Source organism: Meles meles, chromosome 4 (assembly GCF_922984935.1).
Source record: "Meles meles chromosome 4, mMelMel3.1 paternal haplotype, whole genome shotgun sequence".
In the NCBI taxonomy this organism is placed as follows: domain Eukaryota; kingdom Metazoa; phylum Chordata; class Mammalia; order Carnivora; family Mustelidae; genus Meles; species Meles meles.
Window position 1 is genome coordinate 104,114,213 of NC_060069.1, and position 68,665 is coordinate 104,182,877.

Consider the following 68,665-nt stretch of genomic DNA (forward strand, 5'->3'; position numbering starts at 1 on the left):
TAGAATGACAATATGACAACCTTTCTGGAGGAGTCAGACTAAAGCAGATGGATCATGTTTATTAAAAAAGACATATTTCTGGAATGTGTAGACTTGAAGGGGAAAAATTCCATGTTTTTTTGGTAATTACTTAATAATCTTATTCCCCCCGGAGTATCACTTAATAACTTGTTCTCGAGTCTATTCTTCCCCTGTAGACCTCCGGAAGTAGGGGAAGCTTCTTCAAAGCCACAAGCTCTCCTGAGGGAGGAGACATCAAGTATTCAGTTTGCACAGGAGTCTTGCTCATGTTTATTTGCTGTTGAGCTAGGTGGGGCCCTGTGGCATTTACAACTCTGAGTAAGAGTAAAACGGCTCTGGGCAGAAGAGAATACGGGCTCTGGCGGCAGAGAGTGGTACCTGCTACAATGCCTTGTGTCTGTTCTGTGGAGATAGTTAGGCATAGGCTTTAGTGGTCTTCTGTCAGAGTTAGGAAACAGCCTTTCATCAGTAAATGATTGACCTGGCTGCCCTGGGTGATAAGCTTAGGTAAACAGGCTTGATTCTGCTCCAACAATTTCAAGACTTTTAACTCCTTAGGTTCCAGAGCAGAAAAAGGCACATGGCTTCCTGGGAGATCCTGTCCTTAGAGTTTGACAGCTTTCTGGACAGTGTGTGCCTCAGAATTATAATGCCAACTATTGTGCTAAATCTTGAAAGTGGAAAGAATTCATGCAAACAAAATTCTGGAACAAAGTCATGTTTGAAGAGCCATGACTAGTGAAAGAATTTCAAGAAACCACACATACGATTTTTTTAATGAAAGACAGAAAACCTTCTAAACCTTTGAAATATGTAGAGGAACAATGACGATTTTCAAAGGGGAGCGAGGATGGAAGAAATATACAGCCCACTTTGCAGAATATGTTGGTGGACAAATGATTGAATTCTCTTGATACGCACCCACAGCTAACATACATCTAGACCTTCCACAGACCATCATCAGAGACACCCTGGCTACAACACTAGGCAAAGTGCTTGTTTTATATTCTTGAGGGAAAGGCCCATGACCAGACAGGTCGCCTACCTTGACTGCTCCTTTAGAATCTGGATTCTCCTTTCAGATCCCGTCTTGACTCCGCAGTGGTGTCCCACGACTGTTCCAATCCTTGCTCAGGAGTTTGGGACGGTGGTAAGAAGCATCAACACAGCCTTTCACTTTTCCTCAAGCACCAAATCAAGGTGTTCCCCTCCATTTGCTTTCCTGCTTTCCCTGGCCCCTGCAGACAGCGGTCACCAGCTGGGACTTCCTCGCGGTCAGGTATGTTGACAGATGTGAAGGAGGGAGCCTGTGCTGGTCTCAGCTGCCTGGTCTGGCCAATCATTACAGACCAGACCAGGCTCTCAGTCCTGCTCAAGCCCGATAGCAGCAGGCGGAGGCAGAAACCAGATCTGTTAGCTATTGACTATCCAGAAAAGCAGTGACCTTGCAACTGGATCTATGAAGTAGACGAGGATATATGGGAGGAAAATCCTTTTAATTTCACTTCTTTTTCTTGTAGCAATCTCGGAAGAGAAATTGGAAGTCACCTTGGCCAATCTCTCATGTAATAGAGTTTCTTCTATTGAATTCTTGTCTGGTGAGAATCATCTGGAAATTCCTTGAACAAATCTGTCTGCCACTTACCGAACATGCATTATATATTAGGCATTATATACCTAAATAGCCTAAATAGCTTAAATCCTTATAGTAACCTTAAAATTTTATTCTTACTTTATAGACGAGGGAACAGATGCTCAAAGGATTAACTAGTCATGCAGTGAGTAGGTCCTTCAAACAGGATTTGAACTCACTGTTCTAAAACCGTACCAATGTCAATGCACTTTCCATAGTACCCTGTGAGAGGCTAAAGAGCACCCAAAGAGGTCCATGCCCAAGTCCTTAGAGTCTGTGGATATGTCACCTTACATGGTAAAAAGGCTTTTGTAGATGGGATCAAGTTATGAATTTTGAGATGGGACATTATCCTGGAATATCCAGGTGGACCCAGGAGTCCTTGTAAGATGCTAGAATCAAAGGAGACATGGAGACAAGCAGAGCCAGAGAGAGATTAAAGATGCTATGAGACTGACTTTGAAGAGACAGAGAGGGGCCACTGGTCAAGGATTGACTTCTAGAAGCTGAATAGGCAAGGAAGGGATGTTGCCCTGCTGGCCCATTTTAGACCTGGGACTCTAGACTTGAAAGATAGCAAATGTGTGCTGTTGTGAGCCACTAAGCTTGTGGAGACTTATAGCAGCAACAGAAAACTAATACACACTCTCTCAGAAATACTCCGCCTGATGGTGAGCTCATGATCTCAGCTAGGAATGCTTTTTATGGAGCCAAGCTCTGTCTTCTTGAAACGGCAACTCATGAGTCCTGGCTCTTCTCTGCATATTAGGTACTCAGGGAGGCAGTTGCAAATGTTGGAAAAGGACACTGGGCAGAAACTCAGAGACCAGGTTCTAGTCCCAACTCTGCCTTGGGCCAGTCTTTTCTCTCTGACTTTCAGTTTTCTCTCCTGTGTAACATAAGCCCTGGACAAAGTTCTTTGGTTCTTCCACATCTAAATTCATAAGATTCTAATATCTCGGTCATGTAACAGTTTAGAAATACTTGATGATATCCCCATCATTTCCTCAGTCTTTTCTAAACTCATTATCCCTAGTTTCTCATGTGTTATGACTTCTACTTCCCCGCCATCTTGACTCCTCTGTGTTATGACTTCTAGACCCTTCACGCTCCTAACTGTCTTTCTCTGGAAAGGCTCCAATTTGTGCACCTCCCTCTGAAATGTGGTGTTCACACTTGTGTAGGGCGTCTGGTTTCTCCCATCTCCCACCGCCCTCTCATGCCAGAGCCCACCTAACTAAACCTTAGGGTCTTTTGGACTTGCTTAGTCTGTTTCTTCTTATCTTATTGTATTCAACTTTACTTCTTGAAAGAGAGCATCCAGAATCAGCAAATTCATATGAGTCTTAGTTTACTTCATTCTCTTAAATAGGAAAGACCAAGGCCTATGTTGGCTGTCTCTGCTTGCTTAACAACCTTTAAATGGTAGTTCATTCTCACAGGTACTTGAAAGAAAGTGCTATGTACATTTCTTAGGATCATAGTTTCCTCTAAGAATCTGAGGAGAGCTACAGATGCTCTACTAGAAAGAAGTGCACATGCTTCCAAAATTTTGTGCGCGATGTCAGGGTATTCTGATCCCACTGAGGTAGCCCATCGACCCCTCTGACATGTGGCAAGTTAGTTCTAGACCCACAAGGTTGTTGGGGAGGGGGAAGCTTTTGCAAAAGGCAATCGAATGTCTTCTTCCAGATCTACTGACACTTCCTGGAAGCCTAGAAATGAGACTGCTAGGCCCAGGTTGAGCAAACACCCATTAAAGATCAAAGCAGGAAAGACTTTAGGCCACAAAGCGGAGACATTCTCAGGTTAAACAATGAATAGCTTTCAGTGGCCCCCTTTTGCAATGAGAGCTCTACTTCTTGGAGCCTTTCTCCAGAGGATAAATCCCATTCTTTAGACACCAGGCCCCTTAGATTGAAGCCATCTGCTTGCCTAAGGCTCCTCTCAGTTGCATGATGCTACTGGACGGAGGCTGACACTCCTTTGTCCCCCTTCCCCACCATGCTCTCCAAAAACACTGCCCAGCTGTGTAAACAGCCTGGCCTGACTAGCACTTTTGTTTAACTGGCACATGCCCAGGCCGTCCTGGGTGAGGTTTGAGGCACATGGGCTTTAGCCACAGTCCCTCCCTTGCAACTTTCTACCCTCTCTGAGAATGAAAGGTTTCAAGTCTTAAAAATAATAACACTCCTTCAGTCCCAGTTAGCAGATTTGCAGAGGGATAAACAAAGAAACATACTGCTGATCAAGACGAATCCCTTTGGGGGAAGAAAACAAACGCACATATACAACAAAAATTTGGGGCATCCAAGCATCCTACCCTCAGGGATTCATAGAAAAGGACTCACTTCCCGAGTCGAAGAAGCGGGGTTTGCGGTCTACACTGTGTGTAACCCCAGGGCATGGCTGTCAGCAGGACCAAGTGACTAGGACACCTCTATCCTGCCCTTTTACACTGCCGCACAGGATGGCTGGGAAAGAGGGTGGTCGGGGTATGGACTTCTACAGGAGACCTGTAGAGTGAAAAAAGAGAGGATGTTCTATCTCAAATAGTTTGTTTATATAGTTATTTCTTTAGTTAAGGATGTTCGGAAAGAGCACAGCCAGACCCAGCTCTTTACCAAAGTGTGCAGTAGAATCAACAGCAGTTTTTTCCAACCTGGAAAGGGTCATAAACAAAGGTCATTCCCATAGTTTCACAGTGGAATTTTTTTTTAAAATCTATTTTGAAAGGAAATTTTATATCACTGTTGAAAACCCAGTATCAATTGCCATAAAGAGAAGGTAACCATAGAATTAATACAATGCAAACAAAATGGTATTAAATGTTACCTGGAGGCTACTGCCTTCTTAAAAATTTTTGCTAGGTAAGACAAGGGGTATGGGGATTTCATCATTCAGCTGAGAATTTCCTCTCCACTAGCCAGAATGATTAAATGATTAATGACATGAATGCTATTCAGGGAGGGGGCCACTTTCCACCCCACATCATCTGGCATACCACCAGTGGAGTGAACCCCACTCACTCCCGGAGCCACACAGAACTGGTTCAGTGATCGTGCAACTTCCCTTTCACTGTCTGAATTTATCTGTGCCCCCTCGTATGAATTAGTTTCTGCTAAATCATTTACCAATCAACACAAGTATTAGAAGTTAGCCATGGTGAAGGGATCATGCCAGGGATTGGGAGGAAAGTCTCCACCCTCAGTCCTAAGACCAAGAACTACTCTTGAGAATTTACTGAGTGCCAGGCTCTGGGCTAAAATGCTCTCTGTATAGTTTCTTATGTGGACTTCTCGTTAACCCATCAGAGGAGGTGTGATTAGTCCTATATCCTATATATTTAGAGATGTTAGTTTGCCTAAAGTTACACAGCCAGAACGTGCTAGAGTTGGGATAGAAGAAACACAGGACTGGGCATCTCTGAAATGCCTGTTGCCATAGCTTCTGTGCTAAATAGAACGTTCAGAACCCAGTTACGATATGAAATATTCATTGGTACATAATACACTAGCTCCATTCTCATGAGTAATGTCTCAACCCGAGTGTATGTCCAGAACTTGACGCTGGCCAGTGAAGTCTTTGCAATTACCCCATGCAGGTTTTACCTGCTTTGTCTATGTTTAGACCCAGCCTTATCTTCATCATGTAATTTTTTATTAAAACCAAGTGGGAATGACTGAACGTGGTGCGTATGAAAGCCAACCAGAGGACAGTATGGTAGTTTATAGACACTAGAAATACAGGTGAAGAATCTGACCATGACATGTCCTTCAATTGCTACATTAACTTGAACGGAAATGTGATTATCCCTAATTAGCTGTTGTAACATTCAACTCGATGCAATGAATGATTAACATGGAATTAATTTCATCTCTACTAAATTCATACACAGGACTTTCACCTCAATGCATAGGGCACAAAGAGAAATTCATCAAAATTAATGGGTTCAGGTATTCTACTAAAAAGAATTAGGAACAAGGAAAATATTGGAATCTTCATTGTCAACAGGGCCCAGACACCCACTCTTACTGACTCTGTGTGCACAGACACACAGTCTGCTCTGCATTGTTCTGTCTCCAGGCATTTGGCAGTCACTGAGAGTAATGTGGGCTGGAGATGGTGGTTGGGTAAGAATATGGAGGTCAGCGGGACCTGGCCTAAGTCTACAAGAAACAGCTGAAGTGTTGGGGGTGAAGCTTGGAAAGGCACGGGTGACAAGGCTGCACGCACATGGCATGCTCATCTTGGGGACTGCGGGCATGGTCAGCTAATTCCCACAGGTCTTCATCCAATATCGTATGACAAGACAGCTTATTGACGCTGAACCTCTAGCCTTTAAAAAATACTAGAAGTGGGCCCATAATAAATGCACACAGAAACAAGGGAAATGCCTGCTGAAGTTTTATATTTATTATTAGGTTTAAGCCTATTTAGGTAGTTCAAATAAAATACAAGAAAAGACATTATGTCATCATATCTATTAATTTTTTTTCACAGTTAAAATGAGGTAATCCGGCTTTACAATGTTTTAGGTTGAATTAAGCAGTGCGATCCAGTTTATAAGAAAGAAGGAGAAATATATTTGAATAATGATTTCCTGGGGGGGGGGGGCGGGAAAGCCAAGTGAAATGTGTGTGAATAAGATAATTAAGCCACAAAATACATTTCAGAGTACCAAGCAGGATATATGTAAAATTTTCACTCTAACCTTTAATTGGTGTAATTTATTATTATTTTTTTTTTACTTAACTTAGCAAACAGCATGCACTGTAATATAAAACAAGCCTAGAGGACAAACATAATATCTAATAGAATATTTCTCAGATCCACATGTCATCTGAATTGACCAAGACGTATTTTCACTATGATAATCTCTGTATTTTCTAAGTGCCGATCAGTGAGGTTAAGTATTACAGCTGGCATATTATCCAGTATGAACAATGCATATACAATCTGTATGTGATACTTATTAATACTGGGGCATAAGCCAGAAAGTATAGTAGCAGCAAGGTAGCACTGTGTCTAGAATATGTTCTAAGATTTATCATATTGATACTACAGATTCGTGACCACAGTGTTATTACTGCTATAAACTAACAGCAAATGTAAAACTGTAGATATACAAAGTGACTGAGGGTCTATTTGACTTCAAAGTGCTATGCTTCTCATTGGGCTCCATGCTCCTACTATTTGAATGAAGCGGTGGCCCCCGGTTCTGGGTTCCAATCATATTCTCTGTGTGGCAGTGGAGGGGGGGCAGAATTATGCATTTAGGAACAGTACGGGGCAATTACCACCATGATAAGAATGCATTTGGACATCATTGAATGCATGTGCCTTTTTGTTTAAGTGTTGCCAGCATTCTGTTATTCATTGTAACCAGTAGATGCTAAAGGACGCCCAGGAGACAAGAAGGGAAAATGGTCTTCTGTGGAGATCAGAAGGAATGAGATAGGAAAATGCCTCTTGACTATGGATGAGGTTATCTCAGTGGACTGTGGGATTGAGTTCCCAGTGAAGAGAAGAAAAAAATATTGTATCCAAACTACATAGGCTTAGAAACGAGCCTGAAAATTCTTAAGAATAAGTTTTGTTGGAGAAAAGACTAGAACACTGTAACCACTGCAGGATCGAAAGAGTTCTCTTAGAATACTTTTATAGCATATTAAGATGCAATTTCAACAGTATCAATAGCATTTTGTACTGTATTCTTCTGGGTTAAGGGTCCATGAAGCAATATAGTAGCTTTAATGTCAATATTTCTAGTTGGAAGCCGGGAAGCCAGAAGATAAGGAGATAGTACATCTCCTGGGGTAGTAAGGAGCTGTTCATGATCACTGGGACTTAGAGTCAATTTCCAGCTAAATCACTTATCACCTAACCAATTCACTTCTGTGTATCCCAAGATGACATTTGTGAGTGACAAAGTTGTGATGGCAAATACTAGAAAGCCATCTGAGGCAGAAGGCCAAGGAAGACTGGAAAGGTAGGAGAATTTTGAGGGACAACCATGTTCTATGCCACAGAAAACAAAACTTCCCGTCAGGATATTTGATGTTATCAGTTTCTGTTCATTCCCTCGAGCATAATAAGACCGTTTAGTATGCACTTGGGAAAGCCCACCTCTCAGGAACTCGAGTGCTTGCTGGCTGATTTCACGCAGCTCCACTCATCTCATTCGATGGACGACTAAAGTCGCGACTGTCGCGCCAGTTCCATCATCCTATGATGAACCCAAATAGTATTTCTTCACACATGCAGCACAGGGACATACAATTTAACCATAAGGGGCCTGATATTTTGGGGAGCTAGTCCACCAAGTTTTGCAGAACAGCACTAATGTGGCAGACAGCATCTTTATTCCAGATTAAGGATCCAAGGCAGATGTAGCACAGGGTCACTGAACTAGAAAGCCAGAAAGAGAGAAGTCTCATGGCTGGGACCCACTTGTTAGCCTGTTCTGTTTCCCAGAACCTCCCAGTAAAAAACTGTAGTCAGGGGTGCCTGGGTGGCTCAGTGGGTTAAGCCGCTGCCTTCGGCTCAGGTCATGATCTCAGGGTCCTGGGATCGAGTCCCACATCGGGCTCTCTGCTCAGCAGCGAGCCTGCTTCCCCCCCCGCCTCTGCCTGCCTCTCTGTCTACTTGTGATCTCTCTCTGTCAAATAAATAAATAAAATCTTTAAAAAAAAACAAAACTGTGGTCAGCCAATAAAGAACATTACAAAAACTTCACCAGAGGCATGAACTCATTTGATGAGATGACCTGAAGTTGTAGCCCTAGTGCTTCAATGAAGAGAAACCATTTCATTTCAGTTGGAATTTCTTCTGTTTCTCCACCGTTAGCTTAGCACTAAAGCTTAGCACTAAACTTTCTTACCACTTTGTAATCATGTCTCTTTGGGGGACACTTTCTTATGGCAGGATTCAGAAAAACAGAAACAAAATCTTGACCCACCACAAAACTGCATTTCGTTCCAGAGTGTTCCACCACGTCACCTTCTTGAACAGAAACATCCACTTTGTGATGTGAATGTGAGGTCATGAAAGAAGAACTAGGATTCTTAAGATTAACTGTGACCTGGGCTCAGATCTTGTGCTTTTCCTTGAGTTTATATAAAAATCCTGGGTTTGGACTGTCGCCTAACTATTCTCAAGAATTCAAGGGTCTGGACTCAGTGCTGAGGAAATAACTAAATGTAATTATTAGAGGTCTTATACAGCATATATATAATAGTTCTTGGTATGACCCTCTCCAGTTTGCCATTAGTTTAAAATTTAAACCACAATCATTTATCATCCCTTCCATCAGTTCCATCTTGACTTCTCTCTCCAGCCCTAAGAATATGTTCTGTGCCCATAAAACCACTGTGGTACCTCTTATAGGCTCCAAGTTCAAGCCTTTAAACAGTGCTCTAATCTAACTGAAACCTGTGATTGTCCCCTTGGCCACAAAGCCATGGAAATGCGGCGAATGGTCCAGAGAGTTCATGAAAAATTCAGCCTACATTTCAGAAGAACTATGGTCCCAAATCCTGTGAAACGAAAGCCCTCTTTGGCTCAGTCAAGTAGCTCTTTAGTTGATCTTGGAAGTGAATTCTGAGTAAGCACGATAGCCTTGTTTGATCTTCTGAGAATAAATGATGTAGTTGGGTCAACCATTTTTATGTCATAGATCCAAAGTCTATTGTCCCTCTGATCACGGAGTCTCCTGCTTGGCGTTAGGTCCAAGAGCAGAATGCATACCTCCTTTGCGATATGTTGAACGACTTTTTCTTGGAGCAGAGATTCTGTCAGTTCAAGGGTGTTTATCAAGGGCGAACTGCAAATAATCTTGCTCCCATCTCCCAGAACTCCTGGGCAGAATTCGAGAATGCAAGCCAGGCTGGCGACCCAGAGCAGTAAGAAGGGGTGAGCACCTGCACTTGCCACATAGAGCAGGACTCTATGCCCATAACCTTGGGACCATTTCCTGTGCTTTTGTGTCATGCTTGATGACTTTTCTCTTACCAGGCAAATACTGAGATGCACTTAAATGTTACAACCCAAGTGAAGTGCAAATATATCTTTTAAAACGAAAGGAAAAAATCAAGTAAACATTTCACTGAACAGTCAGCAGCCCTTGGGTGTCACTTGCATCCTGTGTAGGTACCCGCCAACAGACCTGGCCTCATAGCACCGAGCACCTGGACAAAGCTGAGGCTCAAATAAAACAGAGCAGAGTAATTCTCCTCTTGCCTCCTGATCTCTTTGCCAAGTTACAAAGGATTAAAAGAGGGGAGACCATCTAGTCCCTAGAAATCAATCAAGAGTTAAAAATAAGACCAAAATGAAACAATAACAACACAAATGAAATCCTGAGGGTAGGCCAGGGATTTCCAAGCTTGTCACTGGGGTTCAACAGCAGAACTGAAGAACAATTGAAAAAGCGAGGGCACTTCTGTTCTTACTCCTTTCCACGGAAGGCCCTAAAAAATGGGACAGTACAATCCCAGAAGCCTTTCGGAGTGGGGGCTCGAATGCAAGAACAGGAAAAGTTACGCCAGATTTTCCCAGAGGCATTTGTGTGTGACCCCCGCTTTAGCCACGGGAGCTAAAGGTCAGGGATGATCCGACTTTATAGAGACGCTGGAAGAGCGCGAGCTCGCCCTGGGGCCTGCCGCCACACAGCGGTGAGCACCGGCAGAGGAGGAATGGCGAGCCCCTTGAGGGGGCGGGGTGGCCCAATGGCCCTTACACATACACACATCTGTCCAGGAGTACATGTTTATCTTTCTGCCTTAAGAATCCAGAGGTGACCTTTCCTTAGGGATCCTCAGACAGATCTGAGCAGCATTGGCATGTACACACACCCATGCCCAGTTTTCTTTCCAGATCCTTCCTTTCCAACCCTTTATAAGAAGTCTCCCTCAAGAACTGAGGGTTCTTCATGACCCACTCCAGTTCGGGGCCCGGGAGGGGCTTCTCTGCTCTGGGCCACACTCACACAATGCACACTGTCCCGACAGGTCTAGGGGAGCTGGGAACATCTGCAGGCGAGGCAGAGGTCACTCAGAGGTCACTCACAGTCCTGAAACGCACGGGCCTGTTGAAGAGCAGGGCAGCGTCGGCCTGGGTGAGAAAAGTTCAGGCAGCTCCTTTGTGAGTGCTCTTGAGGTAAGAAGCACTGAAGATAATTGTTCTATAAATAAATAAATGGATAAATAAATAAATAAATAAATAAATACAAACACACACAAGAGGGCTTGCTCTGGATAAGTACCTCTTATCCATTCAAAAAAACCCAAAATCCCCTCTTGAGTGTCACAGCCCTCGTGCAGTGGCGATTAGTAGGCTCAAGACAACCTGCAAGAAGTAGAGCTATCAAGACACAAACTGGAAATGTTCCAACACCGCGCATCTCTCACTTGATGACACACAAGTCATCCTGAATGTCCCCGAGGTAGTCTGGTTTTTCAAGGAGTTACAGAACAGCTCCAAACCCGCTCGGAGCTTCCTCCTCAAATCCACTGCACTTCCCCACGCATCCTGTGGCTGTCTCCGCCGGGCCACGCTCGAGATGCTTTCCGTTAGCATTAACGTTAGCGTTACGCCTCACAGCGCAAACCTGGGTCCTTGGCAGATGGCAACGAAATGCAATTCCAAGATCCGGCTTGAAGATGCCGTTCCAAAGAGGGCTTTGCCAAAAGGAGGCAGGAGTTTACCTGGCAGCCATTTGGGAAAAAGCTTGGAGGATTAAACCAAAGAAATGCGGCATGCAGCACACAGGCATGTCTGTCTCTTGTCGGGCGCCACACTGAAAGGACCTCCCACCATTGTTCCTTTCACTTTTGAGAAGGGGCCGAGAGAAGCTGAAAGGAATCAATGTTTTACAACTGGGAAACACATTTTGATACCAAAGGCAATATGCAGAGTTTATCTAAAGAACGAAGGTGCCCAGTTCCCAAGCAGAAGCTATGTAAGAACAGCTTGTGGCTGGAATGGCCTGGTGACAAAGAAGTCTTACTCTCCAGGGAAGAAGTGGTGACATTCAGCATGCCAGAGAGAACTGGTGCTGGCCCTTTTCTCCCTCAAAGCCCCAGGCTGATGTTAGAGCCACCCCACAGGGCCTTCCACACCTGCCATGAGCCATTCTTTTGCTAAGAATGCCTTTCTGGTTCAGTCTTCTCACAGGCTCACACATAACATCCTGGAAGACAGTAGGAAACCGGGCCAACTCGGAGACACTCAAAGGGAAGCCAGAGACCCCATTTCCACATTACATTCAGCATCATGAACCATTGGGGAGACCCTGACTTTGACCACACGAAACATGCTTCTTCCCTTGGACTTCAGTTTTTTAAAAAGTCTCATTTGGGAAAAATGCAACTCAAAGCTCTGTAATTTTATCCAAATGGCTCTAGGAAGAGGGGAAAACGCCCTCCCTCTCCTCCTTCCCCATCACTGCCAGGCGCTGTCCTAACAGGAAACCCTTCAGAACTCTGGCCTGGATCAACAAAGTCAGCACTAAAATAAAAATCGAATCAGCATTTAGCCAGAGCTCTGTCCTCCTGGAGGAGGTCATTCAATTCAATGACAGTCGTGGCGAAATCCACCAGGTCCACGAAGTCAGATGTGATGATGTTGACACCCGCGGCCCCGGGCTTCTGAGTTTTCACCCAGTCCAGGATGGCAGGAAGATTCCTACATGGAGACAGAACAAGAGAGTAGAGTTGAAAGGACTCTTCCAGAAATGGAAACAATGCATTTCCATTCATGTAACAAAAGTATGTCAATAAAAGCACGAGTCCCCGGCAGTTCGTCCACTGAAGCTTTAGATCTCGTTCAGGGATGAAGTAATGTCTATTCTAACAGAGAACTGTATTTACAGGGTTTCTGTGCTGGAAGAGGAGATTATCTGCCTCAAGCACCAAAGAGATAACAATGTCAGGAGGACCTTGAAAGACTAAGATCAAGATCCTAATTATTGGTTGGTTCTCTAATTTTTTTTTAAAGATTTTATTTATTTATTTGACAGACAGAGATCACAAGCAGGCAGAGAGGCAGGCAGAGAGACAGAGAGGAGGAAGTAGGCTCCCTGTCAAGCAGAGAGCCCTATGCGGGACTCGATCCCAAGACCCTGAGATCATGACCTGAGACGAAGGCAGAGGCTTAATCCACTGAGCCACCCAGGCGTCCCTCTAATTTTTTTTAATCATGAAAATTTTCAAACATATTGCAACACTGAAAGAAATTTATAGTAAGGGTGTGCACCACTTAGCTTCTACCACTAACATTTTATAGTACGTGCCTGCCACATAGCTTCCATCCACCCATCACTCTACCCTTCCATCAAGACATCTTAAATTTTTGACAAATTCCAACTGCAACAATCTATACACATGCCCCAAATACCCCAGTACACATATCATTAACAAGGACTCAATATTTAATTTTTCTTTTGACATAAACTTGCATCCAATAAAATGGGCAACTCTTCAGTGTGCACTAGTTGAGTTATGACAAATGTATACATGTAAAGCACACCCGTGTCGAGGTACAGAACATCACCAGCACACCAGAAGGTTACTGCATGTTCCTTATCAATCCTGGCCCGCATCCTCCCAGGGGCAACAATGATTCTAATTTATTTTTCTACCATTGATTAAATTTGCCTGTTCTAGAACTTCATGTAAGTTCTAGTAGTTTACGATACGTCTTCTTTTGTGTGACGCTCTTTCACTCAGCAGTATGGTTTTGGAATCCATCCACGTGGATGTAACCATCAATAGCTTGTTCTTCGTCTGAATCACTGCACTATCCCACTGCATGAATTACTGTAGTTTTCTCACTCGTGAGTAAATGGGATGTTACTAATTTTTGGATATTATGGCTAAAACTGTTAAGGGCATTCTTATCTCAGTCTTTTTGTGAATATTTATTTTCATTTCTTTTGGATAAATACCAAGGACTGGAATTGCTTTATTACATGGTAGCTTTACATTTAGTTTTTTAAGAAACTTCCAGATCTCTTCCCAAAGAGGCTGTTCTATTAAATATTCCATTCAACAAAGTATGAGAGTTCTGGTTGCTTCAGAGCAAAATTTGGCACGATTAGTCTCTTTAATTTTAGCCATTCTAGGGGGTATGTAAAGATATCTAAGAGTGTTTTAATTTGCATTCTTCTAATGACTAATAAGCCTGAGCCATTTGTAATGTACTTATTGGCCACTTGTATGTCTACTTTGGGAAGTACCTGCTCAATTCTTTTACCCATTCTTTTCTTTTTCTTTTAATTGTTGAGTTATAAAAGTTATTTATATATTCCAGACACTAGTGTTTTCTCGGATATGCTTTTGCCATTTTATCCTGCCTATAGCTTGCCTACTAATTTTCTTTTTTTTGATTTTATTTATTTATTTGGCAGAGAGAGGTCACAAGTAGGCAGAGAGGAAAGCAGAGAGAGAGAGAGGGAAGCAGCTTCCCCGCCAAGCAGAGAGCCTGATGTGGGACTCAATCACAGGACCTCGAGATCACGACCCAAGCCGAAGGCAGCAGCTTAACACATGGAGCCACCCAGGCTCCCATAATTTTCTTAATAGCCTATTTTGGCGAGCTCAATTCCTTAAATTCTTTTCTTTTTTAATTTCTGTGACTTATCTTGGAAACTTTTCCCAGTCCCAAAGTCCCAAGTCACAAAAATATATTCCTGTTTTCTTTTATAAGCTTTGTGGCTTTCACTTTCCTGTTAGATCCCAAATCCATCTCAAGCTAATTTTTATATATGGTATGAAGTAGGGGTTGGGGTTCACTTCTCCCATATGGATATACAGTTATTTCAGAAGTGTGAGTGGGTTCTTAATGGACCGATGCTGACTCAGTGGTCTCACAAACACCGTTGGTTGGTCACATTTTAAAATCCAAGTATTTTCCATGTAATAGCCAGAATGTTTTGTCCAAAGCAGCTCATAATTTAGTGACATCAACAAGTGACAACAATTTAATGTGATACCTTCCGTATTAGCAGGAAATGTAAATATCATGGAGGGCAGAGAGGAGGGCACAGTGAAATGTATGCCATAGTCTGGCATCTGGGGAGACTTTAAGGAAGACACAACCCATGGTTTATGTTTTGGTTAAGGACCTAGAGATTTTTTTTTTAAGATTTATTTATTTATTTATTTATTTTTTAAAGATTTTATTTATTTATTTGACAGATAGAGATCACAAGTAGGGAGAGAGGCAGGCAGAAAGAGAGAGAGGAGGAAGCAGGCTCCCTGCCAAGCAGAGAGCCCGATGCGGGGCTCGATCCCAGGACCCTGGGATCATGACCTAAGCGAAAGGCAGAGGCTTTAACCCACTGAGCCACCCAGGCGCCCTTTAAGATTTATTTTATTCACTTATTTGAGAGAGAGCAAGAGCAAGCAAGAGTGGGGTGGAGAGGGAGGATTAGAGGGAGAGGGAGAAATAGGCTCTCTGCTGAAAAGGGAACCTGATGCAGGGCTCGATCCCAGGACCCAAGGATCATGACCTGAGTCAAAGGCAGATGCTTAACCCAGCCATCCTGGGACTGGAGATTTTTCAGGAAGGATTTGCTCTAGGCCAAAATTAAAAATACTTTTATCTTAAGGGGCTCCTTTCTCTTCCTCTGGTGATGCTCTCCTTGGTTGTCATCTTCTCTTTCCAAGCTGCCCTCCCTTTAAGTATACATCCCAACTTCTCAGTCTCCTCCTAAATGACCCTGTCAAGTCCTTGCTAGCATTTCTTTTTCTCTTCTCATGACAACAATGATCAGTCCTGGGTCACTTCCCTCACTCAGTGGACTCGAGAACTGGCCATGGGCTAGAAAACGCATTTCATAAACCAATTTGCATTTTTATGTTAGTAGGTTAATTAGGATTTAGTAAGCTGCCATCACAGGAGTAGGTCCATTTTTAACTGGGTCTCCTGAAGATTTAATTACCTCAATTAATCGCCACCTTAACTTCTTCAATTTCTTTATGCCTCAGTCTTTCCCCCTGTAAAATGGGGATACTACTACTACTTATCTCATGTAGATTTGGTGGGAGGGGGATTAAATAAGGTAATACATGTGAAGTGCTTAGAACTTCGCCTGGGATATAGTAAGAACTAGGTGAGTGTTTGGCATGAGAGGAGAAATCATACATGGTAGACTGTAGGGTGGAGATATTTTGCCAAGGGCAAGGTGCCAGAGGTACAGTCTTCCTTTGGCGATAGAGACCTAGGATACACAGTGGCCCACAGGAGGCCACTGTAGTCCTGAGCCTGACCCATTCAAGACTTCTTTCTCTTTGTCTTTTTAAAAAAAGATTTATTTTTATATTTTAGAGAGAGAAAGAGACACACACACAGACAAAGACTGGGGGGCAGAGAGAATCTCAGGCAGACTGCGAGCTCAGCACAGAGCCCCACTCGGGGCTCTATCCCCCGACCCTGAGATCACAACACTGAGATGACAATGTGAGCAGAAACCGAGTCAAGCCGCTCACCCGACTCTGCCACCTGGGTGCTGCAAGAGGAAGGAATGTCAAGCCAGTAGCCGAGCTGTAGCACCACAGTGGAGATGCTTCACCAACAACCCGCCCCGCACCACAGTGGAGATGCTTCAACAACCCGCCCCATCTACCCATGAGACTCCTGCGCAAGAAGATAGAGAAACACAACCTCAGATTGCGCCAGCAGAACTTAAACTCCAGGGAGCCTCCGATGGGAGCTTATCAGAAACTCAAAATGGAGATATGTCTGAAGAAACAGTGGGAGGTGGGGAGGTTAAAAAATCCCTGAAATGGTCTGTGAGTGGGGGGGCTCGTCAGAAGCCCAGAATGGAGAGAGAACTAAAGAAACGATGGAAACCGTTCAAGTTTAAAAAAAAAGAAAGAAAGAAAGAAAGAAAGAAAGAAATCTACCATAGTAATCAATGGCGAAGCACCAAACAGCCTCCTAATTCAGAACCAAAAAAGAAGAAGAAAAAGAGAAAAATGGTGGACGATGCCAGGCCTGATACCAAAAAAGTGAAAACTAAAGACAAAGGGGACTCTGAAGAAGGGACTCAAGCTCCCGAAGAGACAGAAAACTGTGGAGAAGCCGGATGATCAGGAAGAGGACAGCAAAGTGCCCAGCCTGCCCCTAGGACTGACAGGAGGTTCTGAGGATATTTCCTTTGCTTCTCTTACCGATCTTGTCAATGAGAACACTCTGAGGGCAATAAAAGAAATGGGTTTTACAAACATGACTGAAATTCAGCATGAAAGTGTCGCACTTCTGGAAGGCAGGGACCTTCTAGTGGCTGCAAAAACAGGCAGGGGCAAAACGCTGGCATTTCTCATCCCTGCCCTCAAACTCATTGTCAAGTTGAAGTTCATGCCTAGGACCGGAACCAGAGTTCTTATCCTCTCACCTGCTAGGGAACTAGCCATGCAGACTTTCGTTGTTGTTAAGGAGCTAATGACACACTATGTTCACACCTACGGGTTGACAATGGGCAGCAGCAACAGATCGGCAGAAACACAGGAACTTGGTAATGGGATCAACATCATCGTGGCCACCCCAGGCCCCCTCCTGGACCCCATGCAGAATACCCCAGGATTTATGTCTAAAAATCTACAGTGTCTGGTTATTGATGAGGCTGATCGTATCTTGGAGGTTGGGTTTGAAGAGGAATCAAAACAAATTATTAAACTTCTGCCAACACGCAGGCAAACCATGCTCTTTTCTGCCACACAAACTCGAAAAGTTGAGGACCTGGCGAGGATTTCTTTGAAAAAGGAGCCATTGTATGTTGGTGTTGATGACGATGAAGCTAATGCAACAGTGGATGGACTTGAGCAGGGCCATGTTGTTTGTCCCCCAGAAAAGAGCTTCCTCTTGCTCTTTACATTCCTTAGGAAGAACCGGAAGAAGAAACTGATGGTCTTCTTTTCATTCTCTAAGTCCGTGAAATACCACTGTGGGTGGCTGAACTACATCGATTTGCCCGGCCAGTCAGGGAAGGCAGAAGCAAAATAAGCATAGAGCTGCATCCTTCCAGTTCTGCAACGCAGATTCAGGGATACTGCTCTGCACCGATGTGGCAGCGAGAGGGCTGGGTATTCCTGAAGTCGACTGGATTGTTCAGAATGACCCTCCAGATCACCCCAAGGAAGATAGTCATCATGTAGGAAGAACAGCCAGAGGCCTAAACAGGAGAGGGCATGCCTTGCTCATTTTACGCCCTGAAGAACTGGGTTTCCTTCATTACTTGAAGCAATGCAAGGTTCCATTAAGTGAATTTGAGTTTTCCTGGTCCAAAATTTCTGACATTCAGTCTCAGCTTGAAAAATTGATTGAAAAGAACTACTTCCTTCATAAGTCAGCCCAGGACACGTATAAACCCTACATTCAAGCATATGATTCCCATTCTCTGAAACAGATCTTCAATGTTAATAACTTAAATTTGCCTCAAGTTGCTCTGTCGTTTGGTTTCAAGGTGCCTCCTTTTGTTGATGTGAACATGAACAGCAATGACTGCAAGCTTAAAAAGAGAGGAGGCGGCGGTAGGTTCGGCTACCAGAAAGCCAAGAAAGTTGAGAAGTCCAAAATCTTCAAACACATAAGCAAGAAGTCCTCCAACAGTCGGCAATTCTCCCACTAAAGACGCTAAAGACCTTCCTTTTGTCTTGAATCGCTTTGTCCTGAAATGGACTCCCCCCTCCTTTGTCTAACAAAGGAATTTTAGCTTCAGGATTGGGACTGATGGAACAGAAGTATGAGTTGGTGTGGGTTGCAAGCTCTGGGCACTGATACTTCCAGGAGATACGGCTCTTATTTGGGGATGTAAAACATTTCAGTTTTTCAGTATTTCTAGTATTTCAGTTCAGTATTTCTAGGTTGTTCAAGAGCAAAGCAAGGGATCTTTTGGATTGTGTTGGACAACAGAGTATTTTAAATCTTTTGCCTCCAAATTCATCATTGTTTGGGGGGGTCGGGTATTTTTTTAAAATTTAAAATCAAGTAATTAACATAAAATATATCATTGGTTTCAGAGATGGAGTTAGGTGATTCATCAGTCTTCTATATGCCCAGTGCTCATTACATCATGTGCCCTCCGTAATGTCCATTACCCAGTTCAGCCTCCCTTAGGAGGCAGTGACCTGGTAAACTGGGGGTGGTGATGCAGATTATCTCAGGTTTCCTGTTTTTCTTTTTGTTTTTTTGTTTTGGTTGTTTATTGGACTTTAACCATAGTTCTTGATCTCCCCTGAAAATGCTGCTGTGTCTAGGAAGCACATTACATTAAAGGTGGCATTGGTTTTTATATATGCCAGATTTTAAAGCAGTTGAGGCTTTCCCATTTTTTTTTAAGAGCAGAAAGTGTGGACTGTTTGTCATTGTTACTTGAATAAATCACCCTTAGCAGTCCTAACATTTGTTGGAAACAGTGGGAACCTGAGATTTTTGAGCCTCATTTACACCAATTTATGTATAATAATAATAATAATAATAATAATAGTAATATAAAATCCACAAGCCAGGGATGCCTGGTTGATTCAGTCAGCAGACCATGTGACCCTTGATCTCAGGGTTCAAGCCCCACATTGGGTGTAGAGCTTACTTAAAAAATAATAATAATAATAAAGATAGAAAGAAGGGCGCCTGGGTGGCTCAGTGAGTTAAGCCTCTGCCTTCTGCTCAGGTCATGATCTCAGGGTCCTGGAATCGAGCCCCGCATCGGGCTCTCTGCTCAGCGGGGAGCCTGCTTCCCCCTCTCTCTGCCTGCCTCTCTGCCTACTTGTGATCTCTGTGTGTGAAATAAATTAAAAAATCTTAAAAAAAAAAAAAAAAGAAAGAAAGAAAGAAAAGAAAACGGAAAAGAAAAAAAAAACTACTAGTCGGTGTTTAGATATGAAATGCTGGCGCCATCTTCTGGTCATCATGGGGAAATGAGCACTAAAGGCTTGGTAGCAACTCCAGGGGACTCCAACCAGAGCCAAAACCACAGGAGATCCCTGGAGCCTGAGCAGAGCAAGGTGGGAAAGGCATCCTCCTGTGGTCTCCGGTGACAAAGAGCTCCATGTCAGCTTCGGGTTGCAGGTATCAACCTTCCTCAAGGCAAGGATCAAATAACCGGGATTACGTACAAAGACAGGAAAATGTAGAACGCCCTGTGAGGAGAAGCCGCTTTATTTTCTTAACTCCTGGCCTTTAGCAAGGAGAGATCCGGCAGAAAGCTCAACAGGCCTGTGAAGCCCCAGGTGTCATGAGCAGAGCAGTGCGGTAGAAACTTCCCTTTGCCTTTGAGGCCCACTGAGAAGAAGGCTGAGCCTTGGTGTTTCTGGGTTTCTTTCACATAGAGATGGTAGGCCTACTTTGTGCCAGTCACTGTGGTAGGCATTTGATGCTCAGACTGTGCAGTTTCGTGAAGTAGTATTAACCCTCTAAGTGGCGGGAAAGAGACAGCTCAGAGAGCTCAGGAAATTTGTCCAAGGCCAGCCTGTTGCTAAGAGACTACACTGGTAGGGGCGCCTGGGTGGCTCAGTGGGTTAAGCCTCTGCCTTCGGCTCAGGTCATGATCTCAGGGTCCTGGGATTGAGCCCTGCATCAGGCTCTGCTCAGCAGGGAGCCTGCTTCTTTTCCTCTCTCTCTGCCTACTTGTGATCTCTGTCTGCCAAATAAATAAATAAAATCTTTAAAAAAAAAAAAAGAAAAAGAAAAGAGACTACACTGGTGTGCTAGGGCTGCCACGGAAAATGCCAGACTGGGTGGCTTCAACAACAAAAATGTACTTTCTCACAGTTCTGAGACTGGGAGTCTAAGATCCAGATGTTGGCAGGTTTGAGTTCTTCTGCGGTTTCTCTCCTTGACTTGTAAATGGCCGCCTTCTTGCTGTGTCCTCGCGTCACCTTTTTTCTGAACACACACACCCCTGGGGTCTCTTTGTGTGTCCAAATTTCCTCCTTTTATAAGGACACCAGTCAGACTGGATTAGGACCCCCAATGGCCTCATTTTAACTTAATCACCTCTTTAAAGACCCAATCTCCAGTGGTCACATCCTGAGATACTGGGGCTTAGAGCTTCAACATAGGAATTTCCAGGGAACATAATTCAGCCCACAACAGGGACCAGGTCAGGCTTCAATCTCAGGCTTCTGACTTCAGTCATGACTCCATGGCGGCTCTGTCCTTGAGCTTTGGCAAATCTTGCTTTCATTTAGTTCCAGTGAGAGTGCAAGGTTTCTAAGAATCAAGGGAAAATCTACCATAAAAATTCAGTCAGAATGGCTCTATTTTTCATGGCTTTGTTTGAGGGTGATGAATCAAAGCAAACAAGATCTTAGCTCCAAAGTTTCACTTAAGAGTTAGGTTAACTTCCCGCTTGGGGAAAAAAAAATCACCTCTACAATTGTAGGAAAATAAACCCATGTGGTCTTTTTTTCCTCTTGGTTAAGCTGATAACCAGTACTCAGGAGCCAGTCTGATAGCACCCCCTGTACTTCAGTTAGGACAGAGCTCCTGGGTATTAGAAATGCTTCTCTCCCATGCTTGTTCAATTGCCCAGAGGAAACGAGAGCCACACGTCCTGCTGGTGCTTGGGAATGAACTCTTTGACTTTGTTTCTCCCTCCAGTGGATGTGGAGGCCTAGGAATGCCTGCTGCATCCCTGTAATATTCTTGAGACCAGCAGAGTGGAGAGGCCCAGGGATTTTTCCAGTCTTGAGACATCTGCTGGCCACCAGGGAAGGCTCTGCCATGCTAGGATCCCTTGGCTTTGGCCACATGCCCCCATATTATCACTAAGTGAAAGAGCTTGGTGCTTCCTCTGCAGCCAGATGAGAGTTCTAGGAATTTACAGGTCTGAAAAGCACTGTGACTTTGTGTGTTCACAGCCAAAACTAGGAAGAGCTGCCCAGATTCTGGGAACAGTAAGACAATCACAGGCCAGTGGAGCAGAAAGGAGTAGAGTGTTGAAATATGCTATATTCAAGTTGCGTGGTGAGTATGGAAAAGGGCAGCAGCACAACAGTCAGAAGTCCAGAGTCAGGCACATTATTGACTCTCACCAGCTATGTGGGTCTGGGTCACTTAGCCTTACTAAGTCCCATCTGAAATGGGCACAGTAGGGGCACCTCAGTGGCTCAGTCGTTAAGTGTCTGCCTTCCGCTCAAGTCATGATCCCAGGGTCCTGGGACTGAGTCCCGCATTGGGCTCCCTGCTCAGCTGGGAGCCTGCTTCTCCTTCTGCCTGCTGCTCCCCCCTGCTTGTGCTCTCTCTCTCTCTGACAAATAAAGAATTTTTTTTTTAAAGGAGTGTTTGAAATGGGGACAGTAATGAGCTCTAGACCTGGAGGCTGGCTTAATTTAAGAATCATATGAAATCATCTGCAGGAGGATAATTTATATTCTAAATACAGTACACAGATATAACTTGTCCTTATTTTTAAATACGTTCTGTCCCTTATCAGTACAACTCTCTGCACAGACTTCATTATGTTATTTTCAGATTGCTTTATAGAAATTTACATGTTTATTTTTCCTGAGTGACTTAAGTTCCATGAGGACAAAGCCTGTATTGTTTCCCTATCATCTTTAGCTCTAGCTTCTCCTAAGTACTCAATCTTTTTTGTTGAATGAATGAATAATATTAGTCTACAAATTTGCCAGACACACGAGGACAATGGTGTGTTACATAAACATATAAAACAGGAAAGTCTGTCATTCTGGATCTTTCAGAGATACAGCATTGGTTTATGACATTCTCTTTTCCAGGTTCAGTATGAGTAATTCAGTCAGAACTTAGTGGAGCCACACCAGGGTATCTGGTTTTGTTTACGGCCAAGATAAGCAGGAGTTTTCACCAGGAAACAAAAGTTCAGGTTCTTCTTGCTGTCTGACCTCTTCCCTGATGAACTCCTGCTATCTGGAGTGATGCTATCCAAACTCAGAACCAAACAGGCACAGACACGTTTTTGGAAGAATCTTTCATTATGTAAAAGCTGGTGCTTTCTACCTGGAACTCAGGAACCAAAGTGGGTCCTGTAAATATCCTTGTTACCCAAACATATTTGCTTCCTCAGCTTAGATTGGGAGGATGCCCCATTCTCCAAATGTATTTATAAAATTCCCTTTATCTAAATCCACAGGTGCACACACACACATATGTACAGATATAAAAGCCAAGCTTTTTCTTGATGACTCCTGTCATCTCTGCTGTCCGGGATGAGATCATCTAATACAACACATCTGGACCTTCTGCTTAATGGTGCAGTCAGAATCCATTCTGCTCTGGGAAGGACCCGAAACGATGGAGCTGCAGGGACCATCCTGACGCTGCTTCTCAGGACTCACTGTCCCTACGGAAGAAACCTTTGCAGGCCACCTCTGAATCCCTAGCACCTAGCACAGCCTCATTCTCCTTTAATGCTTTTTAAATGAGCGGGTACTTGGGCCAGCTGCGCAGGGTGGGGGACAAGTATGTGATGTGATCACACAGCAGAAATGAACACACTGCTGTTGGCTTAAAGTGCTTTGCCCTAGCACCAACGTTGAGCGAGTACTTATGGTCCACTAGATATTTTAACAAAGTATTTACAAACCCTTTGGCCACGTTTAATGCAAACTGCCCCCAATGCACAGCTTTTCAAATATAAGTCTTTTAGTTTTTAGTTTTGTTGTTATTCTAAAATCTTCAAACTATATGATTTTACTGCTCCTTATTCAGAAGGGAATCAAGACAAGTTTTATTAAAACAAAAAACAAAAAACAGGGATGCCTGTTTGGCTCAGTTTGTTAAGCATCTGCCTTTCGCTCGGGTCTTGGTCCCAGGGTGCTGGGATCGAGCCCCATGTTGGGCTCCCTGCTCAGCGGGAAGCCTGCTTCTCCCTCTGCCTGCTGCTTCCCTTGCATGTGTGCACGCTCTCTCTCTCTCTCTCTCTCTCTCTCTGACAAATAAATAAAAATCTCAAATAACAATAACAAACCTTACTTGTGGGGGAGAAACAAGTTCTTACCTATGAACCAGAGTATTCTTGAGGCCACCAACCAGGCCTCGGGCGATGGTCTTCACTCTGGGGGTGAGAATGGCTTGAGAGACGTGGAAGGAGCCGCGTGGGGCCCGCTCACTCAGAGTGGTCTCCAAGAAGAGGATAAGTTTGTGCACACTTGTGGTGTTTGCCCAGGGCGCTGGGATCTTCTTTCCGGGCCACAGGAAGGGGTATTGCTTGTAGAAGGGACAGTGATAGAAAATGAGAACCTGAAACATTCGAAACAGAAAAAGGAGAACAATTCATGAATAAGCTGAATGTCAATTCCTTGGCTTCGCCCTGATTGTAGGAATAAAGGCAAACAAATATAAACATGTAGAAATTCAAGAATTGTATGTATGTGTGTATATATATATATAGAGAGAGAAACCAATAAGCAAAGATTTTAGCACTTCTATATGTCTGAACTTGAAGATGCTTTGTTTTTGTCACAAACACCTCTGGAAGTACGATAAAATCCTGAACCCCTTCTCAGATCACATTTTAAATGAATGTAAAAGATAAAATAGGCTTACAAAGGAAAGCAATGAGACCAAAATACAGCTATTAGTAGATTATCAATTTGTAATAAATTAGTGTACATGCTTTATAATAATACTTTAAATAAAAGGACTTTGTTGTAAATCTACTAAGTTCCATCATTTTGAGTTAGTGAGGAGTAAAAATGATATTTCAAATAACTGAAATGTGATACAGAAATACCTGTGATTTCTATGGGGACAAAATCACGGGTAGGGCCGATACTGTTGTGGCTGAGTGCCTGCGCTCATCATCAATGGGTATATGAATTTTCAGCTAGAGGTGAGAAGGAAGAAGTATGAAGATTTTCCCCATCCAAATCCACAGAGTGCTTAAATTCTGCCCATGCAGGGAGGGCCCTGTGGCCAGTGCCGTCTGCAAGGGAGGACTCCTTTGCTCATGAAATTGACGCTCCCAGGGTTGAGACCAACACCGTGCACTACTCAGGGACTACCCTGAGCTTCAATCATGGGAGCAGACTGAACAACATAACCCTTCCCAGGAAGGGGTGGGAAGGCGGTTTCCAGGAAAGACAGACTTCCAGGAAGCGGTGGGGCTTCAGTGGGACCCCTCGGGGCCGGTGGCGATTTTGGAAATAATTAGCAAGCCAGATCCACAGCATTAATTAGTTTCTGGGAGGCAGCCAAGGGACGGGGAGTTGCTATTTTCATTGTCCCAATTCAGAGCTCTGCTGCTTAGGTTTCTAGAAGTCGTCTATTTTTCCCTGCTCCCAAGCACCAGTAATCTCTTCCTGGAGGAATGTCCAGCATGTTTACACTCCCTGGACTGCCATCGTTGGATAGCTGGCCCCAGAGCATAATCCCCCAGGCACCTGAGAAGCACGGCTCTGAATGCGTGTCCGGTTTCCTGTGTGTTGAGCTCATGACCAAGGTGACTAACTGCTCCTGTGGACCCAGAGCAAGGGCGCGTCAGGCTGGGTGCACCCAACAGGCTAATAGTTGTTGTTTTTAATGGTGTTGAGTAATGTCTGACTGACTGCTAATGATGCCTGTGGTAAACACGTGTGTTAATGAGGTTAATCACAGGCTCATGGTAAGCAGATTGTCGGGGAGATTGGAAGGATTCCCTGCTGCTGGTGTAATTGGCTAGCTGGGAGGCTGGGGTCTCCTGCCTCCGAAAAGGAGGTAAGCTGTCCTGTGACATGGACGGTGGCAGCGAGATCCTTCCCTGCTGGGCCATTTTCAGAGCTGCCCGGCCCCTGAGCAGTGTTACCGCTGTTCTCTCTACCCTCCCTTAGAAAAGGTGCAAGTAGGACAAGCTATACAAAAGGGGCTCTAGGCCTTTCCTCGAGCGCCTGAGCAATCTGACCACAGGGTTAGAGGGAGGATTTCTGTTTACACGAGGACCTCAGTCCAGCAAACCAACTGTTATTCCGAGGGATTCTAGGGGCAGTGACTCCTGCGCTAGGGCCTGTGTTTTGCATATGCCTGTCTGCCTTGCTCTGCCATCTTTTTCTCTGAAATACTCTCCTCTCCAGCTCAGCAACTGATGTTCAGTTCTTCTCTGGAGACTCAGATTTGAAATCTACTTTCTTTTGAAAATTATTCCTTGACTGACCTCCTCTTATTCTGATGGGTCCTTTCCTGAAGGCTCCTGGACTAGAGATCTATGCTAGATACTATTTTTCAACTGATTGCTTACAAACCCCTTTCTTTATACAGTACATCTGAGGCAGTTTTACTTTGCAACTGTGTATTGGTTGTTGTTTATGAGTGTTATAGACTCTTACCTTTTCATTAAGATTCAAAATATTGCCAAACCGGGGCGCCTGGGTGGCTCAGTGGTTTAAGCTGCTGCCTTTGGCTCAGGTCATGATCTCAGGATCCTGGGATCGAGTCCCACATCGGGCTCTCTGCTCAGCAGGGAGCCTGCTTCCCTCTCACTCTCTCTGCCTGCCTCTCTGCCTACTTATGATCTCTCTCTGTCAAATAAATACATAAAATCTTAAAAAAAAATATTGCCAAACCGTAGATTGTCTTCTAATTGATTGTACCTCAAAACCCACAGCCATGGTGTACACCTATTGGTGAGCTGTGATGTCATTGTTATGTGTAGTAAATGAAATGTCACTGAATGGTAGTACACTTCTTGCTATGAAACTATAGTGATAAAATAATCAGGGGGTTCCCATGCAAGGCAGCTCTTTACATAATGAAGATTTAAAGTTTAACCACCAGTAGAGCCCTGCCTCCAGCAGGGGGTAGATCACTGATGGCTGTGAGGTCTCCGTTTAGCTTTTAAGAAGAGACATGGCAGGGAAAATTTGGGGAAGGCAAGAAGAGCAGGGAGATCCTAGAATTCAAATGGATGACACTCTCCCTTTTTCTTACAGGTCATCACAGAGTCTCTCCTTCATAATTTTTGGAGTAGCTATAGTTGGAAGACACAGATTAGTCCATACTTCAAAGCAAGGATGGCTCACCACTCTGCTGCTAGAATTTCTCTTTCCCCCCTCATCATTATTCCTGAAGACCCCTGTTACTCCTTCAGACTTCCAAACAATTTGGTGTGCAATATGGCAGTCCATCCAGGACACTAGCTGTGCGTAAAATTATAAAGCTATATTTATAACAGATATCTGATTGACAAACTTAGCTATACTGAGATTTAAGCTTACCTGAGTCCCACATTCAAAAGCCCTTCTACAGATCTACAGCCCTTTATCATTCTGTGAAACCTCTGAGACCTTCTGATAATAAAGAAAAGGGGTTTTTATTATAATGATCTATGCTCCTAGTTGTGAAAACAACCAAGATGAGGGAAAGGCCCTGGGATAGCATCAGAAGCCATGGGGAGCAAACAGCCGATGACTCTACCTCAGTTCTTGCCACTCACTAGGAACGTTCTCTCAGGCAAGTTGCTTAGTCTCTCTATGCCTCAGTTTACTCCTCTGTAAAATGAGGGTAACAAAACACCTATCTCACAGTGTTGTGGAGAGGATTCAACGTGCTAATCCATGTACCTAACACAGTATAAAGGCTCAATAAAGGTTAGCTATCAAGGTGACCTTGTCATTCCTATTATCTCATATTGTAAGAGAGACTCCACTGAGGAAAAAAAAATCTCCAAATTAGACTTGTGAGTCTGAAAAGATATCTAGCCAGATTGGGAGCACAGTTGTGATAAATATTTGGCCAAACATCATTACAAAGTTTTAGTGAGGAAAAGTGGCTTAGGTAAGTTTTAATAGATCCTGAGATCTAACTCATTAGCCTCTGTGGTGTCAAAGGTTTTAGCCCTTTCAGAGCCGAGCAAAACCACCTGGGGTTTCCAGTTCCTCAGGCCAAACCTGGGAGTCATCCGTGAAGCCCGTTTCTTTTGTGCCCCGAATCCCAACCATTGGAAAACCCTGTTGGCTCTACCTTCTGATAGATTCCAAATCTGATCACTTTTCCCACTAGCTCCTCACTGGTTCTCCTCCTTTCCCTGCCCTCCTACTCCTGCTGTCTTCCTACCAGCTACAGAGACCCTGTTACAATGTAATTCAGGATACAGCACGCTGTACAGAACCTTCCTCGCTCAGAGTGAAAGCCCGAGTTCCCACCCCATCGTCCATGATCTCTGACCCCCTTCCGCTGCTCTGCTCTCCAGCCCCATGGCCCCTGCTTCTCCCCAAAGAGAACCAGGCAGTGGAACCAGCAGTTCCTCTGCTGGGAAAGCTCTTCCCCAAATAGCCACATGACTAACTCCCTTGAACGTCTACCCCAATCACCCTATTTAAAATCGATACCAACCCTCCAATCTACAGAACTCTGGTTCCTTCCAACCATGCTTACCTTTCTGTTTTCATCGCTCATATCACTTTCTAGCATTTTATGCAATGTATTTATTATGGCAATTATCTATGGTCTCTTTCTTACACCTGAATGAAAGCTCCATGAAGGCAAGGATCTTTGTTTTTTTTTTTTTTTTTTTTTTAAGGATCTTTGTTTTATTTACTAATTTATCCCAAGTGCCTGGACTGGTGCTCAGCACACACCTGGTGTTCCATGAATATTTGCAAGTGAATAATCTTTAATTGATTTTTAATTGAAAGGTCTTCCCCAAGTTCAAAAATAGCTGCCTCTTTAAGATGCTTTGGTTAATGCACCTATGAGTAAGCAAACAACTATGAAAGAAAGGGACTTGCTTGCTTTCTTTTGTTAAAGAGCATCCAAATTGGAGGCTGACCTTTCTCAAAGCTCCCCTCTTCCCAAGCCTCTCATCCTTTGGGATCCCGGCAGCATGTATCTGAGGCCAACGTTCCTTTTCCTGAGTATGTCATTCAAGGCCTCAGTTTGGGGTTTCTTCCAAGCTTAAGGGACCTGGGACAGCTCTCAGGCCTGGATCCCTTTGTTGGGCCCTTCCTTCAGTCTCCCAAGCCAGGTCCCCAAATCTGTTAAAATAGGCTTTTCAAATATTAACAGCTCTGAGATGAATCACTTCCATGCTTATGACAGCTAGCTTTTGTCAGCTAATGTAGGGATTATCTGACAGTGAGTTAAAAGCAGGATGGACTCCCCATCCTCAGGGGAACTAGGAGCCTGAAAAAGGATTCCAGGGGAAATGGGGGGGGGGAAGGGCAATCACCGGGGGGTCCAATTTCACAAAGTTGCCCTGAGCTGGTTCTGGCCAGGCCATTCTAACTGATATACTTCCAACAGGCTGCCCAATCAATCATAACTATCTGGCAGGTGTTAATCCCAGCTCACCGGTGCCCAGGAACTAGTGGGCATATCTGAGTCTGAAGCTATGGGAGAGCCCAGGACCCAGGGAGTATCTGTTTTGCCTTCTAGCCTAAGAGCCCTGAGATGAGCTGCCTTCTCAGGCTGAGACAGAAAAGGCAGAAAGAGCTACATTGTTGCCCTTGCAAGCAGGTTTGTCTCCTCTCACCTGGCACTTCTTCTCCCACAGGGCTCGCAGTGTCATGCTCTCCACACTGCAGGCGGAGCACAGCTTGTTTCCAAAGGCCTCCTGGATTCGGAGAACCAGGCGCTTGTGGTGGGCCTCATCCATGGCGTAGAAGTGGTTGAAATCCAGGAAGACGATCTCCTGGGGGTGCTGGGTAAGAAATGAGTCGATCTCCATCAGCCCGTCCCAGACCTTGATGCCAAAAAGTCCGTGAATGAAGTAGATCTCCTGGTCGGCATCCCCGGGTTTGGAAGACACGCGCAGGTCGAAGTAGCGGATCCCGGCTTCCAGCTGCTCTCGGAAGGTCAGGTTCTGTGTCACGGACCACTTCTTCATGAGCTTCTTCACCAAGGAGATCCTGGCCAGGCGTTTGATGGCTGCGGTTTGGTCAGGCCCCACCGGGGACTTCTCATCGACCCAGTAGCTGAACGAGTCATGGGAGCCTGCGTGGAGAGCAACAAAGGTGGGGAACCAGGTGAGACCAGAGCTGGGAAAAATGGACCCGCCATCAGGAAGTGGCAAAAAACTAGCAAACACACACAAAAATGTCAGCAAATACTTGCATAAATTTTCAAGCTTGCTAGACTAGAAAGCAGCATAGATTAAAGTAAGGTAGTCTTATTAGCAGCTTGGTAGGCCTGAACTACCAGCTCTAATTCTCACAGACGACTTAGTGTGAGGTGAATTACTAAATGCCCTTTTGGAAAGCTCCTTAGAAACGGGTTTGGAAAGAGGAGCTTTAAAATATTCATACCACTTGATCTAGTAATTTCATTTCAGGAAGGCTCTTCTGGGGAAATAAATGAATGGTGGGAAAACAAAGATGTTTGCTACAGAATATTCATAGTAAGACAAACTGGAGGTTGCCTAAGTGTCTCTTACGGAAGAAGGCTCCAGGCTGGCACATCCGCTTTATTCGTGCCGTCCGTGAAACAAAGAGGAGAACCCTGCATCTGGCTCAGTAATTCTGGGACAGGCATTTACGTTCTAGGAAAGGCAGATTTTTAGATATCAACTGCTATTACGTATACTATTTTTTATGCTATTGTACATACACTATTTTACTATCGTGAAAACCTGAGTCAGTAGGAATGACTTCTTGACAAATCAGGTCATCATTTTTAAGAGCTCAACACAGCTTACTTAGATGGCCTTCTTTTTGGACACGTATCTTAATAAGCCAAATCTGCCCTTAAATGGTTAAATATGGATTCTTTTCCTCTGCCTGAAAGAAAAGAGGGTAGTTATCCTCCCGGGCACTGAGGTGATCTTATTGTTATAAAGTTTAGGAGATCATGAAAGACACAGTTCTAACTATGATGAGAAAACCCTTCAGTAGTAGTAACTCAAGGTGAAAATGATCTTTAACAAATATCATTCATTGGTCATTGGTTTCTGTGTAGCAACAGTCCTTATTACCTGCTTAGCTCTATGACTGGCTCTGACACCAGGGATTCTGCTTAAATCGAGGTGGAAACTGTCCTCCTTCTGACCCAACCAGCTCCGTTCTTAAAGACTTTTAGAATCAAATTTTTAATTCCTACTAGCTGGCTGTTATCAATTATTCTTTTGACTTAATTTTAAATACATATTACTTCCGTGTTCTTTAAAATAAATCAATCTTCTCAGAAATAGAGCAAAAGAAGAAAAATAGGAGGCGACCAGCCATGTTTTATTTGTATATAGCCTCTAGAAAAGGGAGGCTACTCAGTAACTATTAAGAAAAAGCATGTTTATTAATCCTTAGGCAAAGTCAATTTTGCAAGCGAGAAAATTACTAGCAGATTTCAGGTTAAAAAAAACAATTGCCATTACTAATAGAAATGTGGAGCAAATCCCCCCGGATTTTCCGTATTGGTTGTCTCTGTTAATGAGACTCACAGGATACTTGCCTAATGCTCTGCTTCCTTTGGCCTGTACAGAAATGGGAAATCTTTTTACCTCCTCATTGAGAGATTTATTATGAATACATTACACGTTGATGGTGAACAGCCAGTTCTCCTTTCTTTTTAAATTATACTAGCAGCCCAGCTGTTCAGGATGGAGTGTGTGATACAGTGCGAGGCCCACACTGAACTTAATTCTTCCCTGGGTCTCAGGGAATAGTCATTACCCAGGCACAGAGAAGAGACAAATTCCCTCTGGTATTCTCTTGCTGGTGCCAAGCCCAGTCTCATCTCCGGAGGGAGATGTGCTAACAACCTCCAACGCTCTTCTCTGTGCCCCAGGGTTGTGCAGCAATGTGACAGTGATGGGGCCCCAGAGACCACTTCTGGATACACGGGACATGCGTGGTGCCCAGCCATCCCTCAGAGGAGGGATAGCTGTGTATATTCCCAAGGAACACTCAGTTTCTGTCTCTTTGTTCCCCTCTCCGTTTCCTCCTCTCCTTTCTGACATCTGATGTTCAGTGCCACCCCCGGACAGGAGAGGACAGGACGATGGAGCCGATTGTTTGCAGCATGTTTTATGGCATTGTCCTACCCAGGCCTACCGACAGCAGTCAAAGCTGCTGTCACTCATTAACCACCATCAGTATTTTTGCTTTTCTACTTTTTTTCCCCCTCTGGGAAGCTTTTGCCTCATACAGAGTGAGTGAAGTCACATTCAGGCCTGAGTGCATTTAACTATCTCTTTTTCAATACATGGAATAAAAATGCCCTCCCCTCTCCTGCACATAGAATAATTACAAACTATGCAATCTGCTAATAGTACATATACAAAGAAAATCCTAATACTGTACAGTCCAAATTCATTAGCAAAATTTCTTCTTCTCCCTAGACTTGATGGAAGTTATTTTACTTTATAGGACTGTTGATAGAACTACATCTCCCCCTCTGGCCTGGAATGCATGCATTAAACTCAGGCACTCCACCAGAAGAGGAGGAAGAGCCTCTGTTAATGACCCCTCGCCTCATTTCTAAGAGAACTGCTGCATGGGAGTTAGGGAAGGCAGCTCCAGGAGCTGCTCCTGCCGGTCAGTTTTATGAAAAGATTCGAAGAAATTTAGGAGCTCCTCCTGCTGTAAGTTCTGCCATGGAAAGTATTTTTGCTGCTTCCTTATTTTTGCTTTACCACCTGGCACTACCTTCTTCACTCACCCCTTCATGCATCTTCACTCACCCCTAGCTTTTTTCTGGAACCTTCCAGCCCCTTATGTTCTGTGATGCAGACTTCTAGACATTCCTATCTGTTAACCACTCTTGTTCTTTTCCCTTTGCTGGCTTCTCTTCTTCCTTGTCCCCAAACTTAAATATTTCCCAAGGATCTGTTTTCTTTTCCCCCTTCCAGGGGTTTCATCCGCTTCCTAGGGTTATGATAGCACCTTTGTGTGGATGACACCAAAAGCTTCATTTCAAGCTCAAACTCTTCTAAGTTCCAAATTTGTTTCCAGTTTCCTGCTGAGGTCTCCCACCTTGATGGCCCGCTGACACAACAGATTACAGATTTCGGAGTCCACCTGCTCATGCTGTCCCTCTTACCCCACAAAGTGACTCTTCTGAATATCTGCCCACAGTTCAGTCACCTGAACTTGACACCTTGGATTCTATTTAGATTCTGCCCCACTCTCACCCCCACTCTTCATCTACCCAGTTAGCAAAACTTTACATTTCACTTGTGCAACATATATCAAACCCATCTCTTCTTTAACCTTCAACTGACACCCCCCCTTGTTCATACACTCATTATCTGTCACATAATCAGGACCGAAAGGACCCTAATATAATCCCTTCCATTCCAGCCTCTCTCCAACCTGTTCATGTTTGAAAGTTAATCATCTCAAGATACAGTGCTGATTATGTCATTCTCTTCATACTTCCTCCCTCCCAAATCAGGTTCCAACTCTGAGCACTATTGTTCAGGAGTCTTCAATATGGCCCCAGTGTGTCATTTTTAGACTCATCTCTCACCAGGTCTCCACACAAAGCCCGACATCTGCTGATGTACAGTATACCCTGATGGGCAGACCTCCTCCTGGACTTAACTTTCCATAAAATATTCTCTCACTCGAACCCAGTCTACAAATTCTCCCCCAGCATTTATAACCCGTATTGGGCAAGTTGCTTACCCCACTGTCTGTTTCCTCATCTGTGAAATGGGACTAATAGTGCCTCTTGTCACAAAGGTCATGTGCAAGGTGCTTAGAACAGCGCTGACATGTAGGAAGTGCTGAATGACTATTACTGTTATTATTAACCATTCTCTGTGAATTAGGAACTGGAGAGAGGAGGCATCATTAATTGGAACTCCTGATCTTAGGTATCTAGGATCTGGAAGGTTTTTCTTTTCTGCACTTCAAGTACTGTCCCTCTTCATCTATTGGTTGACAGGGAGAAGGTAGCTTAGCCTCGACTTTGTTGACAGCAGCTGCCACTCAGCTTTCTTGGTCACAGCCGAAGCTTTGTCATCACCCCTTCTAAAATCTTAAAACTCGATATCCTACTTTCTGATCACAACTTACTTTTCTTCTGCCTCATTGTGACTTGACCTCTATTTCCCCCCAACCTGAGAGCCCAGGGTTGGCTCTACTTCTCCTTCAGCCGTAAGCAAGGGTGTTATGTGCACGCTCCTCTGCGGAATTATTCACTATAACTACTTGCAGGCTGTTAGGATCACGGTGGAGGCACACTTTCTGTCTATACACGCACATCATGTGCACAGCCCAAAATGGACATGGAAATATTAACATGTATTTTTCTAACATACTTTTTGAATATCCACAAATGTTTTTCTTTTCTCCAATATTTCTCATTTATAGAGTGGACTCAATAAGGTTTTAGGAACTAGTAGACATCAAATGTTAGATGACTGTTTTTCGGACTCTGGGTAGGGAATTCTGTTGTCATCTCAGGGACAATCCATACAGAGCAGCAAGTTTGGCCACACAACTCCTCTTTCATCTTCTACACTCAGTGGATTGCTAGCATCCCTAATTTTAGCCCTACAAGGGTGAAGGCTTTTCCTCCAACTTTTGGAAACTTATTTTTCTGCTATCCTTTCATTTTCACAATTACTACTCTTTCTCTTCCTCTTCCTTACACAGTCAACAGGCATTGCAAATGTTTCCTTTTCCCCTTTTTAGGTGTACAAACCATGGATAATATGTGAAAAAGCACTTTGTATTCTGAAGCAGTATTCTCAACCTTGAGTGCACATCCAAATCCTCTAGGGGAGTTTTTTAGTTTTTAGTTTTTTTTTAAGATTTTATTTATTTATTCATGAGAGACACACAGAGAGAGAAAGAGAGTTGGGGGTGCAGAGGGAGAAGCAGGCTCCCCGCTGAGCAGGGAGACCGATGCAAGATTCGATCCCGGGATCATGACCTGAGCTGAAGGCAGATGCTTACCCATCTGAGCCACCCAGGTGCCCTCAGGGAGCTTTTAAAAACACCAGTGCCCATGACCCCACCCAGACCCACAGAGTCAGAATCTCTCTAGGGTGGGAGCTGAAACTGGAAGACTTGAAAAGCTCCCAGGAGATTCTACTGGGCACCCAGCCTTGACACCTGCTGCCATACATAGAAGAACATCCTTTCCCAACAAGCTCTCTGACTTCTGGGATCTCCTACTCTGATGGGTCTTCTAGTACTTTCAGATCTTCAAATAATAATCTGGTGGACTGCATTTCCCATATCTTCACCCTTCCTTTCATTCCAGGAATTCATGCTTCCTGCCTTTTGACCAACAGAATAACCACTGCTTGTTTGTGAAGAGGAAAATATCGGGAGGACTTACTTTCTTTATCATGCTTTCTAGTACGTGATTAAATGAGGTTATTTAGAGTTAATAAGGGCCCTTGAAATATGGGCTGGGTTACAGAGTTCAGAATGAAGTCATTGTGGCAGCAAAACCACAGGAAAGAGATTTGAATGGGAAGAAGTCAGTAAGCTGTGTGCTCAATGATTTTTTTCCTGCATACCATTAGATTCCAAGATTACTGAAGAGGCCAGGACAGGAAAATGAGCTGGCCTTCTGACGACCAGGGACAACCAGTTTGCTCTTTAACTGGAACACCAGTTGCTACTTGAATCTTCCTGAGGTTTGTTACGGGGGAACTAGGAGATCTCAAGTGAGCACACAGCAGTTTTTAGTCACAACATTTTCATTACCCATTTCTTGCAATTTAGGGAAGTAGCCATTTTTTTTTCTGAACTCACTTAATTAAAAAGAATTTAAAGCAAGCTTCTTGGGAACATGGTCTCTAAGTAAAACAGGAAATCAAACCACACACCCTGTGATGAACATTTCATTAAAACATAGTGGCATTTCAGATTACATGGTGACACACTTACAGCCACGGAGGGAAGACAGAGACAAGAGTTAAGTGAATAATAGGAGAAAGAGAAATTCTTATCACATCTCTGGGTGGCACTGGGCAAGTGGGGATAGTGACCCCATGTCAAAGAACTTCTGACCTCACATAATTAAGAAAATCTCTTTTCTCCACCCCCTACCCCCTCCCTAGATCTACCCTGCCTTTGGTGAGCCCTTTAACTTTGAAGCCCATCACCCCCATCCAAGCTTATTCACTGAAACCCACACCCCCACCCCATGTTCACTCACACAGCATTAATGTCCCCTGTGCCCCTAGGTTATGCATTCTCAGTAGGGTGGCACCGCCCCAGGGGGACAGAAATCTGTTCTTGAGGGATGAAAAAATTCCTTCTCTTTTTATGTATAAAGCACAGATATATATACGCAGTACTTAAACAGATATACAGTATTTCTGTGGCATTAATACATCATTGTGTGTGGAAGGAGAGAAAGTAGTAAACAGGACAGAACTGGCTAAAAAGACTCTGTAGTGATAAAAAAACAAAATGCTGAGAAATATCACCTTAGACTGAACTCTCCAGTAACCAAATGGACATCTGACTCATCTGGGCTGGACCTCTGACCCTAAACCTTTTATTTATTTATTTTTTCATTTGTTTCAAGTTTTTATTTAAATTTTAGTTAACATATAGTATAATGTTAATTTCAGGTATAAAATATAGTGATTCAACATTTCCATATGACACCCAGTGCTCATCACAAGGCCCTCCTTAATCTCCATCACCCATTTAACCCACCCCCCCAACCTGCCTGCCCCTTTTTTGATCCATAATCAGCATGTCTCTCAATGCCTCCAGCAACTGCTTCTCATTGGACACCTGTCCATAAGTTGCCCCAATACTGGAATGTTCTCCTTCCTGCTGCCAGAACACCAATGAGTTGGGAACCGATTCAATTCCCTCTTTTCCAGTTATCTTTTAAGGATTTTATTTATTCATTTATTTGAGAGGGGGAGAGAGAAAGTGAGCGTAAGAGTGCAAGAGCAGAGGGAAGGAGAAGCAGACTCTCCAGCTGAGCAGGGAGCCTGACAAGAGTCTCGATCCCAGGACCTGGAGATCATAACCTGAGCCAAAGGCAGATGTTTAACAGACTGAGCCACCCAGGCGCCCCTCCAGTTATCTTTTTTTTTTTTTTCCCTTTTTATTAATTTTTTCAGCGTAACAGTATTCATTCTTTTTGCACAACACCCAGTGCTCCATGCAAAACGTGCCCCCCCACAGTTATCTTTTAAATATTCCCACTAGGCATCTCCAGGTCCAACAAGTCATTTCTCTGCCTCCTAAGCTGCAAAGGACCCAGACTTGACCTTTCTTTCTTTTCTTTCTTTTTTTTTTAAAGATTTTATTTATTTATTTGACAGAGAGAGAGAAAGATCACAAGTAGGCATAGAGCCAGGCAGAGAGATGGAGGGAAAGCAGGCTCCCTGCTGAGCAGAGAGCCAGACGTGGAGCTCGACCATGACATGAGCCGAAGGCAGAGGCTTTAACCCACTGAGCCACCAAGGCGCCCCAAGACTTGACGTTTCTAAGATGCCAATGTAGCAAGAAGAATGTTGAGTCCTGACCTAACTTAATGAATTAGCAGAGTGCTGAATGAGCTAACGGAGAGTTCCCACAGTGGGTGCGAGCATGGCGTCTGGTGCCAGGCTGCTTATGTTCATAATCCGGGCACTACTGTTCACTAGCTATGTAACTGAAATGCTATGCCTCAGTTTCCTCATTTGTAAAATGGGGATAACAACCGTACTAACATCAATTGTTTGTGGTTAAGGTGAAATGAATAACTCTGGTAAGCACTTGGAAGAATCCCTGGCCCACAGCATGAGTTCAAACACATCATCACTATTGTTATTTCACTCTTAAGGAATCTGTGTCATCTTCCACTTGGATGATGATATCTGGTTTTTAAACAATGTTGTCAAACCTCATTAAAGATTTATATTCAGCGATCTGCTGTGGCAGTTAAATGGGAAAAATGAAATTAGCAGTTTGACTGGTTTATTTTAGGTTACCAACATCAAAGCCAACATCAAAAAGAGCAAGTTCAGATTATAGGATTTACAGTTTAAGTGTAAACTGACACTAAACATAATAAATTATCACCAGTCAGTAACTGAGGAATGTCAATAACTCAGGAATAAATAAACATACTGACTACACAATTTCAAAGTAGGAGAGAGAAAGTTCCATGGATATTCTTGAACTTTCTGTTTTTAACATCATAGAATTACATATCCTCAAGAGAGTTTTAGACAAAAACAGTTATAGAAAAACAAATCCAACCTCTTTCTAAAAACATATTAGCACATTTTGGGAGCGCAAAAGCCTATAATCCATTATTTGAAATGGAAAAAAACAGCAATGTTTTTTCCTGTTAAGTGTTCACAAATATCACTAAAACACTCAAACGCCAAGAAATCATCCAAGAAAAGGATCTTTCCATAAGATAAAGTATTTTAAACACCAAATACCAGAATCAACAACACCTTCAGACGTTCTTCTGCATCTTCTTACACATTTGAAAATATTAGTGCATAGCTCCTAAGGACATGAGTACAGCCAAGTTGATGTTAGTTTTACATGCTTTATCACTTTCTATTTTTCTTTGCATGGGTTTTTCAGGTCTCTTGGGTTCACCTATGTTATTCACGGGCTTTTCACTGTTTGAGAAGACATTTTCATTCACTAACATGGGAATTTGAGAGCCCTTGAGCTAAGGATACAAAATATTCTCTATCTTCTCACCGGGATATACCTGCAACTTAAAGGTGTTTACTAGCCCACATGGCTGAATTCACTACGATGAGATATTTGACTAGTGAATTTCAGGTAAAACAAATTTATAAGTTGTTATAGCAAATGTTTATATAGCGAGCCTTCATAGTAGAGTTATTTTAGGGGTGTTTGAGATTCTAATGTCTCTGTTACCAAAGCATTTTGTGCTGTGTTGACACTAAAACTGGCCCATCTGAGATGAAATTCAGAGAACATTCTTTTTTCAGGGAGGAAAAACTGCCATGCTTCATTTACTTGGAAAAGCGTGTTTAAAAGAATTGAAAAAAAAAGCCACCATTTTATAGGAAGTATGTTTACTAATATCAACAGAGAGCTTCAAATAGATATAATAATTATTCTGCAAAATTTAAAGACAACTATTATTTTGAATTCATTTTGTAAGGAGCCATCTAAACTCCATGTAAACTCAAGATTTTTATTAGGACTTAATCATATTATTTCCATCAACCCCTAAGATAGTCTGGTCCACTCCAAGCTTGCTCTTAAAACACGTACTGAACGTGTGTGCATTGGCTATTAGGAATCATCAGAGTGTTCAACTCTGGGTCACGTGATTTGTAACTGACATATTCTTTCCCTGATTATTAGCCTACACCCTGTCACATGAGGCCAGATTATTCAGGCAGCTTGCAAGAAAACAGATGCAGCTGTCTTGCCAGTTACCCACTGGAGCTGATGTGGCATAAAATGGCCTTGAATGTCACATTTATTTTTCCAAATTCATGTAAAATACAGACACTTAAAAAATGTTCTGGGTGGGGCACCTGGGTGGCTCAGTTGGTTAAGCAGCTGCCTTCGGCTGGGTCATGATCCCAGCGTCCTGGGATCGAGTCCCACATGGGGCTCCTTGCTCGGCAGGGAGCCTGCTCCTCCCTCTGCCTCTGCCTGCCAGTGCTCACTCTCTCTCTCTCTCTCTCTCTCTTTCTTTCTCTCTCTGACAAATAAATAAATAAATAAAATCTTTAAAAAAAAAATGTTCTGGGCAAGTTAAGAAGATCTTAGCTGCAATGAAGATACTTCCCCATCTAAAAACAACAACAAAAAGATAGTAAAGGTACCCAAACACAAAAGACCACAACCTTGCTTATACTCTATCTTAATAGAGCTAGGTCACTCATATGTCTGGAAGGTTTCTGGGCAGGCATATAGGCTAAGCTAGATCCAAAAATGGTCAGTGCAAACAGTAGAAGAGAAGCAGTATCATACTTTATAAAGAGAAAAGGTCTTAAGAGTTTAAGCCAAAGAAAGAGACTAATTTTCTTGCATCTCCTAAGGAGGAAAAGAAGAGAGAACAGATCCCAAATGGAACTGGGATTAGCAGCCCAGCTGAATCATGCTTCCTCATGATAACTGTCCGTCCATCTTTGGGTTTCAGAGACAACAGCCTGGTGACTTCTTAAGCCATTTTAAAGGGTTGAATTTTTCTGAGAAAATAAGAGGATTTTATGCCTTGATTTACCTGGAGCTCAGACAACTCTGCCTTCATAGAATTTCTCTTAAAAAATATCTTCAGACAATATTTCTTAGAAAATGAGCTAAAAATGAGGTTTAGAGCCTCAAACACATTATCTCACTAAAAGTGTTTATATTTTAGTGGACCTGTGATTTTTAAGAAATTCAGAACATTTTCAAATGTACTAAATCAAAGGAACTCAAAAGCATTCCCACACAAGATCATTTGATAAAAGACTCTGGGTATTTTTCTAAGGTTTGGGGAGATGACTGCTTAATTTTAGAAATGACTAAAAGCCTGCATCTCGGTATTCCTATGGAACTTATCAGCAAGGCCAAGTTTAGGAAGAAGAGGTCTTTAGGAACTACTCACTCCCTTAGTACCAGTGTCCGCTCTCAGACTCAGAATGACAAAGAATATGAGGGATACCTCTGGCCCATCAGAAATCATTGGCTCAAGTGGACTCCAGATCCCCTACTGTTCAGTTCTTACTTCCGTGAAGGCCACTTCCTCCTCCTTTCTGGCATCTTCCTGACTCACGACAGCCAGCTCTGCCAGGCCTGTGGGCCTCCAGGGATAGCCATGTGGAAGGGCGCACTGGCAGAGCAGGAGCTGAAGGGACCCGTCCACAAGGGACAGTGGATAAACTCCATATTTGGTGCCAGCTGACACAGGTTTTCACCAGTAATTTCTTACAATATAGGCAAGATGTTAAAAAAAAAAAAAAAAAAAGCTCTTTTTAATGCATACAGAACCTCTTTATCTTGACTATGAACATGTGATAAGAAAAAAAGTCCTTTTTAATACATGCTCTCTCTAAGCAGAGTGAATCCTGGTAACTGTGGTATCTTTTGTTTGCTAAGCACAGCTGAAATATTCATCTTTGGCATTAATGGCTTTGGACACGCTTGAAGCAGTATTAAGTGGGGGCGGGTGTGTAGGCCTGGAGACAGATGCGGGTGAAGTGCACTGCGGAGGAAAGGGAGAGAGGGTGGTGGCGGGGGGCGGGGGGGGGGGGGGGCGGGGGCGCGAGAGGAAGGCTGGGAAGCAGAAGCAGGAAGAAAGAGGACATCACAGGGGCTGCAGGGCTGAGGAGAGAGACCAGGTGAGGAAACAAACCAGCGGTGGCATTTTCAAAGGTGTGGTCCATCTCACTTCTATGTCTCTTTCTAAATCACAAATCAGTATGGTTCAAGTGACAATGAAAGGGTGCCACACCATAAACCTGTCTGAAGCAAAGCGTGTCCCCATCCAGCCCTCAGGAGCCCCGTCACAGCAGGGCTCTCCCTGCTGGATTGCGACTCCTTGCCTCCAGTCTTGATGCTGCCTGGACCAGAGTCAGCGGGCGGAGGCTGCGGAGTGGGGCAGGGCCACACAAAGGGGTAGAAGATGGAAAAGTAGGAGGAGAGCCTTCTTCCTGACTGAGAGGGGCTTCAAAAAGCCTTATGGAGGCACCTGAGTGGTGCAGGTGGTTAAGTGCCTTCTGGGTTCCGGCTGGGGTTGCGATCTCCGGGTTGTGACCTTCCGGTTGTGATCTCTAGGTTGTGATCTCAGGGTCCTGAGATCGAGGCTGAGCCCTGCGTCTGCTTAAGCTTCCCTCCCCCTCTGCCCCCTCTCCACTATGCGCTTGCACTCTCTCACTCTCTCCCTCTAAAATAAATAAATAAATAAACAAACAAACAAACAAATAAATAACTCTTAAAAAAAGAGAGACCTTTATGAAAAGTCTTTTTCTTAGTATGCTGGAATTAAAACGCTACCACAGGGCTAGCAATATTAAGCATCCATACGCAAGATGTATAGATTTTCGGGCCCCTCTAAGGAGGAAGGCAACGTATAAAGAAACAACAAGCACAATCCAGAAAATGACACGAATACTGGGAATAGAGAGTTTCCTAAACGCTACCAGAGGAAACTAAAGCAACCACACCACATATTGTTCAGTTAATCCACACCAACGGGACACTTCCAAGTGTGAGGCAGGGACTGTCCTTCCACGAGCTAAAGACTGATGACACTGCCCAGAATAGCACTGCCACGGTGCAGAGAGCCCCGTTCTGCGGCGCATGCGTCACCGCCGCAGGTGCGGCTGAGCCGGTTGCTTCCCGCCGAGCAGGTGCTGCGGCGCCCCTGGAGCACAGGCTTCCCTTCTGCTGCTCCACCGCCACAGGTGAGCCGGCTGAACTTTCCATAAATAATAAATGCCTTGGCTTCATATGCCGCATTGGCCTTATTTAAAGGCAACAGACTCTCCGAAAGGATGAGCGACCCCAGGGCCGAGGCTTGCAAGCTCTGAGCAGCCTTTTATCTGTTTCTTGCAGCTGGATAATAATCTATGCAAAGGTACCAGTGATAATGGTATCTGGGATAAGTACTTAGAGAACGAGTCTGGCCTAATCTTTCTTCTCCTTCCCTCCTCCCCTCCTCTACCAAGTAAGCACAAAAAGAGGGAGGCACAGGTGATGACTTCCCTCACCCGCCACCTTCCCGGCTCACACACACTATTGGACTGTTTCTCTCAGTTCTCCAATAAGCTAGTGGAAGACAGAATCGCCGACTCTGCATTTCCACTAACATTTAAAGGTCAAGGTTCCTTGTATTGTACATAATGATACCTCGCTCGGCCTGTTTGAAAAGGATGGCTGTGAGAATTACTGGGGGGAGGAGGGAACCTTTGCTCATCCGGGGCAAACAGACTTGATTTACTGCAGTTCTGCTCAACACTTAATGCTGAGATGGCTTGTCCCATCAAATGAAGAGTTGAGGCAAATGAAAATCAGACGATGAATTCACCCAGCTACCGTTTTCCACCTCTGCTCTTATTGATTTTAATATGGTTACCCTCTCAATAAATAAAGACTTCTAAAAGAACTGGATCAATGACATAAATAGGATCCGGTTTTCAAACTTTTTTTTTTTTCAGAGTAGAGATTTTTTTTTTTCTTTCATTGCCAGACCCTGGGTACCAGGGACCAGGTTACCTCTGAAAGAAATTTCACCTATGGGAAAGTCATTTGGCCTAGCTCCACTGAAAATTCCCCATCTGAATGAAGAATTTATTTTGGAGGAATAATACATTTCTTTAAAAATGATCTCTCCTTTCCCTCTGTGCCCCCCCCCCCCCCCGCACCACCGCCAGCTCATGGGAACCTCTTTATCCAAGAGCTTAAAGCAACCCAAAGACATTCTGTTGACCTTCCGGCATTTGCATTCCATTCCTTCACCATGAACTCGACCATGATCCCCGGTGAGGGCTCATGTCCGAAAATAACAAGAACTTCAATTTACTGAGTATTTATTATGTACCTAGTGTCCAGCTGGGCACTTTGCCTACATGATCTCATTGGGTCTCTGCCATGATCCCATAGCACAGTGATTATCTGCATTTTTCAGACAAGGAACTGGGGCAGAGACTGGTTTTGCAACCAGTTCAGGGTACGAAGATCTCAAGTGGCCTGGGACAAAGTCCAGATCTATCAGACCAGAATCTACACGAAAGCCTCTCTAGGGATTCGGTTGCTTCTCTACCCTTAATGATGAAACAAGTCAGATGCATTGTATATTTGCTTCCTAAGACATAGTGTTCACAGGGTTTGTTCTTAGAGCTAAATGCGTGCCTTCATTCCAATGCAGGAATGGAAAGATTCAAGTAATTTTCTATTTTGTAAAGACATGAAAAATTTCTATGTAGGGACACACGAGGGCACTCTAACCTTCTCTCAGTTGAGGAAACATTTTCTGTATAGTTCCTCAGCTCAGAGCCTTGAATCCCAGGGCCCGTTCTGCTCCGATAACTTGTGTGAACCTAGACTGTAACTTCACACTGGAGGGTGGTTGCTCCATCTGCAGATTTAGGAAGGTGGGTGAAATGAGCCTTAGGATCTCTGCTACCTTAGGAATCAGATGATTCCAACTTATTAACAGCTCATGAAAGGAATTTATGACCCTATTTTAAGAAGGATTATTCATCATTGTAAAGAAATGAGAAACATTTCTTTCATATTTACTATACTTAAGCAGAAAATGTGCTTATAAATTTAACTCATCATATTTGCAAAAAGCAAATCAGTATAAAGCCCAGTCTTTTACTTATCTTCGGCTTATCAGAGAATTTTGTGAAATTGCTAGAGAAATTCCTGCCCTTCACAAGGGTTCGGGTTCTCATTTTCTTGAGGGCCACCTTATGGTTGGCTAGGGATAGGTCTGTATGGGCACTAGCCCATAGCTCACTTCTTGTTCAGCATTTATGTGACAGCTCCCTTCACACCAAAGGCTGGTGTTTGGTTGGGTTCTCTGACATTTTTATAAAATTTATTGGGGGGACTTTGAAAAAAAACACACTGTTGTAGTCACCTTGCTCGGCTGAAATTTTTCACAGGGCAGGATTATTTTAAGATTCATGTGATAAACTGCAGAATGGTCGAGATCCAGGGAAGCTCTTCAGCTTGGTCCTGTCAAGAACAAGGGTTTTTTTCCTCTTTTCTGCAAATGAAGGACGAAGCCAGGTACTCCGACAGAGGAAAGGGAAAAAGGAGGAGGGCAAAGCCAACAAGTAGCAGTCTAAATTACACCAAATGATAGGTTTAAGGAGAATTTGTACATTACTCACAGCAGGGAAAGTGAACGAAAACACACCCACTCTGAAAGACGAGCGTCCTGACAAGCTTACACTTGCTAAAAGCCTCTGCTGATCTTTTGCTATCAAGGCAGAAAGAGCTTTTCTCTGCTGGAACCTCGCTGGGCGATCACTACACAGACCACTTAAACCACTGGGCTGCTTCTGTTTGAGTCAATAAAAAGCCTCCTAGATGTTTGGTCTTGAAAAAAAAAATGTGACTTGTTCAGCCGGAACAGGTTAGCGGGCAGTGTTTCAAACACAGCCATCCTCATGGGTGCTGAGGCATTACAGTTCTGGCATGGAAGCAAATGCCTCAGATGAAAAGAAAAGTACTCTTTATTACAACCAACAAAAGGAACTGAAGTGACAGCCCAACACTGGTCAATTTCCGACTCTACAGATGTCTTTTATTCAAGTGCACTTAAATGAATTTGGCAAGATCTAGTTTTTATAATCTCGTATTGTTACTGGGATTTTTGTTGCAATTTGCTTAAATTCCCTGTATTTCACTTTCTTCATTTGAAAAATGGAGCTAATAGTACTTCTGTCGTTGGGTTGTAAAGTTTAACCAGGCAGGTTTACATAAATCAAGTAGAACAATATAAGCCCCCTACTGAATACTTTATAAGTGTTGTGTAAGTAAGTTCTTCTTCTATTATTATGATTATTTTTATTTTATAAAACCTTGGGACACCTTAAGAGAGCTCTGCAATGCAATTATAAGATTTTGTCTTACTTTAGGCATTGTTACTTTCTCTATGTCCTACTTTCTCCTTAAATTAACTAGAAATATCTGCTCTCCATACTTAAATTCTCTGTAGATATTTCAGGATTCCACATTTTCTCTTTGGTTCCCTCCCTTTTTTGCACAAGGTACTTATTCTGAACCAGACACTGACTATACAGAGGTGCCCCAAACAGCGCTGTGTGCAGTGGAAAGACAGGTAAAGCATTCCAGTGGCACATAATATGTCCCATAATGGAAGCATGCACAGACATGGTACTGGGCTACTTCTTACAGGATAAGTAGTCTTGGGCCAAGTGAAGTGGGGGCTGTTGGGAGGGAGGCTGTGCCAGTAGAGGAAAGAGCATGTGCAAAGACTGGAGTCATAAAGAGAGACAGGAGATTTTCTTTTGGGTTTTCTTTGGTTCCTAGATTGTCACTGGCTCCCTACCGTCTACAAGATAAAGCAGGAAGTGCTTCACACCACCGTGAAAACCTCTCTCATCTGCCCTACGTCTGTCTGCCCAGTCCTTTCCACTGCTTTCTCCTGTCACCTGTACAGGGAGTCATGACGACCCTTGCTTTCCCATCTCCAATTTCATCCATTTGGTTCCCTGTGTCTGGAATGCACCTTCTATCCATATCAAAATCCTGTCCATCCTCAGACCAGCTCCCAGGTGTCTTCCCAAGCAGCTGTTCCTTGACCTGCAACTGCAAGTAATCACTCCCTTTCCCAGGTTCCTAGCACAGTATGCTTGGTTCTTTAACTGTGGCATTCACTGTCTTCTGCTTTTATTTGCTTTATTTGAACCTTAGTATCTCCTACAAGATTACAAACTATATCTCATTAAATTTTTAAAGATTTCCTATAGTATCTAGCATGGTGCTAGAAAAATATTTGGCCATCAAAAAGGACTATTAATAGTCATAGCTATTGCACTGCTGGGTATTTACCCCAAAGATACAGATGTAGTGAAAAGAAGGGCCATCTGTACCCCAATGTTTATTGCAGCAATGGCTACGGTCGCCAAACTGTGGAAAGAACCAAGATGCCTTTCAACGGATGAATGGATAAGGAAGATGTGGTCCATATACACAATGGAGTATTATGCCTCCATCAGAAAGGATGAATACCCAACTTTTGTAGCAACATGGACGGGACTGGAAGAAATGATGCTGAGCGAAATAAGTCAAGCAGAGAGAGTCAAGTATCATATGGTCTCACTTATTTGTGGAGCATAACAAATAACATGGAGGACATGGGGAGATGGAGAGGAGAGGGAGTTGAGGGAAACTGGAAGGGGAGATGAACCATGAGAGACTATGGACTCTGAAAAACAACCAGAGGGTTTTGAAGGGGTGGGGGGGGGGTGGGGGGGAGGTTGAGGAACAAGGTGGTGGGTAATAGGGAGGGCACGTACTGCATGGAGCACTGGGTGTGATGCCAAAACAATGAACACTGTTATGCTGTAAATAAACAAATAAAATAAAATAAAATAAAAAAATATTTTAAAAAAGTCATAGCTATATATCCAAAATCTATGCTTTTTTTAAAAATTTTATTTATTTATTTATCAGAGAGAGAGAGAGAAGGGAGGGGAGAGAGAGAGAGAGAACACACAAGCAGGCAGAGGGAGAGAGCAGGCTCCTTGTGGAGTAAGGAGCCCGATGTGGGACTTGATCCCAGGACCCTGGGATCATGGCCTGAGCGGAATGCTGCGGTTTAACCAACTAAGCCACCCAGGTGTCCTATTCTCTGCTTGTTTTGTGCTAAGCAATTATTTTCAGCACATTGCATGTTTTATTTCATTCAATTCTTAAACAACTTTGCTGTGCGGTAAAGAATTTAACCCTGCCCAAGGAGAGGGCTGGTCCTCTTCCTTGCCCATGAGAAGGAATCTCTTAAACCCTTGCAATAGCTTGTCTGATAAGAGCATCTTTATTTACCTGAGGACTTTGGGGCCACGTCAAAGTCTGAGGATGAAATTTATGGTGATGGCATTGAGTCATGTGGATAGATGCTTGACCTTGGAGGGGCTGGATACTGAGATCAGCCATGTGGAGCCTCAGTGACGACTCTGGATACCAAGGCACAGAGAGCTTCCCCAGTTAGCAGGACTCCGTGCATACTGCCACCCATTAATGCTAGGAAAGCAGCACTGTCCACTGACCGGGAGACAGGGCAGCCAGAAGCCTCACGTTTGGAACTCCCCTGGATTCTGCCTTGTGTACCTCTATACCTGGTCAATTTTAAACTGTAGCCTTTAGCCACAATAAACAAGAACTGGGAGTATAACAGCTTTCAGTGAATCCTGTCAGTTCTTCTAGCATATTATCTAGTGAAACTAAGGGTGATCTTGAGGACCCCAAAACCGTCAACTGGTATCAGAGTGAGGGCAGATTTATAGACCGTGTTTCCTCTAACCTTGTGCTTGTGAAGCAGATGTTGTGATTACCTCCATTTTACAGAGGAGAAGACTCAGGGACAGAGAGGTTAAACTTTTTATTCAAGGTCATGTTAACTAGTAATTAGGATTTGATCCTAGGTATGCTAAAACAGAACCCATACTCTGAATTACTTCTCTATACTGTTTCTCATGTGTATAAAAATTAAAAATAGAGATAAGGTAAAATTTATTAAGAACAGACATAAAAATGAACATGCATCTCTAAATGATGGAAATGTTTAGGATAGATTTTGTAGAAAGCATCTTGTGTTATGGATCAGGTATTTCATCTCTATGAATATTACAATAAATGAGATTTGAACAGACTGTCATTTTGCATTCCAAAATAGGTCTGTGGCCTGAGCTGAGAACATACTCATTTGCCAAGTTACATGTAAGAAGTGGGCCTTATCATTACTGAATATAGCAACAGATTTGTTTGAAAGAAGACGGAAACAGAAAACCCTCACAGTCCTTGGGAACAAATTCATTGCCCCTTGCCTTTTTGTTTTCATTACCTATATGTGACCAGGTCACGAATCATCTGTCTGTGAGCTCACCTGACTCCACCAAGTAGATTTAAGTACTTCTCACTTTGTACACCCATAGCCTCTTGAACTTGATGAACCTGGGACACCTTGTGGTCATTATCTCTGTATCTGTCATGGACACCTGACCGTGAGTATCCCTACAGTGCTTAAGTTTCTGGTATACAGTAGGCACTGAATACATGCATCTAGGATAAAGGTAAGCATGACTGCTTGAATAAATAGATGTGTAGAGAGTTGCCTAGGGCAGGTAAGCCTAGGTCCTCTGATCCCTTCCCAAACTTCTGTTTGGTCCATCCACCTTCATGAAACAGGCAGAGTTCACTATTGGCACCTCCTCACCCCCAGCAATGGTAAACCCCCAGTTCCATTTTCCTCCATCTGTCCTTTTAGCTTGAGTTATTTGTGTCAACGAAGAGGAATATGTCAGAAAACACAGGACAAAAATAAGCCAGAAAGGATGATGAAAGGAGCAGCTATATTAAAACAACACATGGAACAATTTAAAAGGAAAAGTCCTAAAGAGTAGATTTCCTGCAACTTATGCCTGTGTAAATTATTTCCTGATAACATCTCCTTGGGGTCTCCCATTTCACCCACCTGAATGTGGTCCTTGGGAAAAATGCAGCATTTGTAGGGAATGTGACTCCAAATGCTGACAAATGCAGAAAGGCTGAGGCATCTTGGGATCTACAGAATCTAGCCGACATGAGTCCAAGGCTTGAGATCTGGGGACCATTTAGCAGATTCTCAAACCAAAGAATAACAACTTTAAACCCTGTCAGCTCAAAGTGATAAACTTCATCTATGTGACTCGATTATTTCCCATAGGGCATGGGGGAGAATATTAATAACAACTGTCCAACTGCCCACAACATCTGAGAAGGCCATGTGGTCCATTTAATTTTTAATCAAGTGCCCACTGAATTTGGGATTATTCACAACGCAACAAAGCAGTGGGGTTAGGCAGAACACTGGAAAGCAGAGGATGCTGATCAACTTATTTTTATGCGCTGAGTAGCCAACAGGCATCCCACCATCTGAGGACTGAAGACATTAGCCTGGGAATCCAGAGGGCTACTCCTGGTCTTACCGCGCACCCCCCCCCCCCCCCCCCCACTGGCTGGATGAGCTGGACAGTTGGAGTAAATCAGACCTTCTCATGGTGCTTTTGAGACCTGCAACGTTGTCAAATGAGGTATTTATATGTAAAACAAATACAACAGAGCTTCTCTGGCCTGACAGTCCCCACTGCTAGCCTTGAGATGGGAGTCCTGGGGGGCACCAAGCCTCACCTGGGCTCTTGCTGGACACCATGAAAATTCCACTGCCCCAGATATCTTCTGAATTGGCCCCAACATCCTAGGATTTATGTGAATCAGAGAGGTTTCAATTATATGTATGGGAGGCATTTTAAGCCCTCTAGAGATAGATGGGCATCTACTTTCTTCTGAAGGACTTTCTCTTCTTCAAAGGTCCGGTGGACTCTGACCCCCATCCCAGAGTAAGAGATTGTATCGTTAATTCATTAATAAGAAATTCTTTCCCTATTTTGCTAATTATCACTCTGTGTTGCTTCTGATAAGCCTTCTCAGTTCCAAAATAATCACGTTCTCTTTAACAACTTTTCAGTTTCCAACACAAAAATAAGAATAATTCAAAGGCATAGGGGAAAAGAGGAAAATGTTTAGGGTAGAAGGAGAAGTTATATTAAATTAAATATTTTACTACAAAATTATTCTGCTTTTATTAAGCCTTTTGGTATAACCCAGGATGTGAGTGCGTGAAATAAATTGTATTTGACGGCATGGTAAAATTACTAAACGTTTGCATTTCACAGCTGGTTTGTCCTATAGTACACAGAGCTAACCTTAACTCTCACCTCCAAGCTGCTAATATGGCTGAAGCAATCATTAAAACAAGACATGAGAGAATTCATGCAGAATAAGCAAACACTCGATGAGCTTCTGAGGATCACTTATCTGGGACTAGAAGTTTTGGACAGAGCTCCTGAACAAAGTAAAATTTTAGTAGATACCTAAATAAATAAATAAAATAAAGACACTGATTTCAAACTCAAATCTTCTTATATTGGATTTAATAGTAGCTGTGGGTGAGGGTCTGGTGTTGGGTAAATTGGGAAAAGTAAGACTGAACTCTGAAATGTTTTCCACTGATTGCTGTCTATGCCCTTCTCCCAATTCTGATAAGTCCCACAGGTCCCTCAAACTCAACATGCCCCAAACTCAGCACACCTGCTTCCCTCTACCACCCCTAACTTCCTTTTCCTCCTGTATCCCTTTTTTCAGCCTCCAATGTAATTGCCTGTCCTATTGATACTTTCTCCAATGTATCTCCTGTGTCTTCCCTTTTCCTTGTTCCATACTGACACTCTCCTTCTCAGGTAGCATCCCCTTCCACTTGGATGGCCTCATCAACAACCCAGCTGGTTCAGATGGGTCCAGTACTCCCAAATCCAATATACGTACGTTGTGGACTGCAGCCAGAGCCGTCTTTTCAAAACACAGGGCTGACCTTGTCATTCAACTGCTTAACATCCTTCCCGCCATCACTGAGGTAAAGCTAAATGACTTTAACATGGCTTATTAGGGGGTGCCTGGGTGGCTCAGTGGGTTAAAGTCTCCGCCTTCGGCTCAGGTCATGATCCCAGAGTCCTGGGATCAAGCCCCGCATCGGGCTCTCTGCTCAGCAGGGAACCTGCTTCCCCCCTCTCTCTCTGCCTGCCTCTCTGCCTGCTTGTCATCTCTGTCTGTCAAATAAATAAATAAAATCTTTAAAAAAAAATGGCTTATTAGACCTTCCCGTATCTTGCCACCTTACTCCTTGCCCCCCACTCCTGAAAACCTATAGTACAACTACCATGAATGATTTTGGTTTGTTAAGTGCGCCATTCTCTCTCTTTGAGGTCTGTCTTCACCCATGTTATTTCCTCTTCTAGGACACTCTCATCCTCTTGGCTAATTCCTATGCATCCTTCCCATTGCAGTCTATTCATCACTTCCTCCAGGAGGCTTTGCTAGACTCCCATGCCATGTGCTTATTCTAGCAGTAAGTTCTACCTCCCCATTCTATAGTATATGGTGTCACAACTACCTGGGGTTTTGTTGTTGTTTTGTTTTTTAAAGAGCAGTTACTCATCACGTACAATATAACTACTTGATTAAATGCCCATTTCTCCAGGGTGCCTCAGTCAGTTAAACATCTGCCTTCAGCTCGGTCATGATCTTAAGGTCCTGGAATTGAGTCCCATATAGGGATCCCTGCTCAGTGGAGAGTCTACTTCTCCCTCTGCCCCTGCCCCCACTTTTGTGCATGTGCATGTACATTCTCTCTCCCAAATAAATAAAATCTTTGAAAAAAAAAAAGGTCTATTTCCGTGGATGGAACTAGAGGGTATCATGCTTAGTGAAATAAGTCAATCGGAGAAACACAACTATCATATGATCTCCCTGATATGAGGACGTGGAGATGCAACATGGGGGGTTAGGGGGATAGGAGAAGAATAAATGAAACAAGATGGGATTGGGAGGGAGACAAACGATAAGTGACTCACAAAACAAACTGAGGGTTGCTTGGGGGGAGGGGGTTGAGAGAGGGGGAGCGGGGTTATGGACATTGAGGAGGGTATGTGCTATGGAGAGTGCTGTGAAGTGTGTAAACCTGGCGATTCACAGACCTGTACCCCTGGGGATAAAAATACATTATATGTTTATAAAAAATAAGAAATAAATAAAACATTAAAAAAAAAAGGTCTATTTCTCCAACTAGATTGTAAGCTCATTGAAGAAAGGAACTGTGTGTAATGATCATCACTGTGTCTAGGAGAGGGCCTGGCATATGAGAGGAAATCAATACATATGTATTAAATAGAAATGAAAAAAGGAGTAAGTTTCTCATATTACCCCTCAGCATTTCTAATAACTGAGGCGCCATTTTGTTTCTCTTCATCCTTATGCAGTTATCTGGGGACTTTTCCCCTACTCCTGACCAAGTATTTCAATGGCTGCTTTTTGCCCTGGGATAGTGTTTAAAGTTTAATCTTCGCATGACACGTAAGACTCACTAACCTACTTTCCCAGTCTCATCTCTGTTTAAATAAAGTCTATGTTCTGACCACACCAGACTGCTTCGGTTGCTGCAAGGTCACCCTAATCTCCCTCTCCTCGGTACCTCTACATTGTGACAAACTTCCCTCTACCTGTAACACCTGGCTGTTTACTACTTACTCTTTATGATTCAACCCAAGGCTCATCTCCTCTTGAAACCCCAATCTAGCAGGCTTCCTGCCTCCTCCCAGTAAATGGAATTGGAAGTTGGCTTTCTGAGTGTTATAGTCCCATATGCATTCTTCTCCATAGTATTTGAATTTTAGCTTTCTTCTCTTGCAAGATCATAATTCACGAAAATCAGGGAGAAGAATCTTCTCTCTATGTTCACCTCATCTAACACAGTACCTCGCACAAAAGGCACACAACAAATATCCTTTGAACATCTGATTTCCCTTTAAATGAATACATGTTTGAAATCTAGGCCATGAAAACCAAAAGAAGCAAAAGGGATAAACAGATACCTGTAATTTTTTTCTGCCAAACTGCCACCATGTGCTCATATAATTCTTGCAGATATCCATTTGGGCACCTCCTGCCATGACAATGACCTGAGCTCCAAGTTCAGTAAGGAGGACATTTTTTCACCTGGTTTTAATTATACTTTATAAGAATATTGCCTTCTGCATATACCCTTCAGATCACACATGTTCATAAACTATTCATCTCAGTCTGACAGCAGCTAGGAGTGGTTCAGTTCTACCATCACTTCAGACTGCTGCGCGCTCCAACATATTAGCGTTGGGGCACAAATCCTTCCTGGTACTTCCCTTATTTTGATATTGTCAGGTCCGTACAGAGGAGAAAAAAGAGCGACAGAACACTCTCTGGAAAAAAAGAATATCTTACGGCCAATAGTTCTAGAATAATTGGAAATTAAAAAAACAAAACCCACCTGTTATTCTCTTAGAAAATTCCAGCTTCTTCGTAGACCATGAAGCAAGGAAGACCACCAACACTTCATAGCACAACCTACACATCCCCTGAGAGCAATGCCTGCCTCTGTGGCCAAACCCATGTTATCCTGCAGCTACTAGAGACCTATTAATGCAATCCTCCTGGGTACCGTTTGGTCCTCATGGGCGCTCAGCAATATAATTCAAATTCCTGGAGCTGTGAGAAGGGAAGGGCCCTGGTTCTGCCAGGCATGAAACGACTCAAACACGCACCGCCACAGTGCTCCTCTACCTCAGTTTGGTTCTTGTTTCATATCCTTTCACACACACAAACACACCCACCTACTACTACGTCTATAAATAACCCCTCCTCTGCAGGCCTGGTTTGAAACTCTCATTAGGGTTACTCCGCATTTGTAAAGAGGTTCAAGCTTTTCCCAAAGGCTAAGCCTTTCACTAACAGTTACTTCTAGCTGCCTGTACTTAGAAGCTTTTGGGGGTGGGGGGGTGGGGGGAGACTGGAGCCAACCTGTCCCCTGGATGAATTGGGGATGGGGGCGGGGGGGGGGTGTAGTTAGCTCAAACCATGTGACAGAAGCCAACTGTCAGCTTCGGAAGCCCAGCTGAAACAGTAGCATGCGGGTTAAGGGGCAGGCTCCTAGGATTTGAGTTGGCAGTGGGAATGGACTGCAAGATTTTTATCACAGGAAAACTGCAACAGGCATGAAAATTTGGGCTCTCCTGAGGACATAGCTCAGTGTGTGCACTGGGTGATGGGTAGGAGGTGTGTATTAGTCTGTGTGTAGGGGGTGATGTGTGTTTGGGAGGACTGTGAGGCTTTCGGAGTTTAGGATGGGGGCCATAGTAAGTAGCTAAAGAGGATTTTCTGGCTCTCTTGATCAGCTGCCCTCGTACTGTACTACGTCTCCCTTGGTACTCACATCCTGGGCAACCCTCCATGTATCCTTCCCTTAATTCTAAGCCCCTTTGAGGGGATGACCTTTCACGTTATCCTGATCTGATCAGACAGAACAATGAGCCACATGGCTTACTGGAAGGTCAGCTCCTTAACTACACTGTACATTGCCTGAAGGGAGAGACTGATCTTACACTTCTTTTTGGTTGTCCATTCTAGGTGCAGGTTTTTACTAAATCCACCATAATTAACTTTTAATGACATATCATGTGACAGAAACTATTCTAAGCATATGGTATATGCATTAGTTTATTTAATTGTCACACTAAATAAATGATGTAGTGCCATTATTATCTCTTGTTTTACAGAGAAGGACACCGTAGCACAGAGAGTGAGTAACCTGCCAGGTTACAGAGTCATGAGGGACAGAGTTGAAGTTCAAATCCAGACTGAGTGGCTCACATTAATGGTCTAAGCCAATCTATGTTTAGTTCTGCTTCTTAAAGACACAAGTGACTCCTGAATTCCCTGTGGCTTTTGTGTGATTGGGGGGCACTGGTAGGGAAACCCAAGGATGTGATGAGCCTCCTTAGAAGAAACACCTACTAATAAGAACACCAAAGTCATAGAATCTTCTTATTCCTTCCCCTGACCACTCGGGGTGGGGCGGCATCAAAAAATGTATTCCCACTTAAGAATCCATTTTGGTTGCATTTAATTGTTTTTCTTGATTGGGTCAGCCCTGGTAGACTCAGTTTGGTCCTTGTTTTTCCATAGCCTCAAATCCTGTGGGTATAGGGGTTCTTTCTAGGGCCAACTCATGGCTCATACTGTCCTCAAAGCAGAGCCAAGCTAGAATTCTTGTTCCACAATGTATGTTATGCCCTTTTGGGTCCCCAAATCTCTCTTGGATACACCAGACCTAATCCGACTTCCAAAAGCAGAATTTGAGCAATGATCCTTTCATCCTGCCCCTGTAGTTATCTCTATGTCTGTGTGACGCATGTGTGGGAAGTGAGAAGAGCGACAGAACTCATCAAGTGGTCAAAGGCAGAACTGCATGGGGCAGGGATAGAATTCCAGAAAGGTAAAAAGGAAGAGGATGATCCCCAGGAAGATGAGAACAGAGAAGGGTCTGGGAACTGGAGAGCAGTGAGCAGCATCTGAGCGAGGGTTGAAAAGGGAGAGTCCAGGTCAGTGGAAGGAAGCTGAAGAGGGGAACAAGAAATGAGAGCAGGCTGAGGCTGAGGCCAGGCAGGAAACATGAGAAGCTCACATTTGACAAGGGAAGAGAGAAGGCAGAAAGGATGCAAGGTGAAAGAATTGTTCCTAGGACACAAGTTACACCAGAATTCCTCTTCTGACTCTCCTGATCATTTTGTTCTGCCTCAGAATTTTCACTTCTAATGAGGCTCAGTAATGAGCTTTATCTAAAGCTATGGGAACACTATGCAGAAATAACAAGAGCTGGTTGGAAATGTTCAGGTGGCTTCATATGGCTTTTTTGTCAGGAAAACCTAACCAATCCATTCAGTTTAGCTCTGACCACAATCAAACATGATGGTGGCTGCAAGTGAGCCACTGTCCAGCACCTTTACTCTCCTGGTCTCTTGTATTCAGTCATCCACTTGACACCAATGACCAAGCTGTCATCCTGAACTAGGACCTAGGATTATAAAGAGAAATAAGACATATTCTCTGCGTACAAGTTGTTCATAGATGATATGGATGACAGGTAGCCAAAAATAACAATGCGTTCAGAAATGCTATGATAAATGTATTAACAAAGCATTACTGAGAGGCAGGAGAGAAAGTCCTCTAACCATTTCCCATCTACCCCCATCCCAGAGCTTAATTGGTTCATTTTTTCAGGAAAGTCCCCTTCTAACCCAGACTCCCTACCTAATCACATCCCTTGAAATTTTGACCATTCTTCAAATCTTGGGTCAAATGCCATTTTTTCAACGAAGTAGTTCCTAATCTGAGAAGTAGCAACTAATGGGAATTAGTCTTTCCATTCTGTGTGCTTCCATCACACCTTCTTTAATCTCTGTTTTAATATTTGCCCCAGTTATTTTTAACTGTATATGGTAATTTATATATATAAAACTAAATTGTAAGCCCTTTTATACTCAGGTTGATACCTGATTCATCTTTGGGTCTCCCCCAGGCCTGAGCATGGAGGTTTCTTAATATGTACTCAGGGTCAGTTTATTTAGACCAGTTATTCTATAGTCCCTTTTAGGATGCTAAAGTGAGAGGACCCTGCTTCATTCTGGCAGTTGTGAGTACTTGTTTGCACATGCCAAAAATAATTTCTTGTTTTAAAGAGGCATAAAAGGGCTTTTAGACATAAAATGTCTTACTCCTCCCATCTCTTTACACGTTTGAACAAAGAATGGGCATTTATAGTTTATTTGATTTAGTTAATCACAGAATTTTTAATTTGGAAAAGACTCTATATTTCATTTAATCCAACAGCTTAATTACAAATGAAGAAACTAAGTCCTGAGAAATTCAGATGCTTCTTCAATATCACACAGCCAGAACCAACAATATCAAATTTCTCACCTTCAATAAAAAGGGAAAAACATGATTTAAAAAAAAAATCTAAAAAAAAAGACACGAAAAGAAATACACTAAAATATAGAAAAAGAATTTACTGAAAACTATACACGTTATAGAAAACATTTTTTCTATCAGTCCATTTGTCCATAAAGAATATCATGCTTTCACCAATGTCAGTGAAAATGTTTGTAGGGTTTAAAGCTTTAATAAAATCTGACTTTTGCAACTTCCAGATCCTTTACCCTTGGGGTCTCCAATCAGTCTAAATGGTTGGCAATGAGATTTGTTCTGAAGTTCTTCTCCAGAATATTTCAATATGTTTGGGTGATACTGGCCATTCTAACAGGTGTTCTTAGCAGTTGTATAAGTAAAATAATACATCAAGGCTTTGTTGAGAGGTATATGCACACCTGTTCTCTCCCATCACGCCTTAGGCAAATGCAGCAGATGCGTTCAAATATAACCTAGTTTACTCCATCCCAGTTCTGCTATTATTGCCAGAACTCCTGCCTTTTCTCTGACCTTTCCCTGGGGCCACCCCACCCCCATCCTAACAGATCTGACACAATCTTACAGACACCCTATGTCGTTGTCTGTTGGCACACAGGAGCACACACATGTGCATACACATCACACAAAATAGGTCTAAGCAATAAATCTGAATTTAAAACTTCCTGGGTTCCAATTCTAAACAGGGATATATGTACACACACACATATACATATATACTCATACATATATACAACTATATATACACATATATACCACATATATCATATATATCATATATAATTATAAACATGTAAATATATATATTACTCAGATATATAATTTATATACATGTATGTCTGCCTATCTCTTCACAGTGATATATAATCACTCAGATAAGGACCACCTAGTCTTACACATAATTTCATTTGCCGCAGAGGACAGACTGTGAAAACTGGTTTTTAGTTATTAGAGACCACCACCCCCTCCCTCAGTACACATACACACACACACACACACACACACACACACACACACACACACAGCTGCTCTGTGCTCCCCAAGGCCCCCTGAGGGGCACAGGGATAGTGCATGGGGTTTTGGAGCTGGCTAGACAGGGACTTAATTGTTAGTTTTGTTATTTACTATTTGTGTGATCTTTAAAAAAAATTACTTAATCTCTTTTCTTATTTCCAAAACGAGGATGTTAGTAGCTATCTTGGTATAGTTAGCTTGGTATAGTTCACAATTATATATGATATATATATGTGTATATATATGATATATGTGGTATATATGTGTATGGTATAGTTATAGCTATTTTGGTATAGATAGTTGAGGTATATAATGTTTGCCAGTGGGTGCTGGGGTTAGCACTTAATAAGGAAGAACAATTATGCTGAAGGTGATCGCAAAGGGGAAGAGGTGTAGGGGAAATGGGGGAGGAAGACGATGGATTCCACTTCCTGAATGCCTTCTGTATTTCAGAATTTCTCCACAAGGCTTGGCAGAAATTGAGTGCTAGCCATTAGCTAGGGAATATTAAGCTTGAGGGAGGGGAAAGGAAACTGGTGGGGGGGAAGGATGGTTGGTGGGGAGACGTCCATAAGTGGCTAGCACTTACACGCGACTTTCCTGTGTTGAGCTCATATATACATATGCTCATGCCCCTTCCACTGCTGGGAAAAGGACATTCACAGAAATGAATTCAGCATGTTGAGGAGTCAAGGTCATTTTTTCTTTTTCTTTCTTTCTTCCTTTTTTTTTTTTTCTTTCTTCCACATAGAAGGACCAGACTTCACAAAGCAGGGTGAACAAATTCCTATGTCCTCCATAGTGACTGATCACAGCATTTCCAGTTACAACAGCAGGCTCCGGCTATTTGTCCACTTCCCCGGGCAATTCTAGTAACTGTGAGATACCCTATAGATTGCAGAACGAATGCCCAGCTCCTTTCAGGAGTCGCGGTGTCAGAGCACATATCCAAGCCACTGGCAGGGCTGGGGCTGTGGTCTGATCTGTCCGTCCAAAGTACAACAGGAAGGAGGAAGCCCGGACATGCCCTGAATGACAGAGTCATTTAGGGCCTGCCTCAGATGCCATGCTGTTTGCAAGCACACACTACCTGCCATACCACCTGACCAAACAATTCCACCAGAAAGCCTGAAGACAGATGACTAATGTTAAAAGAAGCCCGTGCATTTCAGTGATGACTCCACAGGCATCAATTAAACATGGAAAAGACCTGTTCTGAGGCATGACCATCTGGCATTTCCCAAGGAACTATAGTCAATGGCTGATAAAACACAAGTGATCATAACTATGAAGAGATTTAGCAGCCTTCTCCTTGCTCAAAAGCAGCAAGAGCCCATAAGGACAATGAACCTGGAAGACCTCCAAAACAAGAGGCGAGTAAGGAAAAGGCTGCATCTGAAGCAGCTCTGCTCTTCCCCATGCATAGAAAGCAAAGATCTGGGTTGCATGAGGTCATGCACAAAAATCAGACTGCTCCCAGGGATGCTTGCGAGTTTGTCTGGAAGTCTAGGGCTCAACATCAATTGTTATGTCTCTAGGTGAGAGAAAACATTGGCAGTAGTCCATCCCCTGCTCCTAGGGGTCCTTTTCAAGTACAGGCATCTGGGACTTTGCCCAGCACAGCAGACCAAGATCACTGTAGTCCAAATGGTCCTCCCTGGAAACCATGTTCTAGCCAGCTTTTGAGTGGAAGGAAGAGGACATATTTAACAAATTTAATGAGAGTGATACCAAGGCATAAAACCCCTAGGATAGAAACCGTGGCTGGAGGAGAAGTGTTTTTCCGTGCTCTGGTTCTAGATCAGTCAGGCAGACACCTGTGTATATATAGACAAATCTTCAAACACCACCTCATCACACCTAATGACTGCCTGTGACCTCTGATGAGCATTTGCATTCTCTATTTCTGGCTTTTCCAACAGCAAAAATATGTGTCTTTGAACTAAGTCCTGGTTCTGAACCTGTTACCTAATGCTAATCTTTGTTTGTTTTTCCTATATGCAAGGTCAAATTAATGAGAAAGAAAATACTTTTCAGTTTTAATTTTGATCCACATTGAAAATCGTTAATGACTTTTTATTCATTACTGGTGAGCTCTCCTTTTTTCTTTAAGTGATTCAGGTACTCACATGGCCTGGTCCCAATATTGGGAATGTAACATTCTTAGAATGAGGCTACCAAGTAAAAACAAAACACAAACAAAAAGATGTAAATAAACCAAAAAATGGTGCTTCCATTCTCCCAAGCCCCTTTTGCCAATGATGCAGTGTACTTAAATCTGTTTACAGCAGCTGCTTCAGTGTTAAGTTTTTGGTTGGAAATAAAAACGTTTAGTAAGGCCACTGACAATTTTCTCAGCACAACAGAAAAGCAACCCAATCCATTAATAATAACAACACTAAAATGGCAGAAGCAAACACAGTGGGAACAAGTAGGAATAGAAGAGTACCTGGGATTGCCAGATTGGAAAGGGGGACGTTGTGGAGGTGAGGGGGGAGCGAGGCCATCCAGTCGGCATTGCAGACCTCCGATGATGTCTTTGTCCCGCTGGGGTTGGGGGAGCAGATGGTCCCCATCCTGAGTTTCCTCCTTACCTTCCTAACTGCTAGCATCCCTCTTTGTCAGTCAACAAACTGCCCAGGCTCAGCCCGGTGCCACTCATTCAGGGATCATCACGGCCCGGACTCTGGACATTCCAGGGCCATCTTTGTCAAGCCAGTCTTGCCAAAAGACCTTTCTGCCGGGGAGACGGGGCAAGTAGGTGGTTCCCTACCCTCCAGCCCCCGCAGTCCCCACCCTCTCCGGCCCAGCCGCTGTTCCACTCTCTTAATCTGCTCAGACCCGGCTCCGTTAAACTTCTTACGTTCCTCTCTGGAGCAGGGGTTAGGTAGGCCCCTAGAGAGCAATCTTACAGAAACTGAACGTCCGACAAGCAGCCACGCCCGGAGCCACTCACACGACAGGTGCCCTTACGGCGTACGGACAAGCCGGTGGGTCTCTACACACGTGAGCGCCCGGACGCAACATCACCAGCCGGATTTATGCCTCTCTGTGTGTCACCGGGCTGGCCCAGAAGCTGGGCCTGCCTACTCTCCTCCTCCCTGGCGCTTCTCAGCACACACTCCCCCTGCCCTGTGGCTTTCCGAAGGCGCTCAGAAGTGTAACCGGCGGCACCCGGACTCCCGGCAGCCCCGCCCCGCACTGCCGGGCAGATTTGCCGGGCTACGCGGCCCGTGATTGGCCGCTGGCGGAGCGCGCTCCGATTGGCCGGCGTCCGTCCGGGCTGCCCCTCCGAGCGCTCCCACCCCTCCGCGGCCCAGTCCCCTCCCTCGGTTACTCCAGCCGGGCAGAAGGGAGGCGGGCGCCGCCGCGGGGACTGCAGGCTGGGGAACTTGCTGGCGGGGGCTAGTCCTGGGACCTCAAGAAGGGTCCTTCCTCCGGCCTTCCAGGAAGCCAACGCTCAGATGCTGAACACGACCGCAGATGATGTTTCTTTCCTTGTGTCTTTCCTCTACACACACACACACACACACACACACACACACACACACACACACACACATTTAGAATGTATTACATTTTAATAAACCACAGAGGCGGCAGAAATAGGGGGAATAAGAAGGCTGAGAAAGGTGAAATATATCATATTTGGATGACAACCTCTAGGATGGTTTGTTTCAGCAGTTACATAAAGAAGATTTACTTACACACCTCTTACTCCCATCTTACAGAGGAGGGAATAATGATGACTTCTATTTGTATTACTCAGGTATTTGAAGCCTTCTTCCAAATTCTTTGTCCCATTGATATTCACAGGACCCCCATAGGGCAGGGCGGGTGGTGGGTAGGATGCCCTTTTCACAGATGAAATGGAAGTTCTGGGGCGTTCAGAGAGCAGCTGGCGCTATTTGGAAATGCCATTTTAAAAGGAAACTCTCAAATCCAGAGGCCTGTAGGCACACAAACTCATTTCCCTGCTTTCTGCAGTATTCCCTACTCCTTCAAATGATACTTTTTCATGGTGGTATACTATATGGTCTCTAATGGTATGAGAACTTTGCACAGCAATAATCACAGAAACATCCTGGTCAACAGGCAAAATCGGAACGCCCCACCCCCAAGGGCTTCAGATCAGGCAGCTCCTGGGTGACTCAGGAGGGGCTTATGTGAAAAGCAAGCATCTGGCTTTGCTGAGAGAAAAGTGAAGGCTGACATCCAGTCACTGACCAGCCCACTTCAACTTCAGGGTTACTCCACAGGCCCCTGCAATGCCTGTGCCCCAGGCACCTCTCAATGCACATAACTCCTGCTCATATTGTCCCCTATTCCTCTTCCAGGTTATTCTTTTTTTTTTTTTTTTTAAGATTTTATTTATTTATTTGACAGAGAGAGATCACAAGTAGGCAGAGAGGCAGGCAGAGAGAGAGGAGGAAGCAAGCTCCCTGCGGAGCAGAGAGCCCGATGCGGGGCTCGATCCCAGGACCCTGAGATCATGACCCGAGCCGAAGGCAGCGGCTTAATCCACTGAGCCACCCAGGCGCCCCCCCCCTTTTTTTTTTTTAAGATTTTATTTATTTGACAGACAGATCACAAGTAGGCAGAGAGGCAGGCAGAGAGAGAGGGGGAAGCAGGCTCCGGCTGAGCAGAGAGCCCGATGCGGGGCTCCATCCCAGGATCCTGAGATCATGACCTGAGCTGAAGGCAGCGGCTTAATCCACTGAGCCACCCAGGCACCCTCCTCTTCCAGGTTATTCTTAACATTCATTTGAGCCTGCTTTTCAGTTCTTTGAGCTGCCTGGTATTACAGGAAATTTTTGTTTTTGTTTTCCTGGAGGAGTATCCCATCGTTAATCAAAAGAAAGTGTTCATCGTGTATCTTCTGGTGTTTAAAGGGCACTTCAATACAGTGCTTTTTTTTCCAAGTACACCATGGCACATGTTTGAGTTCACATTTTAAAAAAATTTTTTTTAAAGATTTTATTTATTTATTTGACAGAGAAAGGCACAGTGGGAGAGGGACCACAAGGAGGAGGAGTGGGAGAGGGAGAAGCAGGCTTCCTGCTGAGCAGGGAGCCTGATGCTGGTCTCAATCCCAGGACCCTGGAATCATGACCTGAGCAAAAGGCAGATGCTTAACTACTGAGACACCCAGGAGCCCCTAGAGTTCACATTTTTTATTCCTCATAGAAAAATCACTCCGTATAAAGAAATATCCCAACATCTACTTTTGAAATGTCACCTTTCTGTGCTTTTCTTGAGTTTAACACCCTTTTAAAAAATTTCCAAATGCAAAATTTTAGTGAAGCTGGCTAAGTCAAGCAAAATGTGTTCTTTAAGCTCTATTGTGGTATGTTAATTTCAATGCATTTTTCCCCTTGATTTTTTAGCTCTTAGTGGAAGGAGTGAGCATATTAAGAAGGCATTAAAGGGGGGGCCTGGGTGGCATGGTCAATTAAGCATCCAGCTCTTGGGGTCATGATTTCAAGGTCTTGAGATCAAGCCCCACTTCAGGCTCCAAGCTCAGCCCAGAGTCTGCTTAAGACTCTCTCTCCCTCTGCCCCTACCCCTCCAATAAATAAATCTTTTTTTAAAAAAAGAAAGCATTAAACTTTAGATTTAGAGATATCACTGTGTGAGAATTCAGAAACAAGAGATGCGGAATCACTTAAGACTAGAAGTTTTGTGTCCCCATGAAATTGGCAGCTTTTTTGATCACAGCGACTTGACTTTGCCAAGAAAACAGTTCAAAAGAAGCCAGCGCTCTTCTTCATAGATTCTTGAGTCCTCCTGGGAGAAATCTTGGAGATGAAATCACAGCGTGTAGTACAGTTCTTGGCATATAGCAGGTGCTCAATAAATGTTTGTGAGAAGGAGACAGACGCTTGGTAAAACATGCTTCGTGGGGTTCTAGGAAGTGTCTGAGAGTAGGGTTTTTTAAAACATTAATGTGTAAATCCATCATATTTGGGTTGCATTGTTCTGAGATGGGCTCAAATTCTGCATTCCTAAATTTCTAGCTGTGCTCGTTCAGACCACACTTGTAGGTAGCAGTGCTTTAGAAAACAGGCTCATGTTTCATAGGTGGGTCCTTGTATTGTTTTTTCTTTTCCTTTTCCAAGATTTTATTATATTTTCATATCACTTTTATAATTTAAAAAACTTGCATTAAGAATCTCAGCTAAGGGGGCACCTGGGTGGCTCAGTAGGTTAGGCATCTGCCTTCGGCTCAGGTCATGATCCTGGGGTCCTGGGATCGAGCCCTATGTCAGTCTTCCTGCTCAATGGGGAGCCTGCTTCTCTCTCTCCCTATGTTCCTGCTCCTGTGTTCTGTCTCTTGCTCACTCTCAAATAAATAAATAAAATCTTAAAAAATGAAATCTTTACCAGGTAACCCACCCACTAAGGGGCACCTGGGTGGCTTCGTCACTTAAGCAGCCTACTTTTGATTTTGGCTCATGTCATAACCTCAAGGTCCAGGGATGGAGCCGCATGTTGGTCTCTGCCCTCAACCTGGAGTCTGCTTGTCTCTCTCTCTTGGCTTCTCACCCCACTTGTGTGCTCTCTCTCTAAAATAAATAAATACAATCTTTAAAAAAGGAATCTCAGCTAAGTATCTGTAAGTCAAAGAGAATAATTTTTCCTCTTAAATAATGTAATGGAAACCAAAATATTGGTGGGATTTTTATACTATGCCACAGATATTTAGGGAAAAATGATTTTAAAATGAAAATAAAATTTAAGATTTGGTTAGGTAGTATTTTCTTACATGCTGGATTATGAAAGTTACTGAAGGGTTGTGGGCCTAAACTAACAGAAGGAGTAAGATAATAATTACAATGGATTGGAGTGCTTATCATGTACCAGTTGTTCTGGTAGGTGCTAGGAATGGAGGAAAAGTTAAGTGAAAGTTGGCATCTGAGGAATCTCAGATAGAATATAATTCAGGAGGAAAGAGAGCAAAATATGTGAATTACATATTGTGATGTGAAATGGAAGGAAGGGATAATACAGACAGTAGAGATGAACAAAGAGGTGCACATTTTGACGGGGGTGGAGAGGGCCAAGGGACATGTTCTCAGAGGAGGCATTTGAGCCCCGACTGGAATAAGGTCTCTGCAGGTGGAAAACAGGCAGGCGGTTTTGGCGTAAGAAAGAAATGTGCTCTGGGGAAAACATCAGCAGCAAAGCTGTGACTGCGAGTGGGAAATGGGAAACAGGAAAGCTGCTAGCAGGGCAGCTCGAGGGATTGGTGGGAAATAGGCCTCATTCATTCTTGCTGAACCTTCACAAGAGGCCGGTGAGTTAGGTACTATCTCTATCCCCATTTAAAGAGGATGCTAAAGCTTCAAGAAGACACGATTCTGCCTAAGATGTCATAGCTAGTTAGTGGCAGAGCTGTGACTCTAAGTCTCTCGATCATAGTGCCAGTGACTCTCACTAGGAGTTACCTGTTCATACTGTAAACTTGGTAGAGTTTATAATAGAAATATATTAAAGAGTTTGAACCTTTTCTCCTCCACAGACAAAACAGGCCATTGAAGGTTTTGAGAAGAGACTCACGTTGTACTTTAGGAAGAATGGTTGGAGAAATGCAGTCCTTTAAGGAAATCACTGAAATCAGTTATCTAAGCAAGAAAAAGGTAAGAGAGCACGGGGAAGCTCTAGCACACAGAGACTAAATGCCTAAACTTTCTTAATGACAGTGCTTGCTTCCCATCCCCCCTTCTCACCTCCATGGACCCTGAATTCAAGAGCCCAAGTGGCCTAGCTCTGAAATTATTAATCACTTGCAAGTCTCCTTAAATTGTTCATCCATTTCTTGTTATATACAACCAAATCTCTTTCTAGGAGAATCTCTACAAATTAGTTTTCTTTTCTGGAAATTTTTCTATTACTTGATCAAGGATGCTGCTGAATTCCTGAACAGGTGACTGCAGGCTTTGCCCTCTTTGGGAGGCTACATTATATTTTGGCAGTGTCTAAAATGGCTCATGTTCTTTGGAATTGTGTCATAAATGAATAGTCGGGTCCCAGAACCAGCACCCCAAAGAACTTGCCATTTGGGCATTTCTGGTTGGCAAGGCAAGATGGCCTGGATTTTAGTTGGTTGAAGACATCCTAAGAACCACAGGGGAAACACACTAATTTAATGACAGAACATCCAGGGCTGTCTCTGGCCTCCCAAATCTAAGAACCGGTGCTATTTTGCCTCCCAGTCTATATGCTAGATGGGAAAGGAACAGATCTCAGAGAGAATCAGAATCCAGGCACTTGTTTGGTCCAGGGACATTGCCTAGAGGAGAACAAGGCGACAGGATGCTTTGAGTTCCACATTCACAACTTTTTTTCCCTCCTGGCTGGTGGGCGTGGGAGGGTGAAGGACTGAAATGAGGAGGCGGGTAGAGCCTGCTTTGTTTTGTGTCTCACGGCAGCAGAGTTTATCCCTCGTCATCTCCGACCTTCTTTTCCCAATTTAAGCCAGAAAATTAGGCAACAAGGATGGGAGTAGGATGGAGAAATGTCCCCAACATGGGTGGTGCTGGGGACATGATGACAGCAGTAGCAATTACCTCCAGGAAGAGTGACATCATTGTAGGAACTAGAGACATTTAGGAGTCTGCAAGGAAAGGCAGGGAACCAAGAACACTGCCTCATGAACAGACTTGGAGGGCAGAACCAGGAGCTGGGGATCCAGTTACTTAGTTGATTAGGGCTGGAGCCAGACTTCGTGGCACTAGGACCAAGGCCCTGCGGACACAGAGGTGAGTGTCCTTGAACTGGAGAGGAGGGCAGTCAGCAGAAACAGGAAGTGGTGGTATGTGCGTATCACCTCCTGCCTGTGGGGGGTTTCTGGTTCCCAATGGGGATCCTGGTAATGAGACAAAAGAGGATGGCAGGTAGGAGCTGGCCAAAGGTTGTTTCTCCCAGGTGGAAAGGCTTGGGGTTCCAGAAGATGCTGATAGCCTCTGAGTCTATTCTATTTATGCAGGTTTTCTTAGTTTATTTAGAAGAAAATGTATTTAAACGACACAGTGTCTCTACGATCATTTTGAGAGGAGCTAATAGCAAGTGATGAGTGTAAAATTAGTTTCATATCCATTTATTCCTCCTATCCCACCACACTCCTTGCTTGCATCTTCCTCAGCTCCGCTTTCCACCCCTCCCTTATCTCGGAGAAAGTAATTGAGAGAAAATAAAGACTCCGAGGCCAGTTTTCCAGCTAGTCAGCTAGTGGCAGAATGCCTGATTTAATATGTTATAGTGCCACCTTCTGGTGGTAAAGGCACATTTCACGCACACAGTAAATTTCCTTTCAGTTTCAATTACCCTAAAAAAAATGTTCCTCCAGCACTGACACCAGTAAGGCCACTGGGGAATTTATGCAAGAATACGGATTCTTTGGTCACACTCCAACCCTAATGAATTAAATCCCCTGGGAGTGACACCTTTCTATTCCATCTTTTTAAAAAGGTCCCCAAGGGATTTTAATGTCGCAAAGGTTTTATTTATATCAGGGCTTTAAAATGTCGAGCAATTTCTCTTTCATAAAAAGTTGGAATAGGAAGAATGGCAAAATAAGCAACTCTTACCCATGTTGTGTGTAAATTTATGCAATTAGAGGAGACTATTTTGGCAGAAATTCTTGATCTCGGCTGAACTGGCAGGAAAACCAACCGTTCTCCTTATTTGACCCACCCCAAGGTTCCTGGAATCGAGAATGACATTAGCTATGAAGAGAGCTTGTGTGTACTACTATATATTAGTAAACACTTGACCTTCGGTCACAATTAGAATGACTTCTCTACATTCGTTGTTCATTGGGCAAATTCGATCTTAAAAAGGAAAGCATTCTTTTTTAATGACCTGACTCGTGTTTGGGGTTGCAGACATCATTTGGAAATAGCATGATGACACATTATCTAAGGAGTAAATATCGGAGTAATTGAGAACAGATATGATCATTCTCTGCCAACTTTATTACTAAAATCACAAGTTTGAGAAATTGATTTCAACCAACAAAAGTCATTCTTTTTTTTTTAAACAAGGTAATCAATTTTAGCGTAAATAAAAATGAGTCTTTAGTGTTTTTCTCTTAGCAACTCTCTCTGTATGGTAGGTTATAGTTAAAAGCTGTTAGCATATTTCTCTGCAGTTTGATGATTTGGTTTCAAAGGATTCTGATCTGTTGTTTCTGCAGGTAATCTCTCAGCTCAGACACATGTATTGCTTCATGGAGGAAGTCATAGTTTGTCTTAACAACCTATCAGTGCCCACAGCTTCCGCTTTCTCTCAGTAGCAGAAGTAAGAAAAAAAAAAGCAAAGTTTATCCCACACATCTTTGTTTCACCCAAGTATAAAAATGAATGTTCTAGGACTCAGAGTTAGGCAACAGAATGCAATAGAGGAAGATAGGAGTCCCTGCAATGGAAACATCCAACCCAATTTTGGCAACAAGAAGACAGCAATGTGGTAGAGGCAGGGTTGAAACATTTGCTGGAAGATTACACTAGATGAGTGTTTTGGTCTCTTGAACCATCTTGTTTCCCCCCCCCCCCCCACCCCTCCTCTGGCTGTAGATCCTTTTTACCTTTTCACAGGTCATTCTTTCCTCTCCTCTTTATTATCTTTTCTTACTTAAATCTTCCCCCACTTTTGCTGGAACTGGGTCTAGTGGAATGTCTTATATATAAATATGGACCTGACATTTTAAAGTTTGCTACTACCAGCAAAACCTTGACACTGTGCTTTTGGGAGTTTTCTAATAAAGCCTTTATATTAGTCACACTCTCACCTGTGGGACAGCTCAAAATATTCTCTACACCCTCCTCACATTCAGTACTCAGGATGAGATGCTCAGACCTCAGGAAGCGAGGCTCAGGAACACTTACTAAAAGTTCTCAGAATGAGGAGTATAGATGGCCTGGATGGGAGTCACCTCCCTGTGCTCCCAGCACTCTCACAGTAGTAGGATTAGTGTGTGTGTGCAATCCTAGGGCAGAACTTCTCAACGTCTCCTCCTGAGATCCCCTAAGCATGAAGAATAAATGCACACTTTCCAGAGCCCTATATGGCCAGCACTGATTATAGCATTTCTTTCAAGTGGCATGGTTTG

The 68,665-nt window shown here is 43.5% G+C and overlaps 2 protein-coding genes across 3 annotated transcripts; one reads left to right on the forward strand and one right to left on the reverse strand.

Moving 5' to 3' along the window:
* Positions 1 to 8,263: 8,263 nt before the first annotated feature.
* PLCXD2 (phosphatidylinositol specific phospholipase C X domain containing 2) lies at positions 8,264 to 60,724 on the reverse strand. Of its 2 annotated transcripts, none has more exons than XM_046003268.1 (4): positions 60,002 to 60,724; positions 29,085 to 29,545; positions 23,640 to 23,881; positions 8,264 to 12,340 (listed from the first exon to the last, which is right to left on the reverse strand). In XM_046003268.1, exons 1-4 carry the CDS (start codon positions 60,162 to 60,164, stop codon positions 12,181 to 12,183), a joined length of 1,026 nt encoding a protein of 341 aa, XP_045859224.1. In that variant the 5' UTR covers positions 60,165 to 60,724; the 3' UTR covers positions 8,264 to 12,180. The 2 variants fall into 2 exon arrangements, with proteins under 2 accessions (XP_045859224.1, XP_045859225.1); XM_046003269.1 differs by lacking the exon at positions 8,264 to 12,340 and adding an exon at positions 20,650 to 20,869.
* On the forward strand, positions 13,388 to 18,458 carry LOC123940000 (ATP-dependent RNA helicase DDX18-like). The gene is given in 7 exon segments (XM_046002251.1): positions 13,388 to 13,414; positions 16,253 to 16,340; positions 16,343 to 16,511; positions 16,552 to 16,583; positions 16,586 to 16,730; positions 16,732 to 17,631; positions 17,633 to 18,458. Coding segments are annotated over 7 exon segments (2,016 nt in total). The 3' UTR covers positions 18,288 to 18,458.
* Positions 60,725 to 68,665: the final 7,941 nt, after the last annotated feature.

What these genes read in the sequence shown, in the direction of transcription:
- PLCXD2 (XM_046003268.1), bottom strand. Translation starts at nt 60,164, where the DNA reads ATGCTAGCAGTTAGGAAGGTAAGGAGGAAACTCAGGATGGGGACCATC. An exon ending in TTCCAATCTGGCAATCCCAG is followed by an intron (nt 29,546 to 60,001) that starts GTACTCTTCTAT and finishes CTCTCCACGCAG; the next exon opens with GCTCCCATGACTCGTTCAGC. An exon ending in TGTGGGAGAAGAAGTGCCAG is followed by an intron (nt 23,882 to 29,084) that starts GTGAGAGGAGAC and finishes CGAATGTTTCAG; the next exon opens with GTTCTCATTTTCTATCACTG.